This window comes from Haliaeetus leucocephalus, unplaced genomic scaffold, assembly GCF_000737465.1.
Source record: "Haliaeetus leucocephalus isolate CR32 unplaced genomic scaffold, Haliaeetus_leucocephalus-4.0 Scaffold566, whole genome shotgun sequence".
Lineage (NCBI taxonomy): Eukaryota > Metazoa > Chordata > Aves > Accipitriformes > Accipitridae > Haliaeetus > Haliaeetus leucocephalus.
In genome coordinates this window covers 3877562-3943335 of record NW_010973002.1, presented here as the reverse complement: position 1 = coordinate 3943335, position 65774 = coordinate 3877562, and the positions used below count along the sequence as shown (strand labels likewise).

Sequence of the window (65774 nt, the reverse complement as noted above, 5' to 3'; positions counted from 1 at the left end):
CCCGGCCGGCCAGGCGGAGCTGCCGGGCGGCGGGGCGGAGGGTACCTGCGGGGGGAGCCGGGCTGGAGCGGCTGGCCCCCGGCCCAAGCTTCACGCTGCTCGAGTACCGCTAGCGCGAGCCCGTGACTGGAGTGCCCATCCCGGGGGCGTCCGGCCGTTACGGAGCCGTGGCAGCCGCCCGGGAGCGTGGGGAGCCCGCGGGGAGCGTCGCGCTCCAGGGTGCTGCGGGTCCTGGAGTGCCCGGTCACCCTCTGCAAGTCTCCGAGAAGCGGCACGGACCCCCCCCCCGGGGGGGGTTACAGACTGCGGACGGACAGTTCTGGGGAATGAAAACACTCGCTTTTACATCGTTCATATGGCATTTGGTGGCAGGGTTTAAAATGGATATTGTTGCGGGAAGATTGTCTTCTCGTTACCTCGTGTGTGCTGGCAGTTTCCCGGCAGCTGCGGTACTGGTGGTGGCAAAGGCTCTGGTAAATGTGGGCAACCCCTCGAACTGTGGAAGGGCTTCACAAACGCACGGGCATCAGTTTTGATGCGCGCAGGCTGAGAGGAGTCTGTGCAAACGTACCTTAGATCGTACGGCGGTTGATCAGACAGAGCTGTCGGGTTAGTCAAGTATTTCATAAAGGTTCTTATTTAACTAGTAGTGGTCAGAAAAAGCAGATCAAGTCATCAATCACCTTTCCTTATTGTTTTTCTTCCCCTGGTGGAATAACTGCATATTCCAAGTTTAAGCCTGGAGTTGATTTAAAATGTTAACATGTAACCTCTAAAAATAAGATTTACAATGGGAACAATGTATTAGCCTTAAGTTCTTTACTGCATATGTGACAAATTCATGCCTAATTCAGTGGGATTTGCCCAGTGCTATTAAAAACAATGGAATAATTTGTTAACTTTCATAGGATAATTTATTTTGCTTTTTTGGCTTCATATCTTGAATTCAAAACCAAACTAAATGTCAATAGGAAAAATAAAATATAGTATTATTAAATTTCTTATGAAACATGACATATTGTATTTAGTATCCCAGATTCTTTTTTATGCAGTGTAATTGAGTTGAAAGGCTAATTGAAACTTTATGGGAAGGATGGTTCTGTGCCTGAGCGCAGTGCTGTGCTTGCTCATGAGTGTAGCTCCTGGGCACACACTGGTGCAAGTAATGCATGAGAACAGAATGCCATAGGGGAAGATTGTGCACAGGGCTTTTGCGCCAAAGGATGCTTGCTTGCCTGCTTTGTTGTGCTTGATAGGGAAAATATACATGGGTGATACGTCATGGGTTGCGTGTTTATTGTGACAACAGCTCCCAGATTGGGCAGACCGTAACTCAGATAGACCTTGTTTTTTCCTCTTCATTTGAAACCTCTGCTAATTCATGAAAGCTGAAAGTCACACTGAATTCTTTCCTTCATACATAATCACTTTGCAGGCTGGAGCCACAGTTGAAGCGAGAAGAGTGTTTTGTTTTTCTGTGAATGAACACATGAAATTTTTCAGTATTATTATTGTTGTTTGTGGCGTGTGCTTTTTACTTTTGGTTGTCATAGCTCTATCAGCCAGTGCAGCACCACCTGGATTCTTTCAACTTCTGCAGGCTGCTCCAGGAGAGACTCTGGGCAGCAACTCCATGTACAGTTACTTGGCAGCACAGCTTTGTTGAAGCAGCCACTCCTCTTTGCTTCTGCGTTGACAGTGCTGGGCATGGACAAGAGCATCATGCTGTTCCTGTGCCATCAGCAAGTTCAGTTTATTTATTTGCAGAGTTGGCAGAACCTGCATATCTGTTGCATTGAATCTCCAGTTCTAAAAGAGACTGGAATTAATATGAAATATACATGGAACTCAGGTTGATTTGTTCTTGTTGGAGCATTTGTGGCTCTTCGAACTGAAAAATGGAGAGTTTGATGCTACCTGAGGTATTTGTTCTGCAAACTGCAGTTTGAGATGTTACTGCTTGAGGATAAGTACAAGTAGAATTTGGCCCCGGGGTTGGAGTTACGAGGAGCACAAAAGGAAATCTCACAACACTGTAAAGTTGCAAGTCCCAAATTAAAGGTTCTGTAAGCTCAGATAAAAAGGTTAGTGCTGCCACCTTCTACAAAGGGTCCCTTGTTCAGTAAGTCTTACCAAAGGAAATTTGCAGTTCATTAAGCCAACTAAAACAAATACCTGACATAAGAATGGAGCTAGTTCTACAGTGATTTCTACAGATCCCACGTTTATATTTGAACACTGAAACCTGACAAACTCCTAAAGATGTAAACCAGTGAACTGAGTAAAAGCTGGATTCTACAGCGAGAGCACGTGTATGCTCTGTGTTAACCAGTTGTGTAAGTGCTCACTTCAGTGGAAACAGTCAGTTCTCTTGCCTTGCTCGGAAACCAAACTGTTAAAACTCTTTAGTTTTTATCTGCTGTATAAGCACATGGAAAATGTAGGGCTTAAATAGTGGGGAATGACTGACTGGTCAAGGTTAACAGAGGACATTGGTTCAAATCTCAGCAGTGTCTCAAAAACAGTTTTTACTTATGTTAAAATCTGAAAACTAAGGTATTTGGTGCTTTCAGAAATATCTAGGTAGTCATTCCTGTATGAAGCTGAAGTAAACAGAGTTTACTTGTGATGTGCGCACAGGGATGGGATGACGTGAAAATCTTTATCCCTAATTGAACAGTCACACAACAATTCTGCTACATAGTCATGGTTGACAAATCCCTTGACCCTTTAAAAATTGGTATTTTCAGTCTTCTTTAGAGCATCGTTTGGAAAGACCAGTTTGGGGTCTGGGGAAAGTAGAGGATCTGTGATCATGGCAGGGACAACTGTTAATTGATTTATCCCAATAGCATGACTTCTGATGCCAGGCATCTGGGTCTTTGGTGTTTTGCCCGTCTTGTCATGTCAGATTCTCATGAGTGTTCCCTCTAGTTAGCAAGTCTCACAAATTGTTACTGTGTTACTTCTCAAAGGAATAGGAAAAGCCATTCAAACCACCCATGGGAGAACTATTTTTGAAGAGAGGTGGTCAGGTAATGTCCCCGCACACACAAAAAAGTTGGAAATCAATGATACAACACGATAGCTTTAACTGGTGTTTGTTGATTTCCATTCTGTGCTGGCCCATTTCCTTTTGGGGCTCAGTGGAAGAAGCTGTGTTGTATGGGATACTCAGCACTGAGACAGTTCTGCTTTTCCTAAGGCTTAAAACAATCCAAGAAGAGGAGAAAACCCATTTTTAATTTCCTGAGCCTGCATGGGTGATCTGCTCCTTAGGGATGTTGCACCATCTTCGGGAAAGCCGACCTGGGTGTTTGAGAGGGCTGTAGGATGCAGTTTTGAGGAATAATAGCGAGGGGGAGGTTTGCTTACCTGCACATTGCCCAAGGAGCATGTGATGCCAATGGTATGCATAAATTTGCTTTGCAGATTGTACACCTCTCATAATGTGTTGCAGTTTCATGTCCCTTCAGGAGTTTTATGTGGTAGGTTTTTTTATTTTATAGTTTTTGCAAGTCCAATGATGCTGGTGGTTGCATTTATAGTATTTACAATGTTTCCATGCTACAGATGTTTGAGATGGGGTAAGACTGGGAAAAGAGAGGAGATGGGCAGTTTACCAACTAGAAGAGCAATAACCATACTCTTGGTGCTCTGGGAAGGTTGTCTTTATGTCATTTAGGACATGCTGTTGCTGAAGGAAGTTGTGAAGGCAGCCTGAAGACTGCATGCAGCAGGAATACTCTGTAAGCAGTTTGAAGAGGCAGTAGCTTCGTTTCTGGTCCTTAAGCTTTCAGGGGCTGGATCTGCAACAACTGCATAAGCAGGAACTATACCCCATTACTCAAGAGGCCTGAATGAATAAATTTTATTTTCCACTAAAGTACAATCTAAGTTTAATTTACATCCTCAGAGCATCAGAAGGATGTCAGAATGTGAACTTTATGGAAGCTTAAGAAAATTTTCATCAAATAAGCCCTCATCTGGTTGTACATAAGTTGACATGGGCTGCTAATATTTATCAAGACTTTTTCAGAAAGTCAGTTTCATCATCATTTTGGGGAGTAAGTCCTCAGTTAGAAGCCAGGGATCTCACTTGTTTAGAATAAGCCTGACGTAAGAAACATTAGCCTTATTGTACAAGTAAAATCTCCGCTACATACATTAATTATTTTATTTATCACCAGTGTACATTTTTAAAACTTCATATAGCAAACCCATACTTTTTTTAGTATCAGGATAGGTGTATCTTAGGCAGCAATTGGGATTTAATGAGTTCTGTCAGGGTAAGAAGGATGAGCGGAATGACTTTGTGTCCTGAGCTTTAAAGTTTGCTCAGCATTTTTAAAATATGTTAATGACACTAAAATCATATGTTATATTTTCAAGAATCATATATGTGAACTATCCTTTGCTTTTACTGTAACTGGTAATACAGATATCTTGGTATAAATCTGACTTCTCAAGTTGAATGTACTGAAAACACAATTCTGGAGAAGAATATAAATTCCTTTGTGTTAATAAACTTTTTGTGTTTTTTCTAATCAAATTCTTAAGGCCTCGGTGTTCCTCTTTCTACTTACGTCCTCCTTTCCAGCAAAATCTGTTTTCAGAGCTCCTGTATGTGTCCATTACTGATTGCTGACTTCTGTCTAACCAGTGGAAAGACGTAATACTTCTTTCTGGTCTGCTTAAATAGGCATAATTTATGATAGGCAAGGTAGAATATAGTCTGTTATTCTTCTCTAAGCACTTGAACTTTATTAAAAGATTTTTTTTTTCTTTTGGCAGTTTACATAAATGGACTTGGGCTATTTAGTTTAGCTTTGGGGAAGGAAGTAGGGCTTTAATGAATTAGTTCACTGTCCACTGTAATGGGACCTTCCTTCAAGAAGAAAAGTAAGCTTCTTGCCAGCCATTCAGGATTCCCCCTTGTTCTGGTGGCAGAACAAGAATAACCCCTTGAGCAAAATGTAAGTGTTTCAGGATGATGAGAATTTACAGCATTAGGAAGCTGCCAAAAAGACAACTTCTAGCTGAGACTATATTTGCCTAAATTCAAAAGTTTGCAAAGCTCCTAATTGACTTTTTTCTTCATATGTTTCTGTGCTTCCTATGACTTCATTGTCATATGCTTGCAGTGGTTTCTGCCTGCTATTACCTGTGGTGACAGTAATGAGTCTGAAGTATTTATAATTATCAAAATATATTCAGACAGATTTTAACTATAATTATTGGAGGAAGAAAATTCTGTAGCTTCAGGCAAGTGGAATGATGTTCCTGGATGCTGGATTTTTGTTTTTCTTCAGCCCCTTCTCTGCCTACTGACTTGGGAGTTAAGTTGTTAGCAACAGTATTTCATTGGGTTCAAATCTTGAAAACTTAAATATTTTTTGTATTTTGCTGTTGTTGTAGCTGTGTTATGAATACAGCTGCATGATATATCATGGCATCACAGAAGTAGTCCGAGTCTGATTAAACCAGTAACTGCCCTTTCCAAAATAAATTCTGTTCCTTCTTGGTGTTCAAGGGAATTAGGTCAAGTGAATTGGAATTGTTCTACTGTACTTAAGGGTACGATTTATTTCCATTTCATCTCTCCAGGGTGACAGAGGTTAGTACTGTGCTAAGGACAACTTGCTTCTCTCAGATGGGAACTTCTTGCTGGAAAGCTGAACAAAGATCCCATCTTCTTGTACAAACAGGAGTCCCAGGAAAAAAGAAAATTTGAGACAACTTAACACTCTGGCACAAATGATGCAAATTTACCGAAATAAAACTAATTGCATCAGCAAGCATGCTCTTCCAATCTAAGGAAAACTGTTGGATTGCATTTTGCTGTCAAAAACGTTGTGGCATTACTTCAGAACAGTAAACAAACCACTACCTGTTTAAAATCTAGGATTTGCATTTTTGAAGGCTGTCCCCCTTACAAATCATTTAAACTGCACCTGCAGACCATACGCATATGTGAATACTTACTTGCAGAAGCTTGCATTCAAACAGTATATGTGCACCAGTAGTTAGAGTTAGTATGCGAGTCTGCATATTTTATAGCCTGCGGTCATGTTTTGTGTAATCTTCACCCCCAAATTACAAAAAACTAACAGGCTTATATAAACCTGAGATGGAGGTTGGCCAGTGTCTGTTCCTATGCAGGTATGGTTGGGGTTGGGGGAGGGGGGTTGAATGTTTGTGAACAATGCATGTATTTTCTATTTCAGAAACTAATTTCTCAGTATTCTTTTAGAAGATCTTTGTGTTCATCCATTTTTGATCTATATATTCAGAAAAGCAGTGTAGTTTAACTCAGCTTTGAAGGACTTGTAATTCAGCTGTTAATTATCAAGTGGGATCTTCAGAGTCTTTTGTGCTGTTATCACACAGTTAATTAAAATATGATGTCTGTTTCTGCATTCAAAGAGTATAAAAGTAACAAAAATAATTTAGAAGAAAATCCCAGAAAGTTCTTACCACATTCCATTTGTCTCAGAGCCAATAACCATGTTTGAAGATTGAAAACCCTATTGAAAAGCAAATTACTGAAATAACAAATACCAAACACTTTGTATTCCAGAAGGCAATAACATTTTTAAAAAAGCCCTGCTGAATAAATGCTCCTCCCAAACTTGTGCTCTACAGACTACAAGTCCTTAAAGAGTGGCAGTTACCCTCTTAGCTTTTATTTAAATTCTTGAGGTTTTCTCATTGTGAATGTAAACTGTGTATTACCTGTTCAGTGTTTTGTTTTAACCCTGACATGTCTTCCTAATATACACATATGCACAGTTTTTGGTTTGGGGCTTTTGGTTTGTTTCAGGAAAAACTTTTGCAAAAGCACAATTTGGTTACCATTTTTTGTTCAGAATTGAGGCATTGAGGGACTGGTTTCATTAGTTTTTCAGCTTTGAGAATTACAGTCTGAAACACAGAGTAGGTTTGTTCCAACTCACAATGTACACAGATAAAAGTGAATTGAGCTGTTTGCATTGCTATGGCCGAAGAACCTGTGGATCAGGCGGTCTATGGTGACGCTCCTTGGGAAGAAATGGCTCTGAGCTGTTGCCCACCCTCTGTGCTGCTTCTGGGTTTGTGAATGAAAGCACAGTGGCAGGAAGACGTGGTGCTTTTATGGGGCAGAAAGCAAGAATTTGGAGAAGACTAGATATGCAATAGGAAGGTAGATTAGGGACGTGATTGAAGGTTCCTGGTTTGAGGAAGTGCAGCTATAGAAGATGGTGAGAGATACAACTTGGACTTGTCTTTTATTTGTGGTTGAACTTCTTAAGCGGGCAACGGTGTCTACTTTTATATTCATCATGACCTCATATTTAGGTAAAGACTTTATAGCATACACAGGAATATACTGACCATTCTAGGTTGTTGATGTGCTACTTGCTAGCATTGCTTACTAATACACAAGAAATGAAATTAGCAGTGAAATAGGGCACTAGCTGTTCCAGGCTTCGCTCAAGCAGCACGACTATATCCAAGCTGGCCAACTCCAAGGGAGATTCTAGCAGCTGGAAATGACTAGAGTATCATGATTCCTGTGCCCATGTTACATCCTAAGAAACAAGGGAATTAACACAGCTCCGCGCATCCTGAAGTTCCCTTTAAATCAAGGGATTTAATAAAAAAAGATTTAAGCTCTCTGGTTCCATATGCTTTGCATTTTTATTGGTGCAAAGCTGTGCAAACAGAACCATCAAACCTGTGCCATAAAAGCTAATGGCTGTGGGAAATGAATCTCTTCTAATGATGTAATCAGAATAAATTGTCCTGTATGTTTTTATTTGCAAGAGACAGAATAGGTTGGTTTCAGAAGCCAAATAGGCTTTGACTCATTGTTTGCATGCATGGATTGCATCAACAAAATTTAACCATCTCCTGTAAAAGCAGGAAGTTTCATAGAAAGGAGAGGCTACAAGTAAATTTGGCCAAGAAAGAAAAATTGTGTTGTGAAAAATTTCAAGGTTACGTTGCTTGTTTTCATTCTGTATTGTGGCTTGGGAACAAAGTCAGTCTGGAGTAGTCAATAGCTCTGTCTCCCACAGTCAAGGTCATGTTTGAGGCTGTGGTTTGAATGTTGTGTTTGTGAGTCCTAACTGCTATACCAGTAGCTATTTTGGGTAGTACCTTTTCCAAAACGCTGCTATATGCATCTTTCTGACAAAATAAAAAAATCCTCTATATTGATATATATACACAAAAATCTTTATATACATCTGTGCAAGGCTTCTGTTCTCCAAGTTTTCCTCTTGAGTGACGTGCAGCATTCATGTAAGTGATGGAACTTTTCAGAGATGAGGCTAAGAAAGACATATGCAGGCTCAGAGAGGTGCCAGGACTACCTCCTTGAAGCCTAGTGTCTACATCATTCCCTAATTACGGAAGTGTCCATACACAGCTTGGGAACTCCATCACCACGTGCCATTACACAACAGACTTCTCATACATTTGCTGTCCTCCAGCATCAGCTACAACTGTCCTTTTCTGCCAGAGCTTCCCTAATGCTGTGTTGACAGAGGTCTCCCCCTTTTCCTCCTCCCCCTTTGCCTTTGCCTTGTTCAGCTGATACCCGACATCAGTTCTCTCGAGTGGTGTCACTTGGAGCTTGCACAATGAGCAAAAAAGGAAGATCTTGGTTATTTTGCTTCATAGTTTCCAAAGGCACGAACTCTCACACAATGAGGCAGACTGCTGCATTACTTTGCATTTTGATGGCTTTTTATATCATTAGTGTCGCTCTCAGTAATGCCTCTTGTGTTCATAGGGTAGTGTGTTCATATGGTAATGCAGATTAATTGGGGAACTCCAAAAATATCAGAGGGATATTGGCAGAGGTAGGAATGGGTGTCCATATCAGTCGTCAGGATTTCCTCGCTAGTGATGCGTCTCACTGTATTTATCCAGATGTGTATATATACTTCTTATTTATGTCTCATTTATACCTCTTATTTTCTCTATAACCACATTATGATTTATCTCTTCCAGTATACTCCATTTTTCTTTTTAGGAACACTGTAACACTTGGGGTTTTTTGGTTTTTTTAATGACTAGTAGAAAAAAAAGGCCTAGGGTAGGTTTTTTTGGTTTGGGGCTTTTTTGTTTCTTGTTTGTTTTAATGAAAAGGTGTTCTTGTTTACAGAAGTATTCTTCCTTTTACTCACTTGCTACGTTTACAGAAGTATTTTTTCAGGGCTCGGGATTTAACAGTGCCAGTCATGTTTTGCACCTTTCTTCTACACATCTTCTCTTTCTTAGCAAACACGTACATCTCTTACATGCTGAGTTTTAGTTTACTGCTACTTCTCTTGCTGGTAAAGGATATTTTCAAATCAGTGTGCAGCTTCACTCCTGTCTGAATAATGAAACTGAAGTGGACAACCATTAATAGAGAAGTGAAACCAATTAACAAATCCAGTATGTAATTAAAAAAAGGGAGAGGGAAGAAAAGTTGTCTAGTATTTTTGCTCAAGTAATCTTAGGAATTTATTATGAACATAATAGACGTACAGTTTTCAAGCTGAAATCTCCTTTTCTGGGCAAGGTTGAGGACCTCTTAAAGCTGGTTCTGAGGCATACCTTGTAACCCTCTTGGAAAAACTGGTGGTGACAAAATGTGTTTTTAAAGCATGGCATTATGTGCACAAAGGGTAGAGAGAATTATTGCTTGTTTGGAAAAAGGGGGTAAAAACCCTAATTCCAGGATTAGCTTGCTTTTAGGATTGGCAGTTAAAATACAGGCACTCATTTTTTCCTTGTAATCTGAGCAAGTAAGTGTCCGACACAATAATCATGGAAAAAATTCCCCCTCTGTAACATTTTTACAATGCTTTTCATTGTATCTGCACATTCAGCCAAAGTGAATTGAGAAGCTCTGTGTTAGCTGGGACAGTTACTGCCTGTCCCCTCTGCAGGAGTCATGTTTAGCTCCTGAAGAAAGACAGAAAGGTAAAGATAACTGCAGTATACTGTGTAAAAGCTGCAACTTTCCTCAGAAGCGATGCTACATGCAAGTTACTGAAGGTCACATTATCTGTGGAGAGGGACAGCCTGGCTGATTGCTGCCCTAGAACAAGACTGGATACAGAATTTAAGGAAAAACGCTCTCTAAAGGCCAGATAATTTTTTGTCTTCTTGCCTTGACTAGTGTTCAACAGTCTGAGGACCATGATCAGGGAGTATAAGCTGCTAGTTATATTTTGGCTTTCTCTTTTAAGAAAACAAATGGTACACCCTCCAAAAACAGCACAAACATGTACCAACAGTGAAGTTGATGTACATCTGAATTTTTGGCTGTACTTGAACAAAGTGCTGTCTGTTTGAAAACCCGTTTAACATCCCCTCTCAAATGCCAGTGTGCGTTATTGTTATTCCATCTCTGAGATAAATACCCTGATCATGATAAAGTTATTTTCGTAACAGGGAGGCAGGATATGATTATAACATATATGATATTTGTCTTGCCTTGATCCCTCTTGTTGCTGAGAGTTCAGGCTTGCCACACCTGTGATCACTGTAAATAGCTGCAGTCATTGGAGCACGGTTTTATTTTGTGGAGGAGGTTGGAAAAGTGCAGTTTAACCTGCTGCACTCACTTTTTATTATATGCATATGCCTGTGCAGTTCCCAGCACAAAATTTGGCCCTTGTTGAAAATACCTTTTGGCATACATCAGTTATAACTAAGCCAGTAGAAACTTGCCCTTAGTTTTGGCTGAACAGTAACTCAGTCTTGTCTGGACTCTGTTTTTGGTGAAGTGGCAGGAAAAATCTCAGTTCTTTTTTGAGCCAACTCATAAAAAATGTTTCTTGCTTTAGCATATGATTTCTAAAAGACACTGAGAAGTTTACACTAAATCAGTTATGGTTTCAGAGTCGGCTTATAACTAAATAATAAATATTTGGTGAATGAAAGCATGTCCATAAATGTTACTGCTGTAAGGGACTGCGTACTTGGGAACTACAGTAGTGATGTAGCCAGAATGTGTCTTGGGCATTAATAAACCTTTTTCAAGTTTCTCTTTATTCCAAAAAAATCAACTTTTTGAGCCAATGGTACCAAGCTTGTCAATTGCCAATCTGTGACTTCATGTTGTGAAAATGGAACTCTTGAGACTGGGGAGTTATCAGCAAAGAGATTTGCATCCAGCAATACTGTATATCTCATTTGTTAAAGCATTTCATCTGCCATGATCAGACTGAAAACGCAAATTGGTTTTTAAGATCTTTTCTTCTGCCTTAGCGGTTTAGAAAGACACCACCTCCCCACCACCCATATTTTACCAGACAGGCTGTATTAATAAACTAAATCAAGCTTCAATTCAATAAACTAACCATACAGAAAAAAAAAATGGGACAACTATTTTTCAGTCAGTTTTCCAATGCATCTGGAAACATGGTACAGTTGTTCAAGACATAGACGCATACTATTTTTTTTTTTTTAGGAAGTGCACATAACAATAAGATGTTAATGTTTTGTTACATGGTCAGTGGCATTTAATTTTGGTACATGTGTGTTATGCAGATAGGATTATACGTTGTAAGAAAGGAGTCTTAGACATTACTGCAGGAAATTGATTAGGCCAAACTCATTATTCAGTTTACTTTGGTTTACTGATTACGATGACCAGGAATTAATTTTACTTATTCCTTACCTGTATAGCCAGAAAGACAGGTCTCTCATTTCTTCCTGTCAACTATTCATTTTTATCAGAACAGCTCTGTCTCTTATGGTGGATGTTAACTTGATTAGTAACTTCAAAGTTCATGTCATCTCCTCCCTATTTTCCCCATGGTGGTCTTTAGCCACTATTACGCCACAGATCAGCAATTCCTATCTTTCCTTGTCCTTTGACGGTTTTACTGAATCCATCACTGTACTCTCTTCTTCTTGTAATGCCTTTCACCTCTGCTGTCTATGGTATCCAGCTGAAGATGGGAGTGATGTTTCTGTGCCAAGAACAATTGCATTCCTTTTATTTTTACTCCTTCAACAACTTTTCATCCTGTGCCTTTGCGCTTTACCAGTACGGTCTAGAACGGGTTCTGTGGCAAGCTCTACAACCCTGTGCATGTCGGTACCTACCTGGAATCCTCATCCTCGTTCTCCTCTCCTGTGGTTTGCAGTACCTTTTTCAACGGCCTCCAGGTCTGCTCTTTCAGACTGCAGAACCTGAAGTGCTGTTGCCATCTTCTTACAAATGCAAAGAAGTTTTAGCGTGTCAGTGCTGAATGAGCTTGCTCTCATTTCACATCCAAGTCAAACTTGCTGTGTTTGTTTTTATAACAAGCAAACAAAAACCTTTTGGATTTTGTCTTGTTCTTTTCTGTCTCCTTAGCAACTCCTCCTTTATTTATCCTTGCCAACCTCTCCCACCCTTTAATCAGTTTTCCCTCTGTTCCAGCACCTTCCTGGGCTGCTTTGCAGCTTATTGTTTCTATCATATCTGTAAGAGTTTCCCTCCCTTTTGTATACATTTCTTTTCTCACATTGCCTGCATGGCAAAAATTGTCAACCGCAGTTTATATGAAATAGAAATATGGCTCTGACCTTTGAAGTTAATGAGATTGCCACTAGCCTATATGTTCTCAGCATAATGCTGCAATTGTGTTCTACTAGGTTTTTCTATCTTGTTAATACTGATAATAGTATGCATGTTGTTGTTACTAATAACTTACAAGCTGTGATTAGTTCCTTGGATCACCAGTTATTCAAAGTGACCTATTGAGGACTAGCTGTTCATGTGATACGGGATCTCGTCTTTGAATCCATAGCTGAAATCAGTTAAATAAAGATAAAAAAAGATATTTTAGTACGTGTTTTCCTAATACAGCTTCTCACTGTGAGAAGTTGCTCTCATTACTCTAAAAAGAGAGATGGTTTGCATTATTGCAGGTTGGAAAGAAAGAATCTGAGTGACAGTACATGTAGCCAAAATTTTGGATAAAAAACAAACTTTCTTCAAACTGTTTTGATATGATGATGCGCACATTATCACAATGGACCAATTAACAGATGTAGCCTTTCCAGTATGCAGTAATTCATTTTATTTTGTTTCCAGTATATTTTATAATATGCCATGCTGAATATGCCACAAAGCAGTGTTATTAAACAGCACTACTACTGTGCTGTGCACTGATGAGTCATATTATGTGCCTTCCGCATAACTCTTGGCAGGTGAATTCTGTCTCGTGTAGAGAGGCACACTGGTCTACAACAGACTTGTGCTGAATGTGCTGAAAGGATACGCTAATGCTGACGTTCAAGTTGAGTTGACCAAGTCCCTTGAAAAGGCTACCTCTTCTCAATTCTGACTGCCAAAGTTTCATAGCAAAGAGTAGTAACTTAAGCAATGACCTATAAAACAAAGATCTGAAAAGGATATAAAGGACTTTGCTGATAGACCTGTTAGTAGGCACAATTTTTGCAGTTGTTAGTACGGAATGATGTGTCTTCAATCTGTGACACACGTAATGTTGGATAAATTTGTATTCGCTTCTGGAAAAAAAAAATCTGCCTCTTCTGGGAAACTGTTCATTCCAGAAAATGCAGAGGGGGAATATTTATAGAAGGTGAGAAAATATTTTGGGTTCCATGCAGAGTGAATAATGAATAACTCAGTCAAGTGTAAATGACTTAAAAGGAAAATGTCTATGAAGAGATAAGCTACCTGGTAAATTTTTTCTGTTAGGCAGTAAATCAGCAAGGTACATGCCAAGAATGAACTTTCACTTCAAAATTATTCTAAATCAGGGTCTTAAGAATTTGGCCTTGAGAATGGAGTTTATTCAATCTGTACATATAGTTCTAGACTGTAGATAAAAAAAAAAAAAGCTGCAAGTATTCCCTCACCGGGCTGCCTTTGTTCTGTTTTACTTCTGTTTGGATACGTTGTCATCACTTTTAATCTGGTGAAGTAATTTCTGAAATCTTGGTTTAAAATTAGGTATTTTGCAATTCCCACATATCATCATAAATCATGAATGTTTGGTTTTGTATTTCATTGCAGCGGAAAACAGATGTGCCACTTCAAATGCAGTAACATGCACGAAGTGTCTTGCTTTGGGTCCAGAGTGTGGATGGTGTGCTCAAGAGGTATGGCATTTTGCTTATTTACATTTGACTTTGTATTTTAGCTGCTTCCAATCTTTATAAAGATAAAAGACTTTTAACTGTGAAAATTATAGTGAGAAATAGCAAGAAAGTCTTTAAATGATCCCTGGAGACAGAACCTGAGAAATCATGTGAAATTTATTTTGTTTCCAAAGGAGAAAATACAATCTTTTATTTGGAAAATTGCAGTAATTTTAAATAAAGTGAGAACTTTTTAATGCATTCCATCTGCTTTGTAGACAGCTTTAGCAGACTTATAGTAGCTTTGAGAGTTCAACAGGTTTTGGCTGCAAAAGCAAAATTACTTATCAGTAATTTATATTAAGTCCTCATTATATATCAGAGCAAGTCTATACATACATGCCTATTGCTTTTAGCAAAAGGTTTTACTAACAGTGGAGTTAACTTTGACTTCACCATGTATTATGACCCTGTCACAAATGGAAAAAATTATACTTTTCTTATTTCAACACTTCAAACTATCAGTTCTGAGACTTATCACAGAAGATAGATCTTAGGTAGCAAGAATTATTCTGAAATTGTTATTGCTTTGCGAACTGTAAGAATATGGGAATTTCTGGGTTTGTTTGACAGAAAAAAACAGTTGATTACATGATTTAGAGTAAGGCTGGACCATTTTAAGCACTTCAGAGGAGCAAGGTTTTGAAGAATATCACTGACAATTACAAGCTCATATACTCTTGAAGGTCACATGCAAATTATCTGTAGTAGCATTCAGGTTAGCAGAGAAGGTAGGTAAGTTCCTGGGGTGCACCTGGAGGAGATGAGGAGTGTAAGGCACTGGTGTAACTTTATCTGAGATATTGTGTCTTGGAATGATTAACTTAGTCTGCAACGAGTATAAGGATAAGTGACGCAAGGATGAATAGCGGCATGGAGGTCTTGTTTTCCAAGAGGAGCCTTAGGGCATGTGTAGATGGCACAATGGATTACAATGTGGAGTGGTCCATTATTTTGGCCTGATGTCCTGTCTTACAAAGTGCACAGTTTTATCCTGCTACATCTGTATTTAACACGGAACAGCCCTTGCTAGCTTTCCAGTGCTATGAAGCTGCAGTAGGTGTCCTTCTAACCAGGCGCTCAAATTTGACCAGGTTTCACTTCTGCTCTGCTTCTCTTGCCTCACTTCTCATGTCAATCCTGAGAGCTGTTCATGGAAGCCAGGGGTTTGTCAAACCCTCTTAGACCATGCTTTGATAGCTTGTTCACCTATGCCCTGTCCATGGTTGTGGAATGGCAAAACCCGTATTAATGCTGACAGAAATTTTCCAGAGTAAAGTTACAGGAGCATTTTTCAGCTTAGCGTGCCTGCTTCATCTAAACAATGTTTCTAATGAGAAAATCAGCCCTGAGGAACACTTGAGATGCTTTGACTTTATACCCCCACACAGTGAACTTCAGAAAATGCTACACATCAGTCATTAATAACGAGAGTAGCTAAGTTCTTTATATGTTTAAAAATCTACCTTTTTGAAATGTATATACATCAAAAAGGGTATATAAATAGCAGTAACCTAAAAAAGTAGTCTCTGTTGTCTATGTTAAAGAAGGTTATGGAAAAAAGATATCAGAGGTAGACTACAAAAATGAGTTGGAACTTGGAAAACACATGACTGTCAAGTCTCATTCTTCGGGGGCTTTCTCTGGTCTTTTCAGGGTCTGGATGACTATTTATTCTCTAATACACAGCTGGCTGTATGCACTTTTTGATTGTTTATTTTCCCCATCTGCCTCTGAAATATCGGAGATTGTCCATTGTTTGGTCTCCAGCTGTGGCTGGGATGGACCAATGCTTTGAAACAGTACAAAAGATCTTGTCTTTTTTTTCCTTGCATGATCAGGATCATGTTACTCATCAGATTTGTGGTCAGGAAGGAATTTTGCATCGGATCATGTTGGCACAATTTTGGCAACTTTGCCCTTTTACTGCGACAAAGGATGTGCTGCTTCTGAGATCATCCTACTGCTAATCACTCTTCTGTTGTTACAAGGGCTTTTTTATGTTGGTGGCATCTTAAACTGTCCAGGCCTGTAGTACGTAGTTTCCTCTTTCTGGGGATTGAAATGATACAGTCCAGCTGGTCTTTGGATTTGGTGTAGGGTATGGGGTAAAACTTAAACATCTGTGATAGACAAATTCAGGTTAGATAAATCTAAAGCTGACTTCTGCTGCTACTTTTAAGTATTAGCCTGAGTAACATTACCAGTGGATTCCTCTGAAAACTAACCTGTTTTTATGTTGTGTGAATGACACTTTCTTGGTATAACTAACTCATAGCATAGCACAGAACTTTTTTTTAGTGACATAGTGGCAGTATGTAGTTTCCTTTTTCTCCAAAATCAGCTTGTTCTGATTGTGCAAGATCCTCTTTCTCATACAAAAGTTTTGTCCTTTGTAGAAAAAAGTCATTGTGGCAACTATGTTTAACTTCTAATTTAAATGTTTTGTCATTGCCCATATTAAAAACATATGGCTTCCATGAACTCATTCTACAATTTATGCAATTATAGTAGCATATTTTATTGTTTCAAAGACTATTATTTTGTTTTTCTCTTTCCTTTGAAGATATTACAGTTGGTTTTTTCAGCTCAGATTGTTTTGTACTTTTTGTCTCTTATAAAACAGGATTTCATGGCTGACGCAACACAGAAGGGACGCTGTGACACTGTTTTCAACTTAATGAAGAGAGGCTGCCAATCAGATTTTGTAGAAAATCCCACAGTTGGTGTCACAATACCCAGTGACCATGAAACAAATACACAAGTGACACCAGGAAAAGTTTCAGTCCAACTGCGTCCAGGTTGGGTTGTCTCTAACACATTGATATTATAGTCAATTTAAACTAAATCCAGTCCTACTAAATACAGATATTTTCTGAAGAAGTGGCTGGAATAATTATTTTGAAGAATGATGCTATAACATTATATTGTAGGACTATGACGGTGTTGCTCCCATATTCAAGTACGGTCTTCAGCAAGAAGTGTTTCTGTCAAACACAGCTGAAGGTCAGAATAATGCAAGCAATTAGTGAAAAAGGGATTTTAGGTAGTCTTTTCCATTATCTGTTGTAGTTTCTTGACTCTTTTTCTTTAGCCACTTACTTACACAAATAGTTTTCCCTTACATGCATATAAACTGTATTCCTTACTGAAAGTAAATAGGGCTAGAATTCCTAAATTCATCGTTTGATAAGCTCCTTGATTATTTGATTACTTTTAAGTGCATTGACTAGACAACTATGAAGACACCAAAGCCAATATATAAGAAAGGACTGGATTCCTGAAGGAGACTTAGGTATTCACTGCCTAACTTTTCATTTATAAAATGTGAAGACACCTGGCCCTAATAAAATCTGCAAGTCCTTTTATGGATCTGAGATTCTCTAGTCTATCTCTATTTGCCCTCAGCTGAACTCAAGTTAAATCAATGCATGTTCTCTGTCTCTAAAATGGCTGTAGCCAACAGCAGAAGTGGAAAGTGATATAAAGGGATGCAGGGTATGTTTCATATCATAAAATTTAATTTATTTATTTCTTTTGCAAACTATAGTTGGAGAAAGAAATATGTTTAAGAGGGATCAATCTTTGGTAGAAAAACATCAAGTGAGCAGGAAAAGTGTCTTGCTGATCTTCACTGTATAAAAGATAATTTTCTGTCAATTACAAGGGAAAAAGGAAGGATCTGCATGAGTGTAAAGCACAAAGGAACTCTGGCTTTCTATCTTTATACTAGTAAAACTGAGAAAGTAATACCAGCACTTCCTCTCCTTTCCTTACTCTCCTTCCAAAGAAATGACTGATGCTCTGCCTTGTACTGAGAGGTGGTCTCAGGAACTGAACTAGCTCTAGAAGTGTCTGTAATCACATCTACTTCCAAGGCATACTGGATTCATAGAAAAAACTTAGCTTTCTAAACTTTGGTTTAATGAGTGTTTTTGCCATTAAATAGTGAAATTAAGTTTGGGGTTCCATACGCTTTGTGGAAGTTCTTGCATCAGGGGGGCAGAAGACTGAAATTCTGAGGGTTCCAGAAGAAAAACTTTTGATATATAGACATCCTGCCCATATTGTATTCCCCAGGGAAATACACAGACATGCAGCTATAGTTGTGCCTCAAACCAGAAATTTGATACAGTATAATCATGCAGACAAAGATGTTTTTGTTTTGATACTGGTGGTTTTTGTCATTGTTTACATATACCCAACTGTCAGGATTTATGTGGGAAAAAATAAAAGCTGCACTCAGCAGCTTGCTATATGCAAACTGGAGACCTGCAAGCGTCATTTACAAAAAGTAATTCAATTTACATCGGCAAAGAGGAAACACATAAGTTACAGCACACTGAAATTGTGTTTTCTTCATGTAAGACCTGATACAGACACATCCTGACATTTTCAGGTGGATTATGTTCAGAGACCGTTGGAAGAAAGTACTCTGCATGTTTAACTTTTCTGGGTCAGTTCTTTGTTACATGTACTTTAATTACACTATCTAGCAATGTCCTATGCGCTAGTAAATGTCATGAATAGAGAAGTCACATTTCAGGTGAGGTTTTTTTTTAGTGAATCTGTTTCTGAATGTGTGTAGATAGCTTTTATTGAAAACCTCCATAATTCTTCTATAATGTCCCCCTTCCTCCTGTCCTTTGCTGTATCTTCATTGCATAATTAGATTTTGCACTCATCATGTGAAGATCCTACTCCCTCTTTTCTTCCATGAGCTCACACTTTGGGTGACATAAAGTAATGAATAATTTGAAGTCATGCATTTCTGAACCTACACTGCACATACTCCAGTCACTTCACTCTTTTTGCTGGCATTACAGAATATTAGGCAAAGAAAAATGTGAGGACTACTTTTAGTGGCTTCCTAAGCATTAATGTTTTTATTGCATACGAGAATGTGATGTGGTTCTGCAGGACAGACAGACATTTGTCGTGCTGAAATAAAAGAAGAGTTCTGTTTTGTATACGCCAAAAACTGGATTTTTTTTTTTTAATATTAAAACCTCTTTTTTAAAAAAAATATTTTGATCCTACTGAGTTTTCTCATCAAATCTTTGGAAATAGATTGGTATAAACTTGAAGCATAATTTACCTGAGTTTTTCAGGCTGTGCTGTCTTTATGGTACACATGTAGTTTTAGACTCATATGACAAACTATCTGCAGGATACACTTGCATACTTAGAAGTGTCAACCTTGAAGTCACTGACCACAATTTGTATGCAGATCTGTGTCCTTCATGACTCATAACTGCTTTTTGGTATAATACCAAAGGGATTGCATAACCAGGAATTTAAAAGAAAATGGGGAGAAGTCAGATTTTTACAATAAATTGCACAGTGCTCCTGCAAGAAAAAAAAAAAAGCAAGATGTTTTACAAAGAGGCCCTTTATGGCTTATTTTTGAACGATGCTTCAAGGTTTCGTTTACTCTTGGGAGGTTTTCTTGTTTGTTTGTTTTTCTGTTTGCTGACACAAACAACTTTGTGCTGAGGTTGCTGCAAAAATAGATGTATCTTTAAGAGTGTCCACTCAAAAATAGTAAATAAACTTATTTGTTTCCTTTGAATCAGGAAGTGAAGCAAACTTTATCTTAAGAGTTCGTCCTCTAGAGAAATACCCTGTGGATCTTTATTATTTAGTTGATGTCTCAGCCTCTATGCACAACAATATAGAAAAACTAAATTCCGTTGGATTTGCTCTATCTAAAAAGATGGCGAATATTTCTCTTGATTTTCGACTTGGATTTGGATCCTATGTGGATAAAACTGTGTCACCCTATATTAGCATTCATCCAGGTAGAATCCATAACCAATGCAGGTATGTAGTCTTTGTATATTTGCTGTACCACTGAGAAATTATTTCATTGCACAAATACGCATTATGCATATTTATTTTTAAAGCTCTTCAGAATCTGTCTTTGTTTCATTACACCTTGGTTCTCCAGCAAAGTTCATAAGAAAATGCTGAAAATCATTATACAGTGATTACTTCTGAAATATCTGGTGAGTGATTTCAGAAAAACTGTTTCTGTATCAGAAAAAATGTGCTGTATTTTCTTTAGCAAAACAAGCCAAACAACATGCTGCTTTGGTATATTTGAATATGTTTTGCATTTAATTTTATAGTCAGCTGTTGTGTTCTTAGTTATTTTGGACGTAGGACTTCTGGTGTATGGTCGTGTATTCAGTAACTCTTTTCTTAAAACTCTGCTTTTGTCGGTGATGCAGTTTCTTTCAGCTCATTTAATGAACAAAAGTGATCCTCTGATCTAATTCCACAGTTGTAATATGAATGAACTCCCATTTTAAATAAGAAAGGTGTTCTGGCTTGCATTTCTTTTTTCATGCCATGTCTTTTATACCTTGCATTAAACGCTTACATAAAGTGAGGGATCACTTCCAAAACCCTCTGTAGAACAAGATTATTCACAATAAATTCAAATCTGTATAAACCATAACACTTGGAAAAATTAATATTAACTGTTCATACCTTCTTGCTCGTTATTATCTTTCCTGGGAAGACATGATCCAAAGTTCTGTGAAGTCCATAAGTATTTTTTTGATTTCAGTGATTTTTGAATTTGTCTCTAGTAGTGGAATTCATTAGATAGATATAAATGTCCTGTCATCTAGACTGTTTATATAGCGAGCGGAGATCAATTACCACTTGTAGGACATGATTCATTTTGCCTAAAAGTAGTCATGTGCAGAGGTATTAATCCTTACAGTACCAGTTTCTCTTCATTGACTCTAAATTGAGTTGGGGGCAGGGAGGTCATAGTCTGAATGCCTACACTGTATGCAACAGAAGTTAAGTGGGTTGAAACCTGCTCAGCATCTCTGAATCAGATGAGCACTTCAGCTTGTGCCGTAAATTCCACTGTCGTAAACGGGTCGCAGAGCAATGACCTGTGTTAGCGCTGTGGCATTAGCTTCCTTATGTCAAACTTCATACTTTCTCCCTTATACATAATTTCAAAAGTATCACTTACAATGAAGATATTACTGAAAATGGAGTTTCCTATCCCTTTAATAAGGTAACCGTTACTCAACATTAATTTTACATACCTTTACTTACTACTAGTGGATATAGGAACTTAAATTTTGTTTTAGTTTTGATCCAGTAGCCTGTGTATTGACCTATTAAAGGATCTTAAAGTTGCAACGTGATAGCCCTTTCTCAGGATAATGAAAAGTAAAGCTGTGCCACTCCATAGACATTCCAAAAGGGGTCATATACTCTCTGAGATGATACCATCACTCACGTTGTGTTTCTTTTCGTTCTGTACAGAAACACTACCTACGTACTGTTACTACATTACCTAAGTTATATTACATACTTTTCCATAAAATACGGAAAAAATACATTTTTCATACTAAATTAGAACTAATTCCCACTGAACTGAATCTCACATGGAGCTATTCTTCTTTCTTTAAGTATTTCTTTTATGTGCATATATACATCTTCTTTAGTAACAGGATTTTGTGGGTTAATAGGGGTGCAATATTTACATCTCCTTCAAATGGAAAATATGAAATGTGTTAGACTTTTGTTTTGTTTTGTTTTTGTACAGTGATTATAATTTAGATTGTATGCCTCCTCATGGTTATATTCATGTGCTATCCTTGACCGACAACATAGCAGAATTCAGAAATGCAGTGAATAAACAAAAAATTTCTGGGAATATTGATACACCTGAAGGGGGTTTTGATGCAATGCTCCAAGCAGCTGTATGCCAGGTAAGCAGCTTATTTACAAAAGACGAAATGGTAGTTCAGACACGGATATATATATATTGATACAACGGTGCTCACTGTTCCTGAATTCAAAATGTCAGTTATAGGCCTGATAATAGTAAGATTTCTTCCTCCTTTTCCATTATTTTCCCCTTAGCTATACATTTCTGTTTCCCACTGACAATGAAAAAGGAGAGCGTAAGGAAATATTTTTCATTATTGGTTAATGATGTTCCTCAAATTCTGGTTTTAACCAGCCTAACCAACGTAGGATGGACAATGAAAGCAACTGGTTCTTGCTTGAACCGGCACATGTATTCATTTCAGTCAATTACAAAATTAGTTTAAAAAATCATTAGAGCCCTCCTTGTGTTCTTAAGTGAAGAGATACCATTAAACATTTCTTCTACTTAATGTGTTTGAAAACCAAAGAATCAGTTACATATCTGCTTGCACAGATAAGGAAAACAAATGCACTTCAATGTTACCTCAGCTTTTAAAGAGTTTGTATTTAAAAACAATACAAATCAAAGAAAAATTAACTTTTGCATACTGATAAAATTTCATCACCATCTCTCCCACGCAGAAAAGGATGGAAAAGTCCTGCATCAGTAGTTCCCAAGCTAGAAGCGTATTAAAGAATAAGAATTTGTTTGCTCTAAAGGCCTATTTTGCATGCTGTTTTTTCTTCTATGCATAGTACTGCAATAGAAGTTTTGAAAGTTGGCCGATTCATGGGTTTGCTAATGCTCTATAAGATAGTCTTTCTGGTCCTCTTTTAAAGAAGGTAATTCAACTCCTGTCCAAATCACAGGCTTGTTATGTTTCTCATCTCTTGGGATGATGTCAGGACAATTATTTTATCCTGTCCATCTTCACATTCTTTTTTTTTGGAGCAGTAGAATGAGTCACGGACAAAAAGTAATCCAAACTATGCTAAAAGTGAATAGTTTGGCCCAATTTAGTTTTCAAATTTTGATGAGCTGTAAAACAGGTAAATAAAAGCCACTCTTCATAGACACTGTGACCAGAGCTGTTATAAAAAATTATTCTGGAGCTCTGGAAAAATTCCTTAAAATTCAGTGTTTCTTATTGGACACATTCCACACTTGTGACATGTGAGCTCTAGAATAATATATGCTTCCAAAAACAATGGAATGGAAACATTCATGAGAATGGGAAGGCTTTCCTGCTAACTGAATTGTGAACCAAAATGGGTGAGAACAATGTGCAATTCATAACAACCATCATGAACTATAATTTATATTAATGTGCACTCATTTTGCCTACAACAGAACTTCTTAACTTGCTCCATCTTGCTTTAACCAATACATCCCTCTTGCAAGAGGTAGCAGGTTAGGACATGAAGCTACTTTAAAATTTTGGTTGCTGTGACATATATAGATAGGAGTCCTGAGGTGACAAAGTGAAATGATGGATTCTTAGGAGCAAGGAGTTTCTACGGTGCTGGAGGAGAATTTGGGATTATTTAAAATACAACCTGTTTATAAATAAAATGCCCCTTCTTTAGGGGAATGCTGTCCAGGATTGTCTGAGGGAGGCTGTTGCCTAACGTGTAAGCTGGAAAAGACACCACACCCCTCTGTACTTATTATCTCTACTGTTACGAGACACTTAATCCCCATTCAGAGCTAGCAGGGAATGAGCCTGAGACAGAAGCTAAATTCCTCTCTGCAAAGCAAAGAAAGGAAGGTAGAGAATAAGTCACAAAGCCTGGCTGAGTGCATGGACTATATTGCAGATAGACGTTTCACATGAGATGAAAAATACCTGGCAGTGTTAAGGGAAATGGTAGAGATGAGACAGCATTGTAGGAAGGAGGAGAAGGAAGGAGGAAAAAGGAGGAAAAGTGGAATTAGTGAAGACGATGGAATAATTGGGAGGGGGAATAAAGAAAAAGCATATGAGGTGATTCCTGTGTGCCTCTAAAGTTTGATTTAAAGCAGCCATTTATTCCTTGCAAGGAAACAAATGTTAATTGAAATACAAATTGGCACCTAACCCAGTTTAGATATAAGCTTGCCCTGCAACCTCCTTCACATCACTGAATTCCTAAAGCACATTAAATTCACCCTTGTGGATGCCACTTTGCTATTAATCCCTTAAAATGGTGGATAGATGTAGTATTTTGCTGCACGATAAGGGATTTCTCAATTTGCAGGTGCATGAAGACACTCAAATTTTAGTTTATTGATTTGTTGATCATTTACCAATGTCCTTTCTGGAAAGCTGTGTAGGAAAAGAAAATTATAGAACAATTAGAATATAAAGTAAATAAATACAAAGTAAAAATAGAAAAGGGCACCAAGTACCAATACAAATGAATGCATATTTTTTGGTTGTAATGCTTTTTGGATCCCAGAGAATTTTACAAATGCAATGCATTTGCATTTGTATGTAATAGTGACACACACGATGTGGCAGCTGTTACCCAAGCCCACTATATAATGCATAACTTGTATATATTTTGAGACATCTTTCTTTAAAAAGCAAAGAAAGTGGTAACTGGATCCCTGACTCACAGTAGTAGTTTTCAGATGTAGGATATGACATATATTTCCACACAAATTGCTTTAAATAGTCCGGTTTAAACTCAGTGCTGCTAAGCAGTCTAATATCTGAAAGTAGACTTTAACATTAATTTTTCATTTTGTTATTTATTATTTTAGAAAATAGGTAGTTACTCCTTTCTTACGCTTAATTTTGTTTTCTTTTTAGAGCCATATTGGATGGCGTAAAGAAGCAAAGCGACTGCTTCTTGTGATGACAGATCAAACTTCCCATCTGGCCCTTGATAGTAAATTAGCAGGGATCGTAATTCCCCATGATGGAAACTGTCATTTGAAAGATAATGTGTACATCAAAGCTACGAGTATGGTAAGGTATATGTCGTAGATTCTGCCTTCAGAGAAGCAGTGCAAAACTGCATAAAAGAGGTTTTTAGATTGCTGTCAAAGCATTGCTTTTATTTCAGTTATTAGAATAGTATTTTTCCAGGTAGGCAAGTTGTGAAATGAAGAATCAGTCACCTGGAAATACTGACGTTCTTTTGGTCCAGGATAAAGTATTTTGGAGTTTGAGACAACAGTACACAGTGGAGGAGGATATGTCACTGGTTTTGCTCCATTAACATCTCATAAAAATCACACACATTTTGTATAAAATATAAGTAGGAAGTGTCTGGTGTGATATTTTGCACAAGAAGCAGCTGGTAATATGTAAGAATTGCCCAATCCTACTAATAAGACAAAGATAGTGGTCATGGTTTATGGTTAGAAGATGTATAGTTGCATTGATTGAAAGGCTTGGTAAGAGTAAAGATGTACAACTACAATGAGATAATTCAACCATGATGGACTAGAAAATATTCTTGTGCCACAAAGCTTTGCTGTGATAATGTAGCATTAAACACATTTGAATCTCACAGTATAAAGCCAATGTGTGGTGACACACACCTGTGCAAAAAGTTGCGTTAAATCCACTGTAGCAAAATAATATGCCTTCAGCAGATATTTTTAGCTTTCAAAATAATGTCTTCAAGAATGTATGAAGTAGTCATGAGTGACTGAAGAAAGGAATTTTTTTCCTAAGATTTGTAGGTTTTAGTTGCTTTGGTTATTTCCTTAAATTAATATGAATCATTTATTTAAGAAACATTAATCACTACTTAATTGCCACATAATCACCAGAAAACAGAATAAAGAACTGTGGTATCATTAAAGCACGTTACAGTTTTATTCACAGTGCTAGCTGCACTTAGCTGAAGTATATAGCCTGTGTTCGGCCCAAGCCAGCAAAGTGCTAGTGAAGTCAGTGAGGGCTACGTGTAAGTTAGGCTAGACCTGAATTCAGTTGCAGCAACTGGTGTTTACAAGGGTGGTGGAGCAGCGGGAAGCGGCTGCCATATGGTGTATGATCATGAAACACGGAGGTTTCTGGGAATCGGTGGGTGTTCCGGAGGTTGCTGAGTGGAGGAGGGAGCTAAGCATGTGCTAACAGGAAGGTTGTTTGGATTTCCGATTATCTGATGTTCTTGCATTCATATACTCCCTCTGTCACCTCTTGGATATTCCCTCACAGATGTCAGGATTATTTATTTCCCTCTAGCCAGTCTGTTCAGTTTCAGTATTTCTACAGTGTCCCTGGGATAAAAACAAGCCCTTCCTTTCTTCTGCTTAAAGCATATAATCCCGAAACTTTGCTTTCCAAAAGCAGAGCATACTTACAGGTTATGGTGTCCTTAGCTCTATTTTTCTTTCTTTATTTTTTTTTCCCTAGTTGCAGTTCTGTAAATGACAGGAATTTTGCTTGCTTATTAAACAATGGCTGAAGGTACAAATCTTTTTCTGGTGTTCAGGATTCCTTTGTTAATAAAGATATTGTCTGTTTGAGAAAAAAAAACAACTATATTTATTTTCTGTCCAAATTGAGAAATTAACTTCTGTTGCAGCCAGAAAACCTCACCAATATAAAGTACAGACAAAATCAATGAATCTCTTTCTAAGCAACTATGATAGATTGATGGATGGTTGAAGAAAGTGTTTTAAGTGATATTCTGGATCCTGGTCTGAAGAATCAGATTTTACTGTCCTGTATAGAATAAGAAACCTCCATGATTATTGCTATTGATGCCTTTTGTGAAATGAGGTAGCCTTTTTAGCCACCCAAATGAAATGACTTTGAAAGATGCTTAGATCTGTGGTGGCACATTTTGGCCCATGTGCCTTCTGGCTGCTAGCCCATAATTTTTCAACCAGGGCCTAATTTCTGCATGTCCACATGTAACAGTGGCCATGCACTTAGTAATAGAAAAGGGGTAGAATGGAAATCTTTCTCAGTATTAAATATTTTCTGGAGTAGATTTGACATGATAACACAATAGTGTCTGTAAGGGTAGGGGTACTGGTTTCCTGCTTTTTTTTCTTCTCTTCTCTTCTCTTCTCTGTGGTATATGTGATTATTTTAGTCATAGAGATCCATAAAGAAGCTTCAAATGAGCAAGTGAGATCGGGGCGGGGGGGGGGGGAAAAGACTATTTGATATTTAAATGAAATGTCATGAAAGGCTGTCAGCTTTTTAAAAAATAGATCATATGAAACATTTTTGCTTTTTTTTCCTTATCAATGCAGTTTTGTTGTGCTATGCTAAATTAAAGAGCCATCTGTAATCACATGGTTTTCCTACTTTGATTCTTAGCTTCTGGTAGTCTTGAGAAGATGGCATTTTGGCATATTTTTATTTCTTCTTTGTGCCAGTTAAGAAGACTTTGCTTTATTTATTTGCATAAGCTTAGCCTTCACATCAGAAATGTTTCCAGTTAGTTACTTTTCTGCCTGTTTCTTTCTAACTTTTGCTACGCAGTCACGCAGAGGTCAGCAAAAAAGCATAAGACAGGAAAGAAATCTAGTCCATTTTAATTAGATCTGTGCTTGGTTAACTCCCTTTCTGAAATACTAACATCTGTATTAGTTATCTTCTCAGCTTAACATAGTAGGTTAAAATAATAAAATGAATGATGTAATTGGAACAAGAAAGATGATCTAAAATGAAAGTACATTCTCTTGAGCAGTAGTGGAAAGAGATAAGATAAAAATACATGAAGTACAGCAAGGTTTTTACAGCAAGCAAAGTGAGGCTCCATTAGTGACCAACAGTTCCTTATGTCATCTCTTTACATGCTTAAAATGAAAAAGATGGTGTAGCTCTGTTGATGCTTCTTTTTTTTAAACTCCCTTCTAATAAAAAGAAAAATTTTCTTTCTAATCTGAAGTGAGACTTTAATGTACTGCTAACCAAGCTGGACACTCTAGTGAGTTAGAGCTGACAAGTGATGAAAGTTCAGCTTTACCTGTAAGCAGACTAGGTGGTTTGGGGATGTAGCCCCTGCAACTCTTGCACATCTATGCATGTCATCTCTTGACTTCAGTAAGCTCCATCTGAATAAGCTTTTGTTTCATGAGGGCTTGGAAACCCATTTCTGGTACTATTGATCCCAGAGTTCTGCTCTTAGTTGCAGAGATGTTGAGGGGCCACTCTGCTGGAATTTGGACATGTCTAGTGTCACGTGTTAAGCAAGAAGACTGACTTGTTTGACCACCACCTCATGATCCCTCAGTACTGCCCCCATCATTCACACATTTACAGTGCAGGAGGTATTTGCAGAACGTCTGGCTTCACTTGCCCATGTCCTGGGACCCCTTGGTGTGTCTGTGATCCGCCAGCCAGCTGCATGTGGCCTGTAGGGTTGTGCTGCACAACGGAGGCCCCACCACTGTGCTCTGTGGTCATGGAGAAGGAAGGAGGGCTTAGTGCTGTGTTGTAGGCTCCTGAAAATGGCAACAAAGCCACTGCTGCTGCAGTTCACCCACAACTGCTGTGTAGTGGGAATGCATGCTCCCTGGACCCTCCTGTATGGCACACTTCCTAGCTGGAGCTATAAGAAGGTCCATTTATTACTATGTTACCTACCTGTCATCACTTACCTTGAGGAATAGAATCTCATACCAAAGGGTAGAAAAGTTGAGAGAGGCGTGGACCCTGACTAAGATCAGACTGCAGCAAGAAACTCCTTCGTTCTTTCTGTACAAGGCTCTTTATAATGGGGCAATATGACCAAAACCAGATTTTGCTCCCTTGCATAACTTTGTCTCAGCTGTCTTGGTATTCAGATTACTGTTAGGAGAGCACTTGACTTGCAGGGTGCCTTGAGTAACAAGCAGCACTCTGAGGAGAAATGAATTGTGCAGGGAAACGGAGCATGTTTGTGCAAGAGAGAGACAATATGGGGCAGATGGTGAAAAATATCAGGAAGAGAAAGACAGCAGAAGTATATGGGGGAAAGAGGTTGAAGGACCTGACATAATTGAAGGTGTCCAGATGAAATATCTGGAAGGGGAAACACAGGCCAAGGCTCCGGTCACTTCTCTATGTTTAGTCATGGGTTTTAAGTGTTGAATTTACTTCTTGAGAAGTATTCACAGATGTATGGTAAATAAGCGGTAACTTTCAGATACAGTTTGTTTTAGAGTACTGGAGCTGAAGGGATCTCACATAGCCCAGGTGTATAAAGCCCACTGGGACCACACAGACACCCTTATGCTTCCCCAGATATTAGATGAAGGGATACCAACGCACTTCTTGTTCTCGAATCCATGTCAGATCTCTCGATGAGAAATGTAGAAGGGCAGGTCACTGGCACAGGACATGCCATCATAGGTACTTCACCAAATAGAGCAATGTCATTACTGGGGAGAGACGTGAAACTCATGCTACCTTCTTCAAGCACAAGCATGGTTAAGAAAATGTAGCAGGTTGTCGCAGTGAGGACTGGAGGCATCAATCCTAAGGCAGGTCTTGCACATACAGAGAAGGAGAAAGCTGTCTGCCATAAGTAAGATATGTACAGAATACTGACATTGCTAGAACCTGACCCAGTGGCTGCATTTAGCTGATGTGCCTGATCCCTGGTGCCAAAATACATTTCTGAGGAACAAACTTAATTACTCACCTTAAGCACACCTCACCTCAGTGCTCTCATGTTGTACTTTCTCCCTGACTTTTGCACAAGAACCCACCTATCATTCTCAAGAATCTTATTATCATTCTAGATGGACCATGGACAACATCATATCCATATTTCTTAAGCATCAGACTCAAAACAATAAAATAGTACTGTATGAGGTAGTCCTATTGTGCAGCACCCCTGCATAGTTGGCAACAGATAAGCCTGTCACAGTCTGGCTGATGCCCTGATGATTTTTTTTTGTCATGATCTGCTTATTTGGTTGGTGCCACTTTCTTCTGGATGTAGGCCTAGCATTTCTCTGTACATTTAGAAATAAGGTTTGGGGTGGTTTTGGAATCCTGTATCGTGTCATATGTGAAATATAAGGTTTTTCCCTACTGATCTGCAGTATTCTCTTTTCTGTTGTGTTTTGCAGGAGCATCCATCTCTTGGGCAGCTCTCTGAAAAATTGATTGACAATAACATCAATGTTATTTTTGCAGTTCAAGGAAGCCAGTTCCATTGGTATAAAGTAGGTTAGAAACCTGATTTCTTTTTCCAATTTTGAAAGCACAAATTATAATTATATTAAAAATTAAAACTGTGCATAAATGATTGTATTTTTCATAGGATCTGTTACCTCTGTTGCCTGGTACTGTTGCAAGACAGATAGAATCACAAGCAGCAAATCTCAACGATTTGGTGGTAGAAGCCTATCAGGTATGAACAGAGTGACAATGTTGTACGCCATATTTGTACAGGGATTTTTCACCTTTCATAGCCTGAAGTTGGAGTTTCCCAGATCTTGGCACCTATCTGAAGTCCACAAGGATAGGTTCCCTTATTTTCTGAATGTCCAGGTTGGTGAGTGACACTCCCATGGCAGCTCTCAAATTCCCAAGCTGTCTCAAAGCCAAGAGCTAGCACTTTTTTCTTTTCTAAGGGTGCTCCTAAATATGCTGTTTGATTCTCTGCACCTGTTGCCATGTAACTTCAAAAGAAATGTCTGACTTATTTGAATTTAGGCATCTCAGATCTTTAGTTACAGACCAGACACCACTGTCTAGGCACTGTAAAAATTCAGAGCAAAAAGATAGTGCAGTATCTAGAGGGTTTTATAGCATAATTCTAAGAAAATGGACAACAGGTGGGAATTTACAAGGAGGTTGTTTGACAACAGTGGGTATTGGGGAAAGCAGGTCTTACACTGCACAAAGCAGTGTAATGACTCGGGCTTTTAAGGCATGGCATTGAAGAAAAGTTTTGATAGGGATTTGGGAGAGAACAATGGAAATGGCTTTCTGAACTCTCATGTGGAGTTCTCAGCTGAAAGTAATAGTATGGGAAAGAGCATAAAGTCATTTTTCACAAATGTTTGACAGCAAATGGCAGCTTGAAAGTGGAAATTGGCATCTTGATTGTGAATGAAAGATAGCCTGGTAAGAGGGGGCATAAACAGCTTTGGAAATGAAGCCAAGTAGTATACATTTGAGGTACTAGAGTACCGGGAGCCCATAGAGCAGCACCAAAATGAACGTGATGGGTTAGATGGTTGGATGCTGTTAAGGTGTGCAAGTTACACAAACATGCAAGTTCCCAAAGTTGAAAAATCATTTACAAAGCTATATGCAAGGTACCAACATGTATCACATTATTTTTAGTTAGTTGGACGTGGGAGGCTGAAATTATCCATTGTACTAGGTTAACCATCTAAATCAAGCTATTTGCTTTCAGCAAATTAGCTATAATGAAAAGCCAAGTCCCATGTCTGTTCCTGGTAAATATTGTGAGTTTGTGCACATTTTTCTTACTGTCATGTTGGAAACATTGTACAGAAGGCAAAGACATTCAAAAGCAGAGGAGGTTGGGTGTAGTCAAACTTCAGAGAAGTTCTCACTGATATTGTACTTTCACTTATAAAATCGAGAAATCTAATTTTGAATATGGAGGTTTGCAGGAAATTGCTGGCAAAAAATTTTGAAGATCATAGTCCTTTTGTATGCCTCTTTTACACTGTCCATCCTAAATTGTATCCCAGTTTTTAGAGCACAGTGCAGGGCAAACATTCAAGGAGAGGAAAAGAAAATTTACAAAACAATTATTTAGTTCAATGGAAGATTCTGTGGGACTTTCCTGCTCCAGCCACCCCCAGTTTGGTCTTGCCTTATTTTCATTTTTTTAGGCAGTATCTTCCTTCCCATCCTAAACTTCATTGGATTTGATACTATGAGATTTTTATCATAGTTTTAGGGGCTTGTAATATACAAACACACGGTGAACAGGGCTTGAATGTTTTGCTTTCTTGAAAGCAAAAGTACTTAGATAAGAAAATAAATTTAGTGTTGATGTTCAGTGACAGGGGGCTTCTTGCACTCTTGTTCTAGGCAGGGAAACCTTAGGCTTAACTGTGGAAAACCCTGGCTGAAAATCCCTGGCAAAAAAGCCAAAGATGAGTCACTAATTTTCAAAAAGTTACTAAGATAAACATGTGTTCAGATTCATGTGATTAAATTTCCATTTGTAGCAGTAAAAATATCCCACTAAACTAATTTTTTAAATAGTAATAATATGCCAGGAATTTTAATAATCTCTTCGTGCAATTTTCAGCTCCATATGTTTGTAAAGAGCTTTAATAAATTTTTGAAAGGTCAAGAAGCAATATTCCTTCTTAGAAGGAAGCAGAATTTTAGAGCATGCAGTAAATACAAGTTACAAAGTAGCTGTTTTTTCATTATTTTATATTGCAAAAAGCCCTAATAGGACTTGTATAGTCCTAGCTGACCCAAATAAATCAGTAAGAATAATCCCAGTAGCCTTCAGGTCACCCTAAGGTTTGTTCAGAGAAAACTTTTCGAAAACAGATGCAAAATATCAGAAGTGTATAAAATGTCAAGTCAGTTAGGAACCTTTTCTGCTGGGTAGTTGTATGTATGTTTACTGTTTTATTTTAAATATGTGGCTAAAAGGCAGTGTAGTCTCTCAAACAATAAGCAGGTTTTGTTGTGCACGGTTGTTAGAATAGATTTTCAAATTTCGAAAAATACAGTCTCAAAACCATTTTAGAAAAGCTGAAAACATTTTTATCTGGAAAACGTAATCCTCTTTATCAGAATTACCAGTTCACTCATTGTCTATATTTGGAATGTAATCGGGTCTTTATGTGGGAAACAATGCTTTAATTCATTCCTTTATTCACACAGACAAGCTTTCTTCATTTTTAGTCAGACATAGTAGCAGTACTTGGTGTTAGTCACCAATGCACATTATATGTTGAGATGCAATGTGACTAAAACTTGTTTTCTGGTTATAGAAACTAATCTCTGAAGTGAAAATTCAAGTGGATAACCAGATCCAAGGTCTTCATTTCAATATCACTGCAATCTGTCCTGATGGAAGTAAAAAAACTGGCATGGAAGGATGTAAAAATGTGGGATATAATGAAGAAGTATGTTGATAGTTCTCATTCTTCAAGGAACTGAAATACTTATTTTTCTGTTTGATTGGGATTCAATGGTGTGAAATCTTATAGGGAATTACTTAAAGTGAAAATGGATTTGTGTGATTAATGATCACAGACTCTCTATTATTCTCTGGTTTTATTTTTCCTGAATCTTATTTTAATTCTCACTAATCTTGTGGAACTAAGGCTCAAAGCTTTTCCTGAAAGCTAATGTCCATTAAAACTCTCCTTCTTTGTCCTCCACTGGGCACAATAGCTGTTTGCTTTGTGATGAAATCTGTACGTAAAGAGGTTGAAAGATAATCACCGGGTGGAAAAGAATCACTGGAATTTGTGTTCCTTGGGTCTCTACTAGATGCCACCTTTCACTCTCTCTAGTAGTCTTCATGCACAACCAGGGTTCTGGATAATTAGTTTATTTTATAAATCATATTAATAAAATTATTTATCGCCATTTGGATCTGTACCACCTACTGAATTAAATGGATTGTAAAACTGGAGCATCATGCACCATGAAAATGTGGGGGAGGATGTCTGGCTACTATAAAGAACATGGTTTTCTTCCCAGAACAACTTCTCTGTGCCTTGATATATTTATTAAATTGCTTGGACTAGTAGAGTAATTCATTTAGCTTGCCAGGAAGAGGTCTGTGTTTCTGGAGAGCAAGGTCAAGGAGTTCTTTCCTTCTTGACATACGTCTCAGCTGGTGTGATTTTACTTCTGTCTCTGTTTAGAAATAGCAAAACAAATCAGTAGATTAAATATGTGAATTTTTAAAACATTCATTTAGATGTATTTTATGCTCTTCTGAATTTTGTCTGCATCACTTGCTGCTGATTAGCTTCTATAGTTTAAGGGAGATTTGCTATGTTTTTCTTCTTAACTCATCTCTTCTCCAGTGTTGTTCCCTGTGCATGTCATAAGAAATAGGGCTGGAATTTGTTCTGTTTAATGAAAAGAAAAATATTTATATCTGTTTCTTTTTAATAAAAAGCTGCCAAACCCGTTGATTGTAAAAGATTGCATGTGGTCCTAAACCTCTACTGCTGTTGAAAATGAGCCATCCTCAAGAGATTAATTTATTTTAACCGTAAATCCTCCTTTCAGTATTTGTTTACAGGCAAAATGCTTTTCCTTAATTCTCACATTCCTTTCATTGTCTAATCCTTCTTCCTTCCTTTTCTTACCAAAACACAAAGTGTATTATATTCTGGAAGAATCCTACGGCCTCTTCAGAGTGCAAAACTAACTTTGGCTATTAGCGAGTGTCAGTGTTCATGGTGTCGTAATTATTTAGTCGCAATATGTTTCATCTTTCTGCTGCTGTGTTCAGACCCATCAAATTTCACTACTCGTACGCAAGACATGATTTGTCCTTCCCTCCCATCTTGCTGCCATTCCTCCAGTACTGTGTTGTACATGAAGATGATGTTTTCTAGCAGGGCTCTGTGTTGAATAAAAAGCACATTCTCTAGCTGCAGCCTGTCCTCCCCACGTGATACGCACCTGCCGTATGAATTAATTACTGCATAGCCAAACTTTTGCCCCATAACTGAATGGAAGAAGTCTTATGCACGGAGAGTGTAGGCAACTGAGGGGTTATGTGTGTAGTGGCGCATTTGAGAAACAAGAAGAAGAAAAGCAAAGGGCGAAACAAAGCCTCTGTGCCCCCTCGATACGACATTAAGCACATGCTTCTGCACAACATTCTTCTCCTGTTGTCCATGTAGGCAGCCGCAGCCCTGCTCGCCACAAAGCCACCATTGTCCCCAAGGGCTTGGCTGTCCTCATGTGGGGGCGCAGCGGGAGGGGGAGACAGTGATGAGAAATGAATGGCCTTAGTCTTCGGGGGTAGTTTCAACCTGCTCTGTAATCAGTTTCTTAGGTTTTCTCTTTTTTTGTTTGGAAATCTTTGTTCTTTGCTGGTAAAGAGTAAAGGTATTTGCTTCTTTTGGGCTCCTTTCTCACCTTTTCCTCTTGGTTATATTTTCTCTGTGAGGAGGTGAGGAAGAGTTGTTTTTCATCAGCAGGCTAAATAGCTCTGTCAGAAGCCTACCAGTCAAAAAAAGCCCGAAAAGCAGTCGTGAAATACAAGATTGCTTCCAGTGAGAGCATCACACATCAGAGCTGTCAAAGAGTTTTGGTAGTTGATGCAAACTCTATGGCAGTCACCTAAGCACAAAAATGATCCAGGGTCCTGTGCCAGGACTCTGGAAAGCCACAGGGGCTGCTGCTGCAGTGGGCTGAGGACCTGCGGCATGGTGGTGATGGCGATGACACAGCCAGGAGATGGGCACCGCGTCCGCTCTGAAGCAGCACTTGGTCTGCCCAGGGCCACAGCAAGAGCAGCAAGGCGCTCTTGCTCCATCCCCATTGTAGGAATTGGGAAAAATAATTTGCTAGTAGGTGTGAGCCATTTAGTGGGAGTAGATAGGGCCATCCAAAAAAACCTGTGTGGTTTCTATTTGCATGGACCGTTTCTGCAGCAAGAACATTAATTATAGGTTCCTTTTATGAACAGTATCTCCGTTTCTGTTTGTGTGTTGTCTTGCTAGTCCCAATTCTCATCTGAGTATTTCTATAATATAACAGAAGGTACACATTCAATAATAACAGGAGGATGATGATGGTAACTCTATTACTATTTAACTTGTATTAAACTTGTCATTTGCAACTCTGCTTTCTTAACATGAAAAGTAGACTGCTGTCAATCTTCTGTTGTTGGGATTTTAACTGTATTTGTGATGCCTATCATGACTAATATAGCATATTTGACAGATGGCCACTGTGTATTTTGTTATGATTAGCTAGTGCACATTCATATACAATGTAAGACTCTGCTTTATTTATGTGTTAAAATATTTAAGCAATTTATAGGAAATAATAATGATGTAAAATCTGTCTTTATTTCTTCTTAGGTACTTTTCAATGTATCAGTTACCATGAAAGGATGTGATACAACTGGAGGAAGAAAATATGCAATACTTAAGCCTATTGGTTTCAATGAAACCGCCATCGTTAATGTGCAGAAAAGCTGTGCCTGTCAGTATGGAGACAGTGCAAGGCACAAAAGAATATGGGCTGATGAAACTTTGTCTGATGGCAAACAGTCCCATTGCAGTGACAATAATTGTAGCTCTAATAGAGATATGCTTCCTTCTGAGAGATGCAGACAACACCAGGACCAGCCCATCTGCAGTGGTCAAGGAAATTGCATAGATGGAAAATGTTTCTGCTACAAAACCAAGCTAGGCAAGGTGTATGGCAGGTACTGTGAAATGGATGATTTTTCCTGCCCGTATCACCAGGGAAACTTATGTTCTGGTAAGAGTTTATGTCTGTATTTTGGGTTTTGGCTTTTGGTTTGTTTTGTTTTCTAAAGCTTATATACATGATGTAGCTGAAAAAAATTATGTAGGCCTGTCAAGTACAAGAACTGTGTGTGCAGAATTAGTGTGTGAAATGTCCTGAACAGCCTGGTAGGAATTCATGCTCCTGGGCTTTCTTCACCACAGAGGTATGCACTGTCTTCTAAACTTCAGCACTACTTTTTAGGGGATTTATTGAGGTTTTTTGAAGTTTAACTGTTTTAAGATTTAAATCTCAAACTTCTTCAGAAGTAATGATACTGATACCTCAGATAAAACAGTAACATTGTTCTAGAAAGTGGGTTGATACATTTCAGTCTAATGGGAATATGAGATACTAAGAGATTAGAAGGAATCGTAACTTCCAGATGAGGTTCTGATTTTCTGATACCCTAAATCAGTTTTGTGAGAGATATAGTGACACTTGATTTCAAATACTGATATATGTGCTAACACCGTTTGGATCACCTGCTCCAAGAAGGAGAGTGTAAGTGAAACATAAACAGGGAGAGTTGTTAGAAATTTGTATTCTTTTTGTGGCCTACTTTATGTTTTTTAAAGAAAACATGCAAATGAAAATTGCATAAGAACAAAATACAAAACATGTACTTTTAAGTTAGTGTTATTAAGGAAAAATGGGATTGAATCAGTATCTCTACCGGATACTCTACAATATCTCTACCAGAATTTTTTTTTCCCCTCAGGAGTAATTAAATATTTTTGCATCCTTTTGTTTCACTGTGTACTGACCAATGAGTGAAATGAAGGACTGATCTTTTCGACCACAGTTAGATAAACTGAGAGTAATACTATGGACTTTAGTAGTTATTTTGGTTTCGCTCTGCTGGTGACTATGTACTTTACATAAAATGAAGAGAAATAATGTTACCTAATCCTTTAAATACTTCATTCCAGCACAAAGAATTACAGTTCATCTTCTTATTCTTCTTCCCAGCCCACTTTGCAAATTTACTATTTCTTAACCATAAGCAGACCTTTCAAACTTAGAAGGTCCTAAAGGCTGAGATGTGGTGCCCTGGTTGGCAGAGGAGACAGGGAGATCTTTGTCTAAAAGGTGATGGGAGACTGTCACCTGTGATGGAGTCCCGCCCTAGGGTACCGCAGGGGGAACCTGCTGCCTAGAGCCGTGGCTGAGTGGTGTGCCTCTTCGTGGGATGTTCCCCAGTGCAGAGCCTTGCTCTGGTATTTCCTATGATCCCCTTCCCCGCTCCATTTTGCCCAGCCCAGGCAAAAAAATGGGGCAGCCTATACCTTGGCCTCGCTCCCACTTAGGGGATCCCGTCTGTTAGATGGGACTATCTCCCTGCAGCTGCTCTGTGGATCCCTGGAGCACAAGAAGGGCCATTGCAGTTTGTGTGAAACCTAGGTACTGCCGAGGCATAGTTGAGGGGATCTCATGGGATTTGCTAGACCTGCCTGTGCTTTCTGCGCTATTTCTGTATTTCCTAAAGGTGCTTTCACGTGCTGTAAAAATGTGGCTAAACATTATCAGCATGTCAGTTATACACCTGCCTAAATTTGCTACAACATGCAAAACATGGATTTTGCCCTAAAGCTCCCACTGCTTTGCCTGGGAAATTGCAAAGGCCACCAGAGGTTCTTCATAGCCTTTGAATCCTTGAGGCTGTTCATTTGAAGTTCTTATTAAACAACCTACAGTTCATAAGCACAGCACACCCACCTGCTCAGCTCAGTCATCTGTCCTTTAGAAAGGCAGAAAAGCAGTGCTGTCATGCATGCTTCTGAAAAGAAAAGAAAGAAAAAAACCTGGCATGTGCACATGAACTCGATACTCCCTCCTCCACTGAATCTTGCTGTTTATTTGAATTGAATGCTTTCTTACTAAAGAGAAGTTTGTTTAGTTGGCCTGAAGACTGTTTTCCTGATTGTTGCATAATTTTTAGTCCCCACTGCTTTGATCTAAGGCAACAGGGAAAAATTGTGGTAAAAGGGGTTAGGGTGACATCAAGGTAGCAGCTTTTGCTCAACTTGAACAACAAACAGCAGTCATAAATATGTATCATACTGGTAATTTCAACCCAAATTGTTAACTTAAAAACTAACTAGCAAGCCAAGGTCTAACTTAGCTCTGCTTAACATAAAGCACCAGCAATACAGACGTATGCATATAAAAATTGACTTTCTATGTTTTCACAAAAGCATATGACTCAAGACTATCTGATGTTGTAGGTAATGGTGAATGTGAAGCTGGTAAATGCAAATGCTATGCTGGCTGGGAAGGTGACCGTTGCCAGTGCTCATTGCAATCAGCAAAGCACTGCCTGAATTCAAAGGGCCAGATTTGCAGTGGAAGAGGAAAATGTGTATGTGGAAAGTGTGAGTGCACAGATCCAAGAAGCTTTGGCCGTTTGTGTGAATATTGCCCTACTTGTAACAAAGCCTGTGAAGAAAACTGGTACGTTTCTTGTGCTAGACTTGACTTTTCAAATCCTTTTGAAACAAGGAGAAATATTTCTGTTTGGCTACATGTGTGCTATATTTCCTAGATGTTTAGACTGTAGGAAGTTGAAACATTTCATACTTGAGACTTTTCTCTATGTAGCTGAGGGGCTCACACTGGCCATTAAGAGAATTGCATGTCCGTATCTGTGTTCACCAATGTGTGTCCAGCTTTCAGCTTTCGAAGTCAAAGGAGGTGTGGCCTGTGAGTATCATTTTTTCATACATTTATTAAAAGATGGTTCTTCATGTGAAATCTGGGTAGGAAATAAAGCCCATAAATTTGGCATTTTAAAAAAGGACAGTAGATCCTACTCTTTAATGCCAGCAAGCACAATAATATTCTCCACATTTGTTTTTGCACACTTCTTATGCTTCTCAGCTGAAAGAAGGTGTGGAACTAGAGCAGTACCTTCGCATTATTACTGCTGTTGGTCAGCAGAGAGAGCTGGTCTTACCCAGAAAACAACATTCTCCGTTACTCAGTTTTAAACCACGTAGTCTTTGCCATGCTGCTTTTAAAGCACGTCACTTTTCCTTACCCATGTAAAGGAAGGGACAGTGTGGATGGAGGTCGAAATGAGCAGCCCAAGGAGGAGAGAAGCTAGACCAAGCTCTCAGTGGCACACTGAGTGGTGCTGCCTTAAAGAGTCAGTGAAGCCCTGTCCTTGGCCACAGCTCTTCTATGCCCTCCCGTCAGCACATGTAATGTTCTGCGTCCCACTGTGGCCGAGAGGGTGAGAGATCAGCCTTTCATTGGAAAGGGAATTGTGATCAAAACAGAATTGTTGGGGTTTTGTATTCACTTGAATTATAGCTCATCTGGTGAATACGCTGGAGAGCCAAGCTGGGCCATGTCTGAAAAGGTGACTGCTAAGATTTCAGTAGATGAAATGCAGTTAGCCTTGCTGGCTTACACTTGTTCAAAGTCGCTATGAAATGCGCCTTTAATAAATTCAGAAGAAGGCACAGCTTCGTTAAAAATTCAGTCAGGGGTTTTTCAGGATCACTTGTGATGTCCATCTTCTGCAAGGCTGTACAGTGAAGATGGTAAGACTGACAGCGCTGCCTCCCACTCTGCTGCTGACCCTCTGAACTGCCCAGCAGTAGGAACTTAGGTGTCTTTGTCTTAACACAGTATCCAAAAAATTATTAACAAAGCTGTGTTTCCTACACCGATCTCTACCCTTCGGTTCCAGCATGTATCCCAATGAGAGTGATAGATAAGGAAGGACTCGGACTGAACTGGAGGCTGATAGCTGAGGAAAGGGTGCTGGACCCTTAGCTATACCCCCTGAAAAACTCACATCACAAAATGCAGAGCAGGGGCCGGATGAAGGTGGCTCGAAGCCAAAGACATGTTTTACTTTATGGCTTCTGACTAGTTTGTTCTGAGAAGCATCACAGGGATAAAATGCTGAGAGAGGCATCACATTTCAGAAAAAAATAAGCGTCGCAATGTTTTTACTAACGACAGGAAGGCATTATGTGCAAGTGATACGTCAGCCTGTTGATACAGTCTCTTTAGTGGGAGTACAAGGACATAGGTTTTTAATTACATTTTTATTTTACAGGAATTGTGTTCAGTGCCATCATTCTAACAATGGATCTCAAGCAAAACTTGACCAGTGCACAACCTCATGCGCTTACCTGATGCATTATATTGATCAAACTTCAGGTATGTGACATCTTCTAGCTAATTTTAGTAAGAGATGAAATTCTGTTGGGATTAATAATTGAATTCACCACTGTTACAATGTCTTTCAAAAGTGTGTCATATTCTTGCAATAATAAAGAAAGCAAGCAGGAAAAAGAGGAAAATCACTCATAGCTTCAGGGAAAGTAAAAGATAAATAATAACAGGAAATGTGATTGGCAAGCATTGCTAAATCAGATTTCCCAGCTCCTTGAGAAGTCACATCTAACAATAATGAATCCTGCCTGAGCAATGCTTAAAGAAATATTTATAAAAATCTGTTATGGCATCTGTATGTTTTGTTACTTTGGATTTGCTTACATTATTTGACATTACCAGAAACGAGTAAGAATGAAGTAGAATGCTTACCTCACATTCAGTAATGTTTAAATATTCCTTTGAAGTATAAAAAACTGCACAGTTTTGAGGGCTGTGGAAGAATAAATTTTTTTTAATAGAATCTCGTAAAGCTTAATCATTCCATGCTGCAACAAAAATGCAAGTAAATGATTACCTTTTGTAACTTCACATTTTTGTATGTCGTCTTATCTTACAGTTGTTCATAAATGAGGAAACTAACTGTGAATACTTTTCTTATAACTTTAGTATTAATTAAGGATATCTTACCGTGTGAGAGAGGTCTACCAGTGAGGAGAGCACTGGACAATGATTCAATAAACTACATTTTCTTTCATATTTCGCCAATGATCTGCACTGTAATCTTGTGAAGATTAAACTGTCTTGGCCCTGTCCATCTCTAACATTTCATCCTCTCTATTTCAGCTATAAACTCACCGGCTTACAGAGAATTTATGGTGGCCAACACCATGAAGCCTGAGTCTTAGTTCTGTAGATTAAAGGAATAATAGTTTCACCATTTTTCTACAGTGGATATTAATTGGAATTGCCTTTCTTGATATGCCCTGCTTTAAAAGCTTGCATGTGGCAACTTTTCCCCTTAACTTCCCTTAATCTATTTTCCCTTAACTTTTACCAGGCTTGCGTTACATTTATGTGACATTACTATGCAGTGGTAGATACGTCTATGTTTGAGGGATGTGCCTATTCCATACGTTAGGCTTTACACTTGTGTTTTCCTTTCGTTGCAGAATGTTTCTCTGGACGAAGCTACTTTAGAGTCTTTTCCATAATCTTTATAGTTACCTTTCTGATCGGGTTGCTTGTTGTCCTTATCATCAGGCAGATAATTCTGCAGGGGAGTAGCAATAAAGTTAAATCTTCAGCTGATTACAGAGTATCTACAACAAAGAAGGTAATTGATTTCAGAGCCATCATATTGAGTAATCTTTTTCTTGCATATAAAAGTTAGCTAATTGTTGATAAAAATTGTATCTTCTCCTTCAAGGATAAGATGTTTTTGCCTACTGTTTGTACAAGAACAGTAACGTACAGACGTGACAAACCAGAGGAAATAAATATCGACATCAGCAAGTTACGATTAAACGAAACTTTCAAGTGTGAATTCTGAAGACAGTGTGTTTTCTGCAAATGTCTATTTCCATCATGCTCGACTTTTTAGAAGTTACCTTTTGTACTCTGTCGGAATCTTGACTGTTGCCATATGGTTTTGTGTTGTGTGTTTTGTTGAATACTGTAACAAAGTGACATGTAAGCATATTCACGTAATGTGACTATGTTTGAAACTATAGCTGCTGTATTTCTTTTTTTTTTTTGAAAGAGAAATGTGCGTTACTACTGTTCAGGAACATTAGTGTTGATGTAGCACTTTAGCGTATTCTAATTTATTTAGTTATGGCCTAGAATGTAGATATGAACTGGTCTGACAAAGCACTGATCTCACTCTACATGTAGCTAGTACTGATGTGCTCTGTGGGAATGGACAAAAGCTGTGACTGAAATATTAACATTGCTGTATATTATAGCAATAGATGAAACTATTCAAACACTCTTAAATAGAGTAAATGGTACTTTTATAGTTCTCTCAGTTGACAGATTCCACTGATTTGTCTGCTTTAGCCTCTTCGCTTTTCCTCATTACTTACTAAAAATGACTGGATTAAATGAGTGCTTAGTTACTGGTGTGAGTGCATAGTTGTGTGTGTATACACACACATGCACACACACAGAGGTAAATTATATATATAGTTTTTTATATGTGTGATGTCACGTAAAGATAATTTATATCTGATAAAGAGTAATTTTTAGCTTTTTTACTTGTTTCAACATAAAAACTTTTATACAGATTTTAAGGTATTTGGAAACTGAGTGGCTACCGAAAACGAGAGTTCCTCTGTCCAACAGCATAGTCTACATGATGATCACTGCCGGCTGACTTCACCTGTGGAGTCAGCAGCATCAGCTCCACTGCAAGTAGATAAATTACACCAGAGCTGTGTTTGGTTTGCTAGCTACATGTCAGTGTTTTGCCAAATAAGGGCTTTGTTGTTTTTCTATGATGTCAGACATAAGTCTGATTTTACACACATGCTCTTTTTTCTGTGTAAATTAGTTGACAGGATTAGCTTTTGTGAATTCTTACATAACTGCTTCAATTTTTGTGGCTCTGTGTTGAGAAATGTCCCCCATGTGATGTGAAAAAGAACCTGCAATTTGGAAGAAGGTGAGGAAAACAGGAGTGTTTTTCTCAAGAGAACACATTAATTGACTTCATGAATGTGGGATCAAATTCTGCCTTCAAAAATGGGCAAAACTCCTCTAAACACAGTGGGACCAATATAAGCTTATCTAAGAGCAGAATTTGAGCTACAAGTTCAAGCAGAAGTATTTTCTTACCCCTGAAACCGGCTATAGTGGTAGAAGACGTGTTAATGTTATATACTAGTTGGAAGAGTCAGCTAACAGTCTGATTTACTTCACTTTATGCTGTCAAAAGCCTACAAAAATCTGATCAACCTCTAATGCACTAAAATCTTGCTGGCAAAAAGAAAAATAATCTCAGAAGACAGTGTATCATTTTAGCAACATTAATTACTGATAATAAATATTGGTCTGTACTTGTCATAGATAAGAGTTACAGAAACAAAGCAGGATCTCTTTATATGCAGTTTTTAGAAATTAGTATATATTCATATTTCCTATTCTGTATTTCTTCTGTAAATTCCCACTGAAATCTGATGAGTATACATGTGAAAGGAAGGCAGGATGCAGAGCAAATGATTAAGTGTTATGTGAGTATTTACAGTTTCTTGGGTCATGGATCAAGTGGGATTGAGAAAAATAATATAGAGACAATGGGCCTTCCATTAAATTGTCATAGAAGCTTTAGATGTTAGTGATTGTTTTTAAAAAAAAAGTAAACTGGACTATTAAATGTTTCTAAAGCAGTCTTCAAAGTAGTCCCTGAGCTTTCTACCATCCAGGTAAAAGTGTCTCATTTAAAGAAAAGGGGACTTCCTTACACTGACCCTGATTTTAGTGATAGCTTAATTGTAATATCTTAATAATAGATTAATTCTGTAATCTATCAAGTACACCTTAAACTTTCATTTTCTTTGAAAACCTGTAGAATGGTTTTCCTCCTGTGTAAATTAACAGATTCCAAACAATTGGTTTCAGTGGGATAAAGAGGAAAGATTGATAAAAGTTTACCTGCTATTGCCCTTATCACAATTCATTAGTATTTTTAAGTGAGTAGGAAACAAAGTCTCTGGTTATCTGTTTCACTTAACAAAACAAACAAACAAACAAATTAAAGCTCAGCAGAGAATATCTGAGTATATAACAAAAGATGATTATGTTCTTTAAACAGTGCGATAGATTTTTTTTTTTTTAACAAAAAAGATTCCTTAGAATGTATTTCCCATAATGGCCTTTAAAGCATTTACTGAAGTGGTAGCTAATGTTTTTTCTTTGGAAATTACTTTTCACTGTTAGAGGAACTTAAATTATGTGGGTGGGGAACAATGGAGCTGGGTTCTTTGTGAAAGAAAGATTTGAGCTGTAACACCCATCTTCCAGACCCATCACACTGCTACTACTTTTCTTCTGTAGTACTTAGTTGGCATTGCAGTGCTGCCTGTGAATGCTGCCTGTGAAGGGGCACGGCCAGTATTTCCTTATCAGACACCTGCCTGAATGTTTAGTATGCTCTGGTCAAATAGAGCAGGCTCACAGGACAAATTGCACTGTAAGCTATTTGCTGTCCTGAGGTTAAAAAAAAGTATGTTAAAAAAAAGTTTTTTAAGAAAAAAAAAAAACACTAAGAAAAAAAAGCTTTTCTTGCATCTCCCTCATGGCTTTGCTGTATTGTGGAGGAGGCTAGTGAAAAAGAATAAGCTGCTGCTAATGTGACAGGTCAAGGCTTTTAGAAGGCCCATGGGGAGCTTATACAGAGCAGGATCCTTGGGAGGAGGCTTTGTTTCTAGGGATGGAATCTATCCATGAGAAACTCTGGCTTTGCTTGGTACTTGTTTCCCTCTGCCTTTGACCATGTTTTTCAGAAGAGCTGCTGCAGGAGATGAATAGCCCAACAAAAGCCTCACTATTTAGGGAGCTGTGTTCCCTCAGCACATGACCTTAAATGAGAAAGCAGCCTGTAATTCACAAGGAATTTCCTCAGCGATTGCAGAAGAACTCTGCTTCCTATAGTGCTTAATATGGGAGATATTAAAGACGAATTAGTTCATATTAGTTTTCAATGTATTGTGCGTCAAAGATGCTCATAAAAATAGGGAAAAAAATATCTAGCCTCAGAATAGAACGTTCCAAACTTCTTAAATAAAGCTTCTTATACCAGGCTTCTTCAAAAAATGCAAAAAAAGTCAAACAATTTGACTGCATGCCTATACCCCCAAATATACTGGCAGATCATCATTGGTTTGGGGAGTTGTTTCTAGATTTGCTCCCACAAACAGAGCATGTGCATGACTTTTCACAGCAGATTTGTTAGTGTTAAAGTCCATATGTATAATTTTCAAATTCTAATCCCACTTTTTTTTACCTTTAACTGATTATTTGTCTAACATTTCAGAAATGTGTTTATGCAATTAAAAAGCATGCATTTTGCTTCAGATTTTTTTTTAAAGACTCTAAATTGAAGAAATACTGTGAATTGGATATTTCCAAGCATCCTGAGTACCTTAATAACATTGCTACAGAAGTGTGTGGGAAAATAGCTGTTTCATCCAGAAAACGTGCACATGGTATGCGAGGAATTTTCATTGTGCCCAGCTGAAATTCCCTTACGTTCACAAGGAATGTTGAAAGTGAACCTTAAAAAGGAAGGACATCTGTATAGGCATAGTTTACATTTTATCCATTATTTTCAACTGGATTTATTTTTTCCTCTCTATGGTGTCATGAAAACCTGCTATGTAAAGTATTCTTCAGACTGCAATGGAAAAAATTATTTGCCCAGTCTGATCATATATAATATTTGTTTCCTGCTTAGTGTGCATACCTAAATGTACATGTGTTGCAAACCGTGGGAGCGAACGTGCGAAGCAGCTTCAAGCAACCCTTAGTCCTAAAGTAGCCATAAGGCCTAGCGATGCCCAAGGCAGAGAGATGCTGCCTGTGCATTGAAGAGGGATGGCATCCTCAGCAGGCGCAATGCGTCCTACAGCTCCCCACAGCATCCCGACAGAGATGGTGCTCTGAGACCACACTTCTCCATTTGTCAAGGCAGGAGACCTCTTCAGAGTAGGTTGGCTTGGCAGAGGTGGTACGGTTTGTGTCCTAGGCGCCTGGCCACGTGTTGGAACTGCAACACATGCAGTCCGCAACCCTCAGCGCTGCAGGCTTTTTGCATCTTTACTCGTCAAAAAAATGCTTGCATGTAACCTAGCAAGGGACCGCCTGTGCCAGTATGTACTGTAAACCTGGATGCTGCAGACCTCCATTAAAGCTTCCGGGAAGCCTTTGGGCATCTGCCCATTGACTTCCCACCAGCCCCAGGATCTCTCCCGGCCAGCCTTAAGGAATGTAAGCTGTAGCTGGGAAAGGGCGCTTCTCATAGAGGCATTCCTGCAGAGCCAGTGCTGGGTGACGCTTACTCTGCTCTGGCTACGATTGAAGCATAGTGCCAGTGTTCTGGCTGAGAGGGGAAAGATTTATTTGCTAAGCAGAAGTGGAGCAGTAGTTAAGAAGAACACTACTTTTTAATGATGACCTTGACGCTGCTCTGATGCACAGACATTTCATGGATCTTAAAGAAAATTGAAATTCATGGAAAGGGAAAAAAGGTTAAAATTAGCCAGTGTGAATGCATTTCTATAGCGAGCCAAATCAGTGGGGTTTCACTGAGTGCAAGCCAGCTCAGAATGGCTGGCCTTTCTGAGGGTGGGGGCAGGGGGGGAGAAAAAGAAAAAACTTAAAATTAGTAGATTCTTAAACTTTAGAAATGCTGCTCTGGATTGCATGCTTTCTTTGTTTCCTTTTCTGCACAAACTCAAGAGAAAGGTACCTACTCACTAAAAAAAATAAAATTGAAATGTCTGGCATTTGTTAAAATAATGGCTTCTACTCAAATCCTAACATTTCATCCTGATACCTACATTGTGTTTGGGCTGTTTCAGTTATATTTTGAAGGGAGATGTCGAACGATGAAAGATTCTTTTGGGAAGGCATTAGTGTTGGATGAATTCACTGTGCTAACATCTTCACTTTTACCTACTACTGCTTCAAAAAACAGAGCTACTTTAAAATGTCTTATTTAGCAATGGTGTGACAGCTATTAATAGTACTACAGTTTTTAACTTTCTATTTAACATATACTACCTTTTGTAAAAAAAGTATATACAGATAAATAATGTTTCTCTAGATTATATGTATAGAGAATGTTAGTAAGGGAAGAGGTTTTACATAAATTTATAACTTCTTACTGTTCTTTTTACATTTTAAATGATACTTCTAAATCACTACTTTTGTTTGGAAATATACTGAATATTTTATTATTTAAAATAGTATACTTTTATAGCTGTTTATTAATTTCAGTTGACTACTAACTTCTATTTTGATATTTATTAATGACTTGACACTGTAGTATATTGAGATGTTTATTTTTCTATCAGAGCTGTAACAACTATGACATAGCATTATTTTAATGCAACATCATTGTACTTGCTCTCTAAAAAATAAAATCAATATTTAATCCATATGGATTTTTCATATTTTTAATGTTTAATATGTCTGTGATAAGGATCACCCCCTTTTAAAAATATAAAGCACTTTCATTAAGGTGCACAAATGTCTGCAAAGGGAACGTATGATTACAGTTGGTTTTAAATGGAATAATACTGTGTCGGGAGAGATAAAATACAAAGAATACCATGTTTATCAGATGTAGGCAAACTGATGAATGCATGTTCAGGATGAACTTTGAGAAGGCGGGAAGGAACACGATAGCAGTTTGGAGGTGCAGCTGGTTTATCTTGCGCAACCTAACTGAGACATGAATGCACCAGGAGATGTTAGCACTTTTCAGGGGACAAGAAGATACTTCTTGTAGAAATACAATCTATAGATTGATAAGTGGTTACAATAGCCTTTCTTCTGCTCTGCTTTGTTGGGTGGTAGAGGAGCTGGTTTTCTGGGAATGGGTAAATCTGCAAATGCCTCATCTATGCCACTCACTGCAGGCTTAGGTTGCTTTCTGAGTACTGGTGAAAATGCATCACTACATTGGGAAGGTGACACAGGTTCTGTTCTCGAGCAGAATCAATAATAGCATTTGCTTTGCACAGTGCCATGAAATTTCTCCTGAAAAGGACTTCAGACATGCTATGTGTAAGGACATTCAAAATATGTGCTGTAAGACCACGATGCCTCAGTAAGAGACAGCTGTGACACTAAGACACCTAACAGACATCACTGGTAAAACTAGCTGTTCATGCTCCTAACACGATCCAGTTTTTGCTCTGGGGATGAGAGAGCTAGAACCAAGTGACAACTGGTACATGCTCAGTCATCACATCAATTCGTGTCCAGGACTTAACAATACAGTAGAAAAACCTGGGAAAAGGTGTACAGCAAAACTAGAAAAACAAATAACTAAATATCACAAGGACAATCTGTTCATCTTTGTTGCTGCTTCTATCAAAGCAAGGAACATAATCCCAATATATGCCTGATGAGATTGAGGCTGAGAAATTTCTTTTCACAGAGGCAGGAGTCTTCAGCCTTCACTGACACACACAGCAAGCACATGCAACCAGTCCTGCCAACCGAGAAACACACATTTTCCTTGAAAGCTCTTTATTGAGGGACATTAATGTTGTCACCAACTCAGAGTAAACATAAACCTAGATCTGGATTTCAGACTTATAATTTAAGCATATAACTTGAGCTACAGACATAGGGCTTCATTTTGCCATGTGATAGTAATCTTGAAACTAAGGTTCCTGTTAACACTTAAGTCTCCTATAGATAGTGATCCTGGCACCAAGCTGTGCTGCGTACCCTGGTATGTTGTGGGATGACGGTAAGTGATCTATATGAAGTCTTTCTTCCTATGTTCTGAAATCCAGCACCTAAATCGTGTCTATATACCTTAAAATGTCCAGATAATGACAGATAGGGGTTTTGACACTAGTGGCATTGTATTTAGCCTATTTTTATTCACACCCATGAAGTTGTCAGTGAGGGCACAATAGTGCCCTAATTTGGCTCTAATGTAACGCAACTGCTATTTTGTTGCAGATACCATTGACAAGAAAAAGGCTTCCTGCTCAGTCTCTCCAAAGAGGAAAGAAACCTAAGTTACAGCCTCTAAAGCCGGAGGAGGAAAGAGATCCTGATTTCAGCCACTTTTTTGACACCAGTCATGTAGGTGCACGCTATTACAGAATTTCTCTCCCTGCATGATTCCCTTTGTGGTAGGTGCAGAATTTGATCCAATAAACAGAGAGGCTGGCATTAGGGACAGTTGGTTTGAGTGAAGATCTGCATATGCATGATGACAACCAAAAGGCAATGATTACAATTAAGCATAAAGACTGTGTTAACAGACTGATTTTAACTGTTATGGAGTTAATCTGAAAAGTGGGTGGTTTCTTCTGCTTTCAGGTCTACAACAAAGATGAGAACTTTGGAAATACATTCCTGCTATCCTGGGTTTAAACCCAAAGAATTTAAACATATTGTATGAATTAAATAAAAATATATAGTTTTACAGAAACCCAAATGGTCTGAAGCTCTGTTTAGAGCACAGGTACTGTCAGTGTGTTGCAGGGGCTTCTAGCTGCTCATCTTCTGCTTGGGAGTCTTGGGGTGGTCCAAGTTGGGTTGGACTGTACAGAATTCATGTTACCTAGACATAGGCTGCCAGCCTGATTTATTAGCACTAAAGAGGCCCCAACATTATCATCCCCTGGCCCCTCATCCCAGGGAAACTGTGGTGGGCTGCAGAACACAGTGTCTTCGTTTTTGCAAATGATGCTATCATCTACTCAGCCCAGAGCATAATATGGCCTCTGATTATTTCCTTGGCCTTCAACTGCATGATTCATGAAGGACAGTTACTGTTTAATAAAGATGATGTGTATGCAAGCTGATAAAACTAAATGATTAACCACAAAAGCATAATATTGCCAAGTTACGTCACATATGCTTATTGAAATCAGTGCTTATGATGTATTTCTTTCAGCTTTGCAGCTTGCCAAGTCCCCCTTTTGGGGCCCTAAGTCTCATCCTAAGCCTCTTGGTTCTGCCTCAGCAATCTGGAGAGCTCAGGACCTATTCCCGCATGGGGTTCCTCTGCTCTCAAAGCTGCTCACAGGAGCAGCCTCTCCCACAAACACCCTTCTGACTCTTTAGCCTTTGACCGTAGCCTTAACACATCCATTCTGAAAGCATCACCGAGGCTGTAAGATACGTGGCTGAACTGCAGACGAGACAGGGGACATGTCGGTGGATGGGTTTTCCACAGAATTTTTAGACACACCTTCACTTTGCTCTGGACAAAGCAGGAATTTCAAAGACTTCTACAACTTAAACATGGTGATCTCTAGATTATCCTTGTCTTCAGAAGTGTTTAAGGTTGCCTCCTGTCCTTGAATCATTCTGCAGCTGCACCCAGGCTCCTGAGCAGAAAAAAAAGCCAGCTAAAATAAATACTTCCCATCTTTCTCACCTTCCTATGCATCTCTCCATATCTAAATTGGTTTATCAGAGAAAATTTTCCTCACTGTGCCTTCTTTGAAAATTGCAGACACTGAATCAGAGGGCTTCATCAGGGAACAGCTGATAAGGAGAGCTTTTTTTATTTGGGGGCAGACAAGAACAAGTTAAAGTCTGTAGTGCAAAGCTAAACAGAGCATCTCTGAACCTGGTCAGATGCACTCACATTGATCTGCTCCTTTCCAATGTTAAGAAGTCAGGGCTATTTCTTGGTGTACTAGCCAGTCCTCAGATACCCACAGGCATTCTCCCGCTGTAAGCTTTAAATCTGATACCCTCACAGCTTCTGCAAGGTGTATGCCACATGCAAAACACAGAGACACACTTCCCCTCCAGTACCGCCATTCTGGTGGCAATTTTTATCATTTGTAAATATTTCTTCATGTATATCTTTGTGTGTGTGTGTGTCTGCATATTCCATTCAAATTAACTTTTCCTCAGCATCAGGATGTCCATCTCTGATTGCTAAATAGCCTGTCAGACCAAATTATATAAATACATGTACGATATGTACAGATACTGTCTCATGTACCTTTTTTGTATATATTTAAGATGGGATTCCTCCCCTAATCTCTCATGCATAGCGGGATCTTTCTTTACAAATTCCGATATATATCCCAGTTTCTGTTAATGGCTAGGCTGCTGTCATGTTGAAACCATGACTTGAAGTGTTCCCCAATGTTCATCTTCTTGAGTTTCTGTGCTTTTATTTTTTTTGGCTGCTGCCTGGCACAAAAAAACCTAAAGCATGGAAGACAGACACAGCACCTTACACAGGGATTCTTGGCTCACAAAGAGGATCTAATCATGATGTTAAAAATAATGAGTATTTATTTAGCCAATTTATTCCCCATGCCTTTGAAAGTGAGGTCTTGCTTTTTAAAGAGGAAAGAATCATAAGGTCAAAGGAAAGAAAAGATAATGTGTCAGATCATTTTGCAAACCAAAAAAAGTGGCATTCCCAGAAGGAAGATTTATTGTCATATGACAGACTGAGAGTGTTTCAAAGAAAAAATAAAAAACAAACCCAAAGAAAGCTTTGGTTTCAACAGTTTTCTGTGAAATTGCTGGGTCCTATTAGCTGAAGGCTATGTTAGGAGTGAACATACTGAGCATCTTTGAATATCAAGTCCATAAGGTCCCCTTTGAGATCAGATATAGAACAGATTAGAAATGTTATTGTAACACGTGTTATATTCCTTCTTCAAAAAAAAATGGTATCTTACAGAACCTTTTTGGCAAGCCAAAACATAAGAAGCTTTATTTATTGTCTTAGCTGATGTTCTTTCTTGGATCACAATGAACTTATGCTAGCAACTATTGTGGAGTATTCTTACATTTTCTATTTATCCCCTTTTCACTCACTGAAAAAATAGTTTGGATTTGAACTACCTGAAAATAATGCAATGTATAATTCACTGTAAATTCCACTACTGCCCAGGAATTTTGCTTGTCTAGTTAGCTGGCTTTTTGTCAAGTGTGTTAATGTACTTAGTTATTTTGGGGGGGGCGGGGAAAGGAAAATTTAACAAATGACTGTCAACATCACTTGAAATGTCTTGAAGGAAACTGTGTTACTGAGTTTAATTGCTATTATTTAAGCTATTTGATACAGTTGATGACCTAGTTCCTATGGAATTCAAGTGCTTTTACCTTGGCAAATTTTACTCCCCACTTGGTCAGTGCCCAGTTACTACTGCTTCCCTAGGCCAATGCAGGTGCATGACAAGAAAGTGAAGTCTGCAATGTCCTTTAAACCAGTGAGATAAGGGAATTGTTATTCTTGAGCAAGCTTTGGCAAAGAAGACAGTATTATAATTTTGCTATGATTAAAACACCTGGGTTATTGATGTTTTATTGGATATGAAATTTATAATCAATTTATACACAGCTACTCCTGAAGTCACCAGTATAGCATACCTGAAACCTTGCTAACTCTAGGGATTATTGTATGAGGGACTTGCTTGAAGAATCTTTTTTCTTTAAATTAGAATCCTTTTGAGATGTCCCTTGGAATGATATTTTTCAGATACTTCATTTCCCCAGGGTGCCTCCCTACAAGACATTAAAATAGGATTTCATTTACAGTATTCACAAGGAAGGTAAGCCGCACTGTGCCTTCCTTACCTTAGGGATACAGAAGTGACGACTGCTCTCACAGCACCAGAACCATGTTCTGACAAGAGGACTTACTTTTTGTATGAGTCCTCCATGAGAACAGCCAGATTTTTTCAGACCTAGAATCCATCTAGCCCAGTGTAGCTGTCTCCAACAGTGGAGACAAACTTCCATGGAAAGCGTCAGCACACTCCAAGTGTGTATTACTTCCCTGAGCTTCCCCAGCCTCCAATCATTTTTCATCTTAGGGAATTTCCTACATCTGATTAGTTTGTTTAATCAGTAACCCTCACTTTCAGGTATGTGCCATTGAACTCACCTTAAAAAAAAAAAAATCCACCAAGTTTGGAACTGCTTCCTTTTGTTTTGAACATAGCACTTTGCTTGGTGGCCCATAGCTCCTTCATTCAAACAGAGCAGACACTGAGCCCCAGCCACTCTTTTCTGTAGAACTGTTCACATCTCCCCAAGTCACCTTTCCCAGACTGCATAATCAAAGCATACATGGTCATTCTTTATACTGAAGCTTTTCCTTATCTTTGATCATCTTTGCTGCCCTTTTCTCATCCTCTCCTATCACTGGCATCCTCCTTTCCTCCCTTAAGGATGAGGGAGCAGAGCTTTTTCAAGATTCAAAATGTAGATGAACCACTTATTTACATAGGGACACACCGATATGAATCTTTTCTTATTCCTTTTATAATACTTCCTAACATTTGTATGACTTCATTTGATACAGAATTTTCATATCTTTCTCCTTAACAGAGGTCTTATACTGAATTACTGTCCTACCATGTTTAGCTCTGAAACCACTGAACGAAGGAAAGCTGCTCACTCACAGCTATCTTGAATGCAAATGCTAGCAGTTTGGTTCCTCTTTGGTTCAGGCAGATTCTCTCTCTCTTCTTCATAGCTTCCGCTTAGTCTGTAAGTAGCCCCGTTCCTAGTGAAGCAGAAATCTCCCTCTAGATACCACCCTCCTAGAATTACAGCTCTGCCTTTCTGCTTCTCTCTCCAGTCCTGCACAGAGTACAGTGAATGTTTCAGAGAAAGTTCCAACTAAAGTCCTGGTCTCCAGCTTTTTTTCAGAGCAAAAAATTTTTGCCACCAGAATTTCCTATCTTCCCTCTTCTTTATGTGGTTGATGCTCACCTGAATACTACCGGCTGCAACCCACTGCCTCTGAAGTTTACCAGCTTTGCACTAAGTAAGAAAATTGTATGTTTATCTATATGTCTGAACCCCCATACATCTGTTTGCTGGATGAGAGCATCTTCCCCGTCTTCCCTTCCTGCTGGACATCCTAATTCCAGAAGGGCACTCGCATTAAGAGAGGGCATAGATATATATAAACCAGCTAAGAGAAACCTGTCACTGTAGTCATATTTCTTTTCACTTGTCAGTATGATATTCCTGGATATCTCATCTGTCAGCCTAGGTCTCAGCAGAAGTAAATTGCTTTTTTGAAGACTAAACTGTTCAGCAACCTCAATGTGTCCTCAATGGTCACCTCCATTCGCCCACTTTTCTCTGGGTCAGCTATCCTACCCTGATATCCATACGCACCTATGCTGGCTTCCCCACAGGGGAAGCACTCACATAACTCTCCCTCTCTCCCTGCAGGAAAAGTACTTCTAGTGTTCTTCCTTCCTTTCACCTTTCTGAATAGGTGTAAGAGCAATTCCCAAAGCAGTCTCTTTGGCCAGCTGCTCCTTCTCCTATTAACCCCCATAGCACAAAAGCCAGAGAACGACCAACCTCTTCTGCTCCTATCTCTCCACAAGAGCGAAAAATCTTGTCCAGCCACTTACTTGGCTGTAAGTGAGTAGGAGTGACTCCTACTCACTCCGTGCTAGAGCTGGCCTTAACAGAGGAAGGCATCTTCACCTTGCCTCTGGCTTTATAGCTGTGGCTGGCTGGCCTCCTCCCACTCACCTCCCTCCAAACTCTTCCCAGACTGGGTTCCTGTCCTTGAATGCCCTTGGTTGGCTACTTGATTGCCTAATTAGCACCTCAGCTCCATACAGAGGGTTCTTGAAAAGGGAAAATTTCTTAAATGTGATATTGAATTAGTCCTACAACCTGCAGAGTTGTAAGAGGGATGTGGAAACAAATTTTATTTAAGGAGATTATAAGATTTACAACTGAAAAGATTGCAATACTTTTAATTTTCCTGTAACAGAACTAAGTTCTTTAGCTCCTAGCTCAGTCTGTTACTTCTTTTTAGCTTTTCTACCTACCAGCCAGTCCACAACTTCCCACAATGGGGAAGGTACCTATAAAATCACAGCTATCCAACAAATCTGCTGTCTCCTGCCTAAATTTCTCTGTCCATTCCCCATGCTTCATAGCACAGCTCCTTCAGTGCCTAAGCCTGGTTTCCTGTGCATTAATTCTGCATCCTTTGGGATCTATCCCTTCCTATCTTCAGAACTTCTGCAAAAATATTTGAGGGGGGAACCAAAAAAAAACCAACTTTAATCTGTGGTTGGGTAACTTAGATTCAAACTTGGTAGATCTTAGAGAAAGGGTCTAGAAATCTAAGGACGTTTGGCGAACAGAGTTAAGGGATTATGCCTAAATCACACAGAAGATGGAGCTTTCATATATGGGCCCTAAACTGTCCTACTGTAAATGATATCATCTGATAACCAGGTCATTTGGTAAGTGAGGCTCCCTGAATTATAAACTGAATTTTTAATTAGACACAACTATGGCAATGGGAAGGATTGTTTCTAAGACAAAAATTAAAATGAGACAGAAACAAGGGTGCATCTGAAAACAGTTAAAACAAGGATTATCTTGTCCTCTACTATAGTGATTATCACCTTAGAAATGGTCCTTTGGGGGTTGGGAATTCATTATTTCACTCCTAGACTGTTCAAAGTCTAAAATTCTGAACTTCAAAATTTTGGCAGAGATTCCTCCAACTTTTGGCACAGCACAGGCCCAAATGCACTCCTACGTTTGTTGAATCCCAAGAAATGGAAAATTAAAAAACAAGAAAAGACTACTGGGATAACTCTGAAAGTAAGAGTCAGCACGGTGGATATCTATTAAAATATTTTCCACAGTATGAATCTCTAAGGCTTTTCCACATGGGGTAAGTATTTGGATTAAGGTAGACATCCTGACAGGCTGGAGAAACGGGCTGACAGGAGCCTCATGAAATTCTGCAAAGACAAATGCCAAGTGCTGCACCTGGGGCAGACTAACCTCTTGCACTGATCCAGGCCACGGTCTGCCTGGTTGGGGGCAGCTCTGCTGGAAAGGATCTGGGAGTCCTGGTGGACACAAGCTGAACGTGAGACAGCAGGGAGCCCTGGCACCAAAGCAAGCCAACAGCGTCCTGGGCTGTGTTAGTAGGTAGTAAACTAGCTTAGCAAGTAAATTAGCTTAGCAAGTAAAATGATGGAAGCGATTGTCCCCCTTTATTTAGCACTTGTTAGACCACATCTGGATACTGCATCCGCTTTTGGGGCCTCAGCACAAGAAAGACGTTGAGAACCTTGAGCAAGTTCAGTGGAGGGCCACCAAGATGGTTGGGGTTGCAGCACTTGCCCAGTGAGAAGAGGCCAAGGGAGCTAGGCTTCTTCAGCGTGGAGAAGGCATGGCTTCAGGGGACTAGAGAGCAGCCTGCCTGCCAGGGCCTGTGGGAAGGTTATCAAGAAGATGGAGCCAGCCTCTTCACCAAGGTCCACAGTGAGATAATGGACATAAGTAGAAACAGGAGGTTGAGGCTGGATATAAGGAAAAATATTCATTCTGAGGGTAATTAAACATTGAAAGAGGTTGCTCAGACAAGCTGTGGGGTCTCTGTCCTTCAGTGTTTTTAAAACCCAGCTGGACAAAGCCCTGAGCAAACCAGTCTGATGCAGCGTTGACTCTCTTTTGAGCAGGAGGTTGGACTAAAGATCTCGCAAGGTCCCTTCCAACCTGAAAAGGTCTGTGAGTCTGTGATAAATGTGGACCCTGGTTAACTCCCAAGAAGTCATTGTTTTTCCCTTCTGTGTTACCTGCATTTACTTCGGGAGGCTTGCTGTATGCAAGTGGTAAGCAATACGGCTAGCAACGGTTTACTAAGAATCTGCTGGGAAGGAAAAGCTGTGATTTTCAAACTCCTTTACAAAGCAGACAGATCTTCTTCACTGAAGAAATAGCTATATAAGGAAACTCAATACAGTGACATTTATAGCATATGTTGGTTTTTTAATGTGCATTTCTCATCTGGCCCTGGAAGAGTTTTGCCATCTAAAGCAAGGGACCATATTCTGCTCTGAGGCATATACAAATCCCCTTAGCTTCAATGGGAATAGCATATACATAGCTGAGGGCATGGTTTGGCCCATGGTCAATAGCCTCCTAAAAGCTTTTTTCCTACATTTTTTTTCCTTGCAGTATTCATTTTTTTCCTTTCCAAAGGTTCTGATGTCATTCCTGTTGCTGCAGTTATAGAGTTCAATTTAGTGGGAACATCTTTGAAGTCTAATTAGATTTCTTGAGAAAGACCATGGGTAATCAGAAATACAAATTCACAAGATTGCTTCAGGCCAGAAGCGTCATGCAGCGATATTAGACCAAATATTATGCAATTCTTCTGTAAGTCATGCTGTCTTCCCACTCATGAGCTGGGTTTGAAAAGCTTGTGGAATATATATGACATATCAGAGAAGTGCCAAATGTTCCTCATATAGTCCATTCTCATATTTCCTATGGAAAATGTCCCTCTCACAATCTTCCCCGTCCCACATTAAGCTGAATTTTGTCCATTACACCAGGGCAACATCATCCATGTTCACGAAGCTGCAAAGCATAACTTGGTTCACTGCAATTTAGAAATGCTGTGAGGGCTATTGTTAATTTATAGGGAATCTACAGGGGATATAGTGCGCGTGTATGAGAAACTTCACAACAGGCTGACATCCACCATTAGTCAGCAAAGCACGGAGTACCAGTGTAGAAAATTTTCTGTACAGTGTCAACATTGGCCAGAAGTGGAGACTGCCACAAGACATAAGAAAATAACAACACATGACAAAATGCACTTAGGCCTTATCTTGCCGGGGCCGGCTCCATGGATAGGATAGCTCCTGCGACTTTCCCAAGGAAAGCCTCGTGTTTACACGAGATCTGTTCCGACTGCAGCATCCAAGGCCAGGTACACAGCTGGCACCTATGCCCTTTTTCTAGATATGCATAAGTGATTATGCAGAATTATTCACCTATGACTATAAAAACTTGAAAATTGAGCCTTAGAGCCATTCTGAACCAGCCCGGGCCTTTTCCATCTGCCACGGTGTTTGCGGTGGGTGTGAAATCAGGTCTCATTTGCCTTTGGAGGCAAGGGTAGAGGGCAGGGAGAGGAGGGGAAGAAATTACACATGCACATGCCTGTGCTTTACTCAGGTGGCCCCTCATAAGGCGCACTGAGAAGTGCTGGAGAGCGGGGAGAGAAGCCGTATCCCATCTTCTAGCATCTCACCACTTCCCTCATGCCCAACAAGTAAGCACCTCTGCTTTGCAGCGCAGAAGGGAACACAGCATGGACTACTTTTACACTACGGCAGAAGTGTATTTACAAACTCTAAGTTACAATTGACTCTTAGTAACTTACTCTTAAGCCATATTCTGTCTTCAGTGGAATAATGACAGCAAAGCTTGTGTCAGGCTTGTCCCGAGACATGACTGTCTCCATGGGCTGAGCTCAGCCGTGTTCATCTTGAAACACCACAGCCGCCTAACGCAGCCTAACAGCGCTGTGCTTGAGGAGGAGGTGCTGTAAGGAAAGGCCCTCCCGGCTGAATTGCTGCAAGAATTCAACCAGAGAGATTGTAACGCCACAAGGTGAAATATCGGCAACACACCGGCTTTAACAGTCCACCAGCTGAGCAGAGAGGAAGGCACCTCGGTGCTGGTGGCGAGTGCTTGGTTCGTGTTTCCTCGGCATTGTCCCCATTGCTCTGCCAGGGACAGGGACCCCAGGGCCACCTCCTCCCAAACCCTCACTTTCCTTGGAGGTTTCTCACTGAGGCACCAAGCAGGTGTGACCTGATATTAAGATATTAGGAAACTGTAGCCCAGGGTTGTATGGCCACAAGTTGTTACTAACAGGCACTGAACAGACTAGGAAAAAACGGCTGAGTTTTCCATATAAAAACTTTGAACCGATACAATAGAAACCATAAAATGGGTATGCGTGTTGCTCAAGGTCATACAGACATGTTTTTTCTTGTTTGTTTGGTTTTCCCCCTCTGGGCATCTATAATATTGCCTAAACTATTGGGATGCTGCAGTGACATTTTTCTTATTAAATTGGGATCCTAAGGGGAAAACTCTTCTCATAAATTTTTGAGGTGAAAACAACTGCAGGGATGGCTATAAATGAGGGAGAGGCTTAAGCCCTTAACTGCTGACCGATAGTTCATAAAAAAATAGAGTTTGGCAGGGAAAAGTATGATTATGAGAAAGTTTCATCTACTGTCAAATATTTTATTACATTTCAGAATCAAACTGCAGGCTCCAAGCTATTTTAAATATTAAACAGAGGATTACAACAGAGAGATTCTATAAACAAGGCAAAATGTAATGCCACTCACAATAACTTTAGGAAGGGACTCTGACACTACAGCAGTGAAGGTAGGTTGATTTCATAGGGAAAAAAGGAAAAGACACTAGATATATGTATATTTGTATTAACGGTTTTCTTTTGGTGTGAAAAAATGGACTGATTGATCGTCAAGTGGAACTGCAGTAATATTGATATTTCAAAGAAAAAAATAATTAAGATCACTCAATCTGGTGTTAATTTCTCATTTTATATAATAAAAATGACAAGAATAAGGCTAAAGAAAAGTAGTATTGAATTTAACTTAACTTTTGCATCTGTGCCTTCTCTGATGTTTTGAGATTGCTTTTTAACTTGTTGAACAAGCAACGAGAAAGGTAGAAGTCATAGATTAAGACACAAACTCAATATTTTCAAAAAATATTCATTATTAGCTTGATTTGTAAAGGATGTATTTCTATACTCCAATAAAATGTTCTTTAAAATAAATTCTAAGCCAATGCATATTCATTTAATCTTCCTTGAAATTCAAGATACAATACAGTATATACCTGTAGGATTTGGAACTAACAAAAAATAGAGTTGCAATTAACTCCGCAATGTTTAAAGTTAACCAGACCTGCTTTCAGTTACTTTATGGGCTATATATTTATAGAAACACGTCATCAACTTACCCTTATATTTTCCCACATTTTCAAGCATGAGTGCAACAGCTACATCTGACAAAACGTGGTTTCTTTGCAAGTACTCCTGGCTAATGGGTCAATGTATATTTCCTTGGGCAGGGTCTGCAAGGGCGAGACTCAGAGAGGTGACCAATGACCCACATCTTTACCAGCAGGTCATGATAATGGCAAACCACATGGTTGCAGTCCATGATATTTCCTTTCTTTAATGAATATGAGGAAGTTTAAGATCCCAGAAGATAACTGGAGGTGGGATGGTATTTCTTAAAAAAAAAAAAGGAAAAAGAAAAAGAACACTTTTAACTTTTTTTTTTTTTTCTTACAACTTAATGCTGCAATAGGTTATGTGCTAACCTGGGAACAACGGACACAAACCACTCCTGAGACCAGAGTTCTCCCTATTAGCAAGGTGCAGGTTCCGATGTTTGTGTTGTTGGCTTTGTATCAGGATATAAAAGGGAAGGGCAAAATCTGGCAGGACTTAAATCAATAGTAAATCTCTTATGTCAATAACACTGTGCTTTCACCAGGTTGACAAGAAACTCAGTGTTGCAACCCAGGAAGGTAGCCACCTTAAGGACAGCTCATACTGGTTTCCTTTGCAATATTTTGTCGCTGGTGTCAGAAGAGCCCTTTGTGCCTCCAGCCAGGGCGTATGGGTTGTTCACGTGTAAACTGTGTAGCACAAACCTCTCACTCTGGCATTGCTCAAAAGGCGATAGCAGTGTGGCATGAGTAAGGCTGTCTCCCCTCCTGGGGAGCCATTTGGCTCGTTTCAGGTGGGCAGGTGCCATTTGGGTGACCAGGAGAACATGGCTTCAGAGCAAAACATGAAAGACACCAGCTTGCCAGTAGAGGTACGCTCATAAACTTCCTATGGATGCCATATTTACATCCCACAAAGCTATCACACATTTAAGTCTTCACATGACAGATTAGCACACCACGAAAAATATTAACTATCCCAAATATATTGCCCAACACTTCCATTTTATAACATATTCCAATTCTTAGTCCATAGTCACAGTCCTTTACTTAGGCAGCAGTAGTACAGCTGCAGTGCATTTCTTCTAGTGGACATATGGCCATGAAAGTTACATTCGGCTGTTACTTTTTCAATAGGTAATAACACTGATAGCTGAGGAAAAACAAACTATTAAAATCTTAAAAATCCAGATTCATCCAAGCATCATTCTAAGGTTACTCTAAATGCCATTTATAAAACTGGAGTTATGCCATAATAATAATCAGGCCTCAAAGCTGGGCACTGTAAATAGATGGCTGTAACTGAATATAAGCTTTAATCCACATGAAGGGATCTGTTGCTGTTTGTGGGTTGCGGCATCGGTAAAGCTCTGAGAACAAATTAGGGGCCTACAGTATATTTATTCTATGGGCTCTATTTTCTTGACAATTGCTTTAAATTCTTTATGAGAAATAAGCACTGAATGTACAGAATGGAAGGCTTTTATCCACAAAGCTTTAATTTCAGAGACACCAAAATCAGCTGATTTTGCCAGTGGATTCAGTAGGTCCAAATAACTCTGCGTGTACCTTTAATTCATAGTTTATTAGTTATACTGCAGGAGCAGCCAGGATCCCGGTTACTCACCTGCTGTGCTGTGGGCAACCCAAGCCCCAAACAAAAAGACAGGGCCCCGCCTCAGGAGTCCATCAAAGTCAGGACGATCCGTTCGGGATGCTGTGGACAGGAGGAGCGTTGGTTTGGGGGAATTTGGTGGGTGCCCCAGAGTGACAGGGTGGGAACCTGCTCTCCATCCTTTGGGGAGGGCCACACGGATGGGTACAGATTCATGTGGAGCAGCGGTAGGACCCCCCCAGCCAAACCCCCCCCCCGTTGGACCTCTCATGCTTTCCTCCCTACTTTCTGTAGCAGCTGGTTTACAAACCAGGAGGGGGGTGAGAGCAGCATAGTGGTGCTGGGGGGCCGGGGCCAGCTCGGGCCAGCTCAGGAGGAGCCCCGCCGGGGAATCCCAGCCCCAGCTCAGGATTTGAGCACTATGACCAGCGCCCCATCACCACGGCCCCTCTGCTCAGCAGCAGCAGTGCCCACACAAGCCAGCCGCTGCCCTCTCGATTACTGTATCATACTCCTCTTCGCCTCTTTTCCTGCATTTTCAATGCTCTGAGGAGAAAGAATTAGGATCCCTAACTCATATGCCTTCTATAGGAGAGCCAACTTGTGCGCTCGAGACTGGTGGTGTGTCAGGACTTCTCCTTACAGAAAAGCGAGCTCTCCCTTTCTGCTCATGCCTCGGGTTTGTGTAGGAGTCTTTGGTAATGTTAAGTACAGGCTTCTTTTCAGTTTCGTCCAGTGGTTTTAGGTCTCAGGGGTACTCCTCCTTCTCCCCGTCAAGGGGATCCCTCCTCCACACATGAACTGGTCAGCTATTCATACAAATACTGTTTATTTTTCTGGTTTTGAATTATGCCTGTTAAAGAATTGGCTTTGCTGCAAGAGCGGCGTCCCTGGGATTTGGAACTGGCTATGTGCCACCATTTCCACATGCAAATCCTTGGAGCTACTCTCAGCTTTTCCATCATGGCTTTGTGCTTCTACAGCCTTCACGGGTATCGTTACTTATTTATTTTCTCTTTTTTTGATGCACATCTGAAACTAGGCATCTGATTGTGCCTTTCAGACTTTAAAACAAGTTAAAAAAGCAGGAATCATGGATCTGATGAAGGCTGGCTGCTCTCCATCCACCAGAAGCCTCCCCATCTTTCCCCGATAACCGCAGCACCCTCTCTCATGTGCCTGTTTATTTGCTTGGCAGAACAGAGTTTGAAGCAATGCACATGCCGACCTGCAGGCTGGTGTGCCGACAGGCCAGCAACAACTAGCTTTCAGAAAGGGTAAGGGGACACTGCTGTTTCCATGCCTTGTGTCCCCAGGTACCATTTTATTCCACCCCAAACTGGGAGAAATTTCTACACTTAAGAACTGTAGACTGCTGTCATCTTTCAGAAGTTATTACAGGCAAGTGACCACCTGAAAAACGATGTGATGGTGCAAATCTCTCTTTCTCCTGCTTTTTTTGTTATTTTTTAGAAAACCACAATAAAAGTTAAATCAGCAGTTCTTAAGCTTTTTCCTGTGGTTGATTTGGGCAAACAATGGTGCCCATCCACTTTGCAGTTGTCACTGGGTTTATATCCCTGATGAAAAAACAGTAATGAAAATGGAGTTGGGGAGGAGATGTCCCACGTGAGCAATAGGCTGCCAGTAAAGCCTATTGAAAGGACGCTGCTGCTGTTGCTTTGTATTATTATTGTACTAACAAGGTTGAGTATCAGCTTTATATGACTGCTTTTTTCTTGAAATACTACTTAGGTAACTAGTATCGTATCTCACTGGAAGCAAACATCATATGTCAGAGCTTTCCACGCTATGACTTATAGAAATCTTCCCCACTTTTCTTCAAGGGAGGAAAAAAGGTGTGGATCCAAAGAATGTCAGCAAGAAAAAAAATATCAAGTAATAACAGTACACTCAACACCATGAAACAGAGGCCTGGAAACAAAATAGGCAATGAGATTCCAAAAAACTCAACTGGGAAATTAGGGACACTTCCGTAATTTCAATGTTTAGACTTATTAATTGTAATTTACTTTTAAAACGGTATTTCATCAGGAAGCCTAATTTCATTTTGTTAGACCTTTATACTTCTACATTTTCAGCCATTTTACTTTTTTTCTTTTTTTCACAAATTTGAAGACAGTGGAGCTCTATAAACAGGAGAGAAAGCAAAGTTTAGTGTTGTGACAATACATCAAATAGTTGTTTTGGTTGACTAATCTATTAAAGTAGTAGTGTTTGCGCGACATCATAAATTGTGCAATGACAAACTGTACTTCCAACTTGGTGTATGACTTTGGTTTTCTAGTTTGGTTTACTACACTGTAAATAACTACCTTGCATCTGGGTTGATTTGTTTATTCACTTGCAGCTGAAAAAAAAAACAACCCAGTTTTGCAATAGTTAAATAGAGCAATTGTGCCATCCAGTGGCTAGCTAGGTTAACTCATTTCTTCTCGTTCCACATGATCATTTGGTATTTCTTGTTTCTTATTCAAAAAGTATCTAATTATTACAATGTACAATGATCATTCCATTCCTGCATACCATTAATATATGTAATAAACATGTTAATTCTATTCACACTTTTTTCCTAATATCCTACTCAAACTGAAGGCCCAAAAGAGAAGAAAGGTGTGCCATATATCCTTCTGGATCAATCAGAGATAAGTTACAGGTTACTACACATCCTGTCATCAAATGCCATGGACCACTCACAAGAGTGAGCCAGGAAAAACATAAGTCTTGACTCAGCTTGTCAGCTGTGCCCATGGACCATGGCAGAACCTTTGATGAAGTTTTCCAAATATAACTTTTTGTAATAACAACCATAACTGAGTTTATAAATTGGTTCATGAAACACCTCTGTGACTGTCTGAAAGAAAGAGTCAGCGGAGGCAGGCAATATGACAAAATAATCCCCCAGTATGATTACATTCTTAAATGATCAGTCTCACTCATTTCACCTCCATAATTTCTAAAGCAATTCTCTGGAGCACAGGGTGAGATCTGGTCTTTGTTGCCTGAGTCTGTACTGAGTAGAATGGGAAATATGGCCTTGAGTCATGACTTGAAAAGGTCTCCTCATTTCCAAACCAAAGTCTACTGTGATCACTTCTGAGGAAGAAGGACCTTCCTGATTGCAACATTTTGTTGGTGAACCGCAAGCCTGTTTTGGGGGAAAGCCTCATTGCGCAAATTAGCTTTCTGGCATCCCTGTGAAGGCTCCAATTTGGACAAAAGCAACACATGGGAAAGAAAAAAAAACAAGCAGAAGGTGCTCGGCAGAGGGAAAATGCAAGGGAAGAGGCTCAGACATGTATAATGGTACACAGCTGCCACAGTGTTGAAGGCGGGAAATGGATTCTGGCTCCTTGTCCTACTCCTGTGTTTTGAGACCTTCCATTGCCCTGAAACAATAACCTTGTGCAGACGAAGTTGCACGTCCCAGGGACTGTCACCTGGAGAAAAAGTGCATCATTAAAATAGAGTGGGGGCCTCACACTGTGGGTACCGCTCATGAAGGGAAATCTCATGATCCCAGCGTACAGTTACAGCTTGGTTCTTTTACAAGAGCCCTGCGCTCTCACAACCCTGGCAGTGGAGGGGAATGCCCAGCTGCCTCTCTCTTAAGAGATAGGCTGTCCGTTGATTTTCACTTGGGTTTAATTGTAGCTTTTCAGCTTCTTGGACTCTGCACGCAGTCCAGCTGTGGAGTCCTTCCAGGAGCAGCATAAACATGCATCGTGACCTCATGCAAAGCACCCTACTCAGGTGCAGCAGCCAATCCAGCCCCCTTTCTGGTGTGTCCTCCCCATCTCCCTTCTCCACTGCATTCCCAACATAGGTGTGACTCACGATATCTTAAAGTGATTCCTCAAGGATTAAGTATTTCCCAACATATTTTCTTGAACACAAGCAGCAACTTCCCCTATGCCAAGAAGGACTTCCAGGGAAATCTCTGTGTAATGCTGTCCTGCCTTTCAGGACCATGAATCACTGCACATCGGTGCCTTATGTACTCCACCACACTGTGATATGAGAGACTAGTTAACACGCTGATAATGCGTTTGCTATATAGACACAGGAAGGCTCTCCAACAAGGAAACTGTTTCATCTCAACAAAATTCTACCTTGGCCTGGAGTTTAGAAGGTGGCTACAGATTTAGAGAGTGTCTTGATTTCTAGAGGGCCAATCTAAAAGGGACTTAAAACAACTTTTCTCCTGGCAAGAGTACAGCATTTTCAAGGCTTCTTAAAAATGAGGC

General features: G+C 39.3%; 1 protein-coding gene across 1 annotated transcript; it reads left to right on the top strand.

The window, feature by feature from the left end:
* The first annotated feature begins 14028 nt into the window (after positions 1-14028).
* ITGB8 (integrin, beta 8) lies at positions 14029-42223 on the top strand. The gene is made up of 13 exons (XM_010577619.1): positions 14029-14106; positions 16772-16946; positions 19722-19968; positions 21725-21890; positions 24627-24785; positions 29849-29944; positions 30043-30132; positions 32723-32857; positions 35792-36197; positions 38453-38678; positions 40297-40400; positions 41528-41691; positions 41785-42223. The coding sequence occupies exons 2-13, from the start codon at positions 16778-16780 to the stop codon at positions 41905-41907; spliced, it is 2085 nt and encodes a 694-aa protein (XP_010575921.1). The 5' UTR covers positions 14029-14106; positions 16772-16777; the 3' UTR covers positions 41908-42223.
* The last annotated feature ends 23551 nt before the right edge of the window (positions 42224-65774 follow it).

Excerpts from the sequence above, each read along its gene's own strand:
- ITGB8 (XM_010577619.1), top strand. The coding sequence starts at position 16,778 with ATGGCTGACGCAACACAGAAGGGACGCTGTGACACTGTTTTCAACTTA. Across the intron at positions 16,947-19,721 it reads TTCAGTCCAACTGCGTCCAG|GAAGTGAAGCAAACTTTATC; the intron begins GTTGGGTTGTCT and ends CCTTTGAATCAG. Across the intron at positions 30,133-32,722 it reads TGGTGGTAGAAGCCTATCAG|AAACTAATCTCTGAAGTGAA; the intron begins GTATGAACAGAG and ends TTCTGGTTATAG.